This window comes from Artemia sp. Qi Xiang Cuo, chromosome 7 (genome assembly GCF_049724085.1).
Source record: "Artemia sp. Qi Xiang Cuo chromosome 7, ASM4972408v1, whole genome shotgun sequence".
Classification (NCBI taxonomy): domain Eukaryota; kingdom Metazoa; phylum Arthropoda; class Branchiopoda; order Anostraca; family Artemiidae; genus Artemia; species Artemia sp. Qi Xiang Cuo.
The window spans coordinates 79821097-79881728 of NC_142800.1; the positions used below are offsets into that span (position 1 = coordinate 79821097).

The following is a 60632-nucleotide window of genomic DNA, read 5'->3' on the forward strand; positions in this document are numbered from 1 at the left end:
AATTAGATTGTTTAATAGGCTGAAAACGTACTTTTTTCTGCCTAGCAGATTCTTACGTTTTATTTCTTTGTGGCACTGGGGACTTATTCCTCGAAAAGTAATTGGGAGATGCCTGTTCGCCCTTGAAGACTAGGTTCGCGTTTGAATTACTTAAGCTATTTATTTTTGCTTTACTATGATTATCAACCATTGTATCAACTTTGATCATTCGCTTTACCTCCTGAACTGCAAGATCCAACGTCTGAATATTTTTGGATATTACCACTCTATATAGTTTTGGTGGTAGCCCTTGCAAAAAGGTATTTAGTATGACTTTTTCATACAGTTGTCCCGAACCACTTCCGTATTTTGCCTCTACAGAAATGCGTATGTTATCAAGATATTCCCTTATATTCTGTGAAAAGTCAAAGCTCACTACTCCGTGTTTTAATTTATTTATGGAACTGGTGTCTATAAACCTATCTTTAAATACTTTTAACAAGTAATCAGACTTATTTATTGACAAATTGCCGTTGTGTCCTATGGTATCTTCCATATGCTTTAGAAGTGTTAAAGCCTAGCCTTTTATTCGTAGTAGGAGCATGTCTTTTACCACTCCAACGTCTGTTTTTGTTAGTTGTACGAACTGGGCCAACTGAATATTAAATTCATCAATATCTGATTGACCATTGTACTCTGGTATAGATTTTGCTATTTCTGTATTTTTCGCCACTAACTTCTGCACTATTAATAAATCATTAAGTTCGTCCATTTTTTTTTTCGTTTTAATCAATGTAAAATATTTTTTTTTTTTCACTTATCTTATTTTGGGGGAGGCTATTATCTCCTATGAGATATAAGGGTTTTCCTGTCGTAGCTTAGCGGCAATAGGCCTAATCACTTTGCTTATATGTCTGTATCTCTCCAATAATTAAATTTAAATTACAATGTTTTAATAGCCTAATTAGTTCGCAGTTTTCCTCCAATTTCCGACTCGCGCCATTTGTAGCGATAGAAAAATTATTATCTTAATCAAAATGTATTCTTACTAGTCAGTAATAAAACCTGGCTTTCTCAATAAATCAGATATGAATGGCATAGGTTTATTTCCCTATTATTATTTCTTATATTTGAACCGGATGCTGTAATTTCTCCAATATACATATTAATCGAATTGTATTTTAATGCTGATTTTGAATATCTTTAAATTATTTCATTTAATTTAATCCATCAAAAGTTATGAGGAATTAAGAATTATTGAACTAGAAATTCTGACGTCTCAGAGCTTTGTTTCCACGGCACGATTAGATCGGACTTCAGAGACACGAATACTTATTGGCTAACAGGGGTTAGAAACGTTATAAGCCGTAGCGATGACAACTTTTGGTATTTGTAGGGATGAAAAAATGTGGCCTCTTCTTTCTCGAGCTATCTTGAGATTCGAGTCCCTGGGAGCATATACCTTGGAGACATGTGAATCAAGTACCTGTTATCAGACGAGATACAGACATATAAAATGAAATAAAGACAGATAAAAAAGGCAACAAATTTATTAAACTTACATGCCTAGGTACAGAGCAAAGGGTCGCCTCAAATAATAATACGGTGGCAACAATGGAAGAATATAAGAATTTTGTCTGAATGGTTCCGCCTCTGTTTTGCTAATCCTCTCAAAAAACAATTCTACCCCACCGTCAAACATAGCTTTTCAGTCCTGCGCCGTCAGAACTGGCTCGCCATTGTCTCGAGTAAACAAAGGATGTGAACCCGTCGTCCAATAATCTTTCTTAACTATTTTTGATGATTTACACGTTCACACGGTTTCTATCGTTTGAACTTCCTTAGAAATATTGTACGTAGCATACTTTTTGTTACTCACACTCTTAATGAAACATAAAGCTTAGATAGTACCGTTCTTAGTCTTGGGGTGACTGCATTTTTTCTTTGCTGATTGAGGACTTTTCATTTTTGAAACTAGATTTAACTTAATTAGAGGAAGCCGGAATTATCTTTAAAAAGAAGGAACTTTGGTATTTGAAATACATCGCATTTTACTCATGGTACAATTGCACCAAGAGATATCTAGAAAAACAATACATTCTATTCTTCTTTTTGTTTTATTCTCTGCCTAATAATGTCATTTTTCACTAATTTTTTACCTGTCAGAGAGCCCTTTCAAGCCTTGTCAGCTTTTTGTTAGTTTTTCTAACACTAGAATAGTAAAGGTCCAAGTTATTTACCCCCCCCCTACCTATTAGTTTTAAAAGACCCACCCCCTTCGAGCTATCTAAATAAGGTTTTTCAACTCAAGTTCTCATCCTAATAAATATATTTATTTTTTGAACGTAATAGCGCCTTTTTCGCTAACTTTTTACCTGTCAGAGAGCCTTTTCAAGCCTCGTCAGCTTTTTGTCAGTTTTTCTAACAATAGAATATTAAAGGTCCAAGTTATGTGCCCGCTCCTGTTAGTTCCATTCATACCTAAAATTTACATTTTTTCTTCATCTTTTCCTAGACCGATTTCGACCGCTTAATAGATGATATTCTTGCAAATTTTACCGATACAGGAGCCGCACCGGCGAACCAATCTTATAAATTACCTGCATGGATGGACGATAAGCTTGACATAATTTCCCCTTCGGTATTTTATATTTAGCTGATACCGCTTTGCGCAACATTCACATGTATAGGGTTGAGGTTGGTAACCCGTTCAATTCCCTAAAAATTGGTAGTATTCAGACAGATCCCATTGACACATCCCACTCCTATTTAACATGATTTGGGCACTTCTCGAAAACCATATGCGGGAGGTGGAGGTCGGGACTGTATAAAAGCATCCATCGCGCTTAAAATCATATTTTAAATGAAAGTATGGGTGAGCGGCTTCCGTGTCGTATGCAAAAAAGAATAGAGACGCTTCACCCAGACTTGCAAAATTTTTAGAATGTGTTTTCAGCTTTGGTGGGTGAAATTTTTAACTGGATGGAGGGGTACAATGAGAACGGGAGTTGGTCAGTAGCTCTGTTTATAGAAAATTACAATTAAATATAACTAAATTTAAGAAAATCGTTTTAAGAGGTGGGAGCAATGGGAAAGGAGGTGCAAAATATAATGCTAATTTAAAGGGTACTAAAGGTGTACAACGATTCTTTTTCGACACGGGCTTAGAGTGTTTCAAATATTCCCTTCTTATGGCAGGGCATAAACCGCGGAAAAATAATGCCACTAAGACAATGTTGGACGATTGAGCAGAAAATGGCGGTGGGGAGGGATCAGAATTTCCTAAAGTATATTTTAGTTGTTTAAAAGGGCAATATCCAGTCACACTCAAGGGGATTTACATTTTCGAGAGGGCAAATGAATATTTGAAAGTTGTGGTTACAGTTTTGCAATTTGACGAAGAATACGAAGAAGTGGAACTAAGTTGTAAAAAAGGGGTAGTATAATCCGTATTGGCTCCGTCCATTGAATCAGTGAGACACTAGGTATGGCTTCTTTATAACCCGACCAAAGATCCTGAGTCAATTGGACAAGTTTTATTTTGTTTATCTATTTAATTTCAATTGTGAGCAGCTACGGCTATGAATAAAAAGTTATTTTTAGCCTCTGATGCTCCAGATTTAGCATCGGGTTCGCTTTTAATACATGGGCCAGATATTCTAACAAACCAAGCAATATCAACTTAGGGTACACTAAGTCTTTGCTGCCGTTCCAAATTCTGTTTATTAGTTACGTTGAAAACAAAAAGGAAGAAGTTAAAACCTAATTTTTAAATAGTTTAGATCAGAACAAGTAGAACAATCTACAAAAATGCAACTACACTCTACTTTATGAAGACATGCATTTGGTGAACAAGAATTCACATACTCTGAATTTATATCTGTCTGTACAGAAAGCTATCTCTCTCTTTAAGAGAGAAGTTCTCTCTATTGTCAAGAGACACCCTTCCCTTCAAAAGTCTTAATATATCTTTAGAGATTATTCTTTTCCATAGAATGTTTGCCATGGAAAGAAGATTCCAGAAGTTGGAAACTTTACCCATACCGATACAGTATATAAGACTGCAAATCTCAGTGCACTGACTCTTCTTTAAAATCAAAGATTCTACAGTTTTTTTTAAGATAAGAGGAAAGATGCTGGTCCAATTCTTCTTTATGCAAAGGTATTAAAATGTCTTATAAATATATTACGTTGATCTTTTTGTCTGCTCTTGTCGAGCCCCTTATCTCACATGAAAGCGCTATTTCGGCATGCAACAGAAATAAACTTGAAGATGATAGAACTGGAAATAGATTGAGCGTTTTTGTGTGCTCTATGCACGTTTTCTTCTATTTCATTTGATGTTGAAACTAAAATAGAAAACATATTAGACTGTGAGTGATACAGATTGTTATGGTACTTACATTCATAATTCTAGGTTTGGATAATTTTTCTATCAGCAAAGTATAACCTAAATAAAACTTGCTGATTACCCTACTAAAAACCTTTTATATGATTTTATATACATTTCGGCTCCAGTGAATTTGGGGATTTAAATACGTATTTTAGTATTTAGATATAAAACACGAGTTTAGTTACGTTTTTGAAAATATATTTAAATAAGTTTCTGACCAAGTGTTTTGTATTTGTATTTAGATACTTTTAATAGTATTTTACTCATCACTGGGTAAACTTGTAACAAACTGACAAAGAAAAAAAATATTTGTAGCTCTAAATTAGAATGACCTTTGTGGATGCACCTGGTTGCACAGACGGTTTGATTTTGGCAGGCCTTAAATGATAATACATGATAAATGAAACCTCGGCCAAGAATCCATAAAACTAGACTGCCAAGAATCATGGCGATAAAATGACCTAAATTTCGCTTCAAAATGTACTCTTGTATAAATCCGGCAGTCCAGCAAGATTTCCCAGTGGATTTTAAATTTTATGTTACTGGTAAAGGTAGTTTAAGCTTTGTTTCGCTTTTTGGGAAAAGAGAAATGGCTCTTTTAGAAACTGTTCAAGTTTTAAAGGGTCTTATAAGATTCAAGTGGATTATGGGCTCATTCTATATGGTGAAAGACACAACCAAAGCTACAGGAACTATTTTGTATCAGGAAACCCACAATTATAAATTTCTGCATAGCCTAGGCCTAATAAGAATGGACTAACAAAAACTATAGAAAGAAGATGTTTTATCATAACTAAACAGATTATTTGTAAATTGAACAGATATTATGGTAAGAAATGGTAAAATTCTACTCTAGCTACTTTTAGCTATCTTGGAAAGGAAGGTAAATTTTTACCAAATCATATTATTGACTTACAAATAAAGTAAACATTCGACTTGATGCCTTTTTTTATGCTCTTTCCAAATATAATAATCATTTTTGTCTGAAATGAATATTACCCCCACCCCTATTTATACCAATTCAGGGTATATATTTGTACATTAGGGGGGTGGGGGTAAATTTTATTTCTGATGTAAATGAGAGGTAAGATTAAAATTTCCCCCCACCCCCCTAATGTACAAATATATACCCTAAATTGGTATATATAGGGGTGGGGGTAAAATTCATTTCTGACAAAAATGATTATTATATTTGGAAAGAGCATAAAAAAGGCATTAAGTTGTATGTTTACTTTATTTGTAAGTCAATAATATGATTTGGTAAAAATTTACAAAAAGGAAGTAGGTTAGGAAAATGAAACTTTCAGGGATGGGTATACAGGCTAAAGTATGCCATGGGAAGTTATTTTGAAGTACCTACCTCCACTCCTCCCTCTAGTGGGTCCTGAAATTTGCCTTTATGACAGGTCTATATGTATTGAAATTTTGGCAAAACAACATTTTACTTTAATTTTCAGTTATCCATTTCCTTTTATCTGGCTTTAGTTCTGAAAATGCAATTCCTGTTATTTGAGTAGAATTTCCAGCTGTATCAATGTTTTTTTTCAAAATGTAGGAAATGTATTTGTATATCTTTAAAACCTTATAAATTGGGACTGAGGAAAGTTCTGAAGCCGAAAACAATTTTTTTGTACTTTATCTAAGCAGAAGATCTATTTTGCAAGGTTTCACTTTTATAACACACAGGTTTTAAAGGTAATCAAAAGTCAGGACCCTCAGGAGAGAAGGAGTGGAGTTAGGTACTTCAAAATACCTTTCTGGGACAAACTTTAGCCTGTAGACCTATCCCTGAAGTTTCATTTTCCTAACCTAACCCCTGTCCAAGATAATCAAAAGTAGCTAAAGTATAAATTTTACCAAACAAAACTTTTAGGGATGGGTCTACAGGCTAAAGTATGTCCTGGAAAGGTATTTTGAAATACCTTCCTCCACTCCTCCTCCCTCTAGAGGGTCCTGAGATTTGCCTACATGACAGATCTATACCTATTGATATTTTGACAAAACAACATTTTACCTTAGTTTTCAGTTATCAGTTTCTTTTTCTCTGGTTTTAGTGCTGAAAATGCAATTCCTATTGTTTGAGTAGAATTTTAAGCCATCATTTCCAAAATTTAGGAAATGTTTTTGCATGTCTTTAAAACCTTATAAATTGGGATTGAGCAATGTTGTGAAGCTGAAAACAACTTTGTTGTACTTCATTTAAGCAGTAGATTAATTTTGCAAGGTTTCACTTTTATAACATATGGATTTTTAAAGGTCATTAAAGGTCAGGATCCTCTAGAGAGGGAAGGAATGGAGGTAGGTCTACTTCAAAATACCTTCCTGGGAAATACTGTGGTAATTTTTTTTTATTCATATTATTGACTTACAAATAAAGTAAACATACCACTTGATGCCTTTTTTTATGCTCTTTCCAAATATAATAATCATTTTTGTCAGAAGTGAATTCTACCCCCTACCCCTATATATACCAAATCAGGGTATATATTTGCACATTAGGGGGAGCGGGGGGAAGTTAAAAACTTACCTCTCATTTTCATCAATATTAAAATTTACCCCCTCCCCCAATGTGCAAATATACACCCTGAATTGGTATATATAGGGGTGGGGGTAAAGTTCATTTCCAACAAAAATGGTTATTATATTTAGAAAAAGCAAAAAAAAGGCATCAAGTGATATGTTTACTTTATTTGTAAGTCAATAATATGAAAAACAAAAATTTACCCATACTTTAGCCTGTAGACCCATCCCTGAAAGTTTCATTTTCCTAATCTAGCCCCTTTCCAAGATGGTTAAAAGTAGCTAAAGTGGAATTTTACTGATATTATTGACAACTGTCTAATAAAGCATCAATGTTCAGAGGCTTTGCCAATCAATTTGCAAATGTGGTGATGAAATTCCAGTAAATTTCTAGGTGGCCCTATAATTTAACTAGGATGGAAGTGAAAATGTCATTTGATGCCCTTTTTTAGGCTCTTTCATAATTCAGTAATCACTTCTGGGGCTAATTGCATCTTGATCCCTTAAAGGTATTTTAAATGAATTATGAAAGAGCATATAAAAAGCATCAAATGTTATTTTCACTTTCATCTTAGCTAAATTGTATGGCCCACTGCAATTTACACTACAATATATATATATATATATATATATATATATATATATATATATATATATATATATATATATATATATATATATATATATATATATATATATATATATATATATATATATATATATATATATATATATATATATTGTAGTGTAAATTGCAGTGGGCCATACAATTTAGCTAAGATGAAAGTGAAAATATCATTTGATGCTTTTTATATGCTCTTTCATAATTCATTTAAAATACCTCTAAGGGATCAAGATGTAATTAGCCCCAGAAGTGATTACTGAATTATGAAAGAGCCTAAAAAGGGCATCAAATGACATTTTCACTTCCATCCCAGTTAAATTATAGGGCCACCTAGAATATATATATATATATATATATATATATATATATATATATTTATATATAGATCATCCTAGCTAAATTATAGGGCCACCTAAAAATTAAAAAAAATTCCCCTGGGTAAATTTGGAGAGAATGTGAGTGCATAACCCAATGCCTTTTTTATGACCTTTCCAAATGTATAGTCATTGTTGCTATTGGGGTATTTTCCATTTCAAGCACTAAATAGGGCCTAGAAGGGGTAAATTTCTAGGTGGCACTAAAATTTAGCTAAGATGAAAGTGGAAATGTCATTTGATGCCTTTTTATGCTCTTTTTTTGTAATACAATAATTGCTTCTGGGGCTAGTTGTATCTTGAGCCCTTAAAGGGGCCCCAAAGGTATTTTGTTTTTGTAACCACACAAAATAGTTATCAACACTAGTTAAGTCATTGAAAAGTGGTTAAAACATATCACTAGTGTATAAATAAGTTTTTCAAGAGTAATATATTCCAAAAATACTTATTTATAACAATTTAAACCTCATTTATAAGCAACTCAAATATACTGTTTTCCTACCATTTCAAGTTTATCAAATGCTGTTGACAAAAATAGCACTTAATCTTGTGATTCAAAACTTTGCCATTAACAATTCAGAGTATATATGTGCACATTAGGGGTGTGGGGGTGGGTAAATTTCATGGTAACCTTGCAGTGGGCCATATAATTTAGCTAGAATGAAAGTGAAAACATCATTTGATGCTTTTCTATGCTCATTCATAATTCATAAAAAATACCTTCGGGGCCCCTTTAAGGGCTCAAGATGCAATTAGGCCCAGAAGCAATTATTGAATTATGAAAGAGCATAAAAAAGGCATCAAATGAAATTTTCATCTTAGCTAAATTATAGTGCCATCCAGAAATTTACCCCTTCTAGGCCCTATTAAGTGCTTGAAATGAAAAATACCCAAGGACCAATAATGACCATATATTTGGAAAGGGCATAAAAAAGGCATTGAGTTATGCACTCACATTCTCTCCAAATTTACCCTGGGGAATCTTGGTAAATTTCTAGGTGGCCCTATAATTTAGTGAGGATGAAAATGAAAACATCATTTGATGCTTTTTTATGCTCTTTCATAATTCAATAATTGCTTCTGGGGCTAGTTCCATCCTGAGCCCTTAAAGGGGCCCCCAGAATATTCCATTTTTGTAACCACACAAAGAAATTATAACCTAACCTGGAAAATACTTGATTTTCAATTCAAGCTGTTTTCCTATTATTTCTCTTCTGATGTATAAGTTATAATCAAAAGATCCAGGGTAGCACAAATTTCTTTTGAACCCAGTACAGACTATTTTGAAAGTCTGAAATTGAGAATCCTTAAAATACATACATTTGAAAAATAAGTGAACACAGGCCATGTCTCAGAAAGAAGTGGAGAATTTCTACCCCCCCCCTCTCCCCAATTTGCAGGTATGTTTGAAGATAACCCTCTTAAAGTGGGTGGTTATTTAATAGGAAATATGTACCCCCTATGTTCAGGTATTTTATTGTATATTGTTGCTGTATTTTTGTCAATATTAGATTGTTTATTGACAATACCTATGAAAAGAAAAACACAACTAGCATTTTGGTGACGAGTGACCATATGCCAATTCAGTGTTATTTTTATTGTAACAGTTCAGACTTTTTTAGGGTCTTTTGATGATTTGTGAAGCTTTTACGTAGAATGTCTGGAGAACTTTCCAGAAAGAGGGCCCAGATTCCTGCTACGCCTCCACAGAAAACAAGTGATGATGAAAGTAAGTAAAAACAGACTCAAGTATGACTGTTTACATTAAAAAATAAAAGAGTATATAAAGTTTTGTCTGTATGTAGGTCCAAGTCTTACTGGGTACTGAAGAATGTTGAGCCAAAGGGTCAAAAACCTAAAAAAAAACATATTTTTAGGCCAATATTTCAGATTTTAATTAGGAAAAGCTTCTTTTTGCTGTCTTTCTTCACTTTTTGGAGGAATGTCTGGAGGTAACTTGGACTTGTTAATTTAGCCTGGCTTTAATAGGACTAAAGCAACTAAAAATATATATAGTTTACTACAGTAGTCATACCCAGTTTCATGGCATCAATTCATGGAAATTAGGGGGAGAGGCCAAAATGTATTTTTTTTCAAAATCTGGGGTTGGGGCAATTTGTTGTTCTTTTCATTTCTATTTTCTAGGGAAGTACTCCCAAAAAAGTATTTTTGAAGTCTAGAGTATGGTAATGTCTCCTGTCTTGACCCCCCACCCTATTTAGGCCAGTGACACAGTTACATCAACAAGGCAAGATTTAATTAATGTAAGAACCACATTAATGAACTCTCTGCAGCAACCAGTATAATTTTATGCTACCAAGAAGAAGGCTTACAAGGTCTCAACACTCCAGTTTATAGAAGCATATCTGTATGGAACTCAATTAATGAATCTATTAAATCCATAAAATCATTTGGCACACTCCAAAAATGATACGTCTCTTGCACAGTATTTGATACTGCATGAGTTAATGTCTCAATTTTTCTTTTGTATCTTATCCTCTCACTCTCCTTCTTTGACTCCACCTCTTCTCAATTCTTTCCTTTCTAATTATTTATCCCTCTCTTATGTTATCAGCTCTCCTCTTTTTATTTCACAGTGTGATATAAATTTGTTAACCAATATCAGGTGTGACTTGTACAAGCAATGCTTTGAGTCAAAATGTTCATGTTAATTGTTTTGTTTGTTCATTTATTTAAAAATAAAAGGTTGATTGATTGATTGAAGAAAGTCCAATCATTATAGATTAAAGTTTCATAAAAAAAGAAAAAACTTTGGTTTTTGAATATCTTATATGCTAGTAGAAAAGGGAACATAGAGTTCATAAGTAATACCTACACACTAGGGGTTTATAGTTGAGGGATGCTCCACCCTCAGAATTGTCTCAAGGATCCACCTCCCTCTCTCCTTCCCACATTTCAAGAAAACTAGGAAAGTTTGAAAATAGCAGTTTTGACAAATACCCCCCCCCCTCATCCCGAAGACCAGACTCGTTTTTACTTATATGGTAGAAGCAAAATGAATAAGTTTAGGGTAAGACAAAGAAATGAGGCTCATCTTCTTCTTGTTTAAGAAGTATCATAAGATGTTATTTTATTATTGTCTTCTGAGCCCTACCCATTTTGGGAAATATACTAGACAACTCTTTAATCCTTGCAAAAAAAGACCACATACAGGCTAACAAAAAAAAAGAAAGAACTTACCACTGAAATTGCCATCTTACAACTGGAGGACATAGTATGATTACTAACTAGTTTTTAGAAGAAGTAAGACATCTGGGAAGGAAATCTTGCAGACCAAAATTGAGTTCAGGAAACTGAAACAAACGAAAATTCAAAACATATCAGAAGTGCAGTCTTTGCCAGGCAATCTATATCAAACTGCAAGGAATAGTTCTATGCTACTTTAAATAATTATGTGCTAAAGTTCAAGCAGCACTAAAGCAGTTAAATAGTATGTTATAAGTTAATTTAGAATATAAATATAACTATATGCTACTTTAAGTTCAAATGAAAATTTGAAGTGGACTTATTAAGAGTTTCAGAAACGCATGCCCCTGGGATAGGAAGCATGAAATTAGGTGACATTGAATTTATTTACTCAGACAGGAATGATGGGGTACATAGACAGGGAGTAGGGCTCATGATGAATAAGGAAGCTGCTAAGTCTTGTTTAGGCTGGGAAGGTACTCATAATAGAATACTAATCACTCATTTTATGACTTAAAAAATGCAGGGTATCAGTTATAGCAGTATATGCCCCTGTAGAACTGACTTAAAGAGATGGTGGTGACTCAAATGAATTTTACTCACAGATACAGGAGCAAAAAGACCTGGTTCCAGGTAGAAATATGGTGCTTTTATTAGATTTCAATGCTTAGGTCAGTAGAAATAGGGAAAGATGGTATCCCAGCCTAGGTAAATCTAATGTTGGAAAAGAAAACAGTAATGGGTACAGACTGTTGCAATTTTGTAGGCATAATAATCTAGTTATAAGTAATACACTATTTGGTCATAAAATGACCCATAAGTTAACATGGTATTCATGTGATAGTAAGACAGCAAACTGTATTGATTATGCTATTTTAAACCAAAGACTGGCAGGATCAATACAAGATACTAGGGTACATAGGAGTGCTGTTACTGATGTTAAAAGTAAAGACCACCATCTAGTACTGTCTAGGGTTGATTTAAAGCTGAAATTTTGGAAGGGTAACTACCTGCCAGGAAGTTATGGTGTTGGAGAAACTTTCCAGGAACAGTTGAATGCTAAACTTAAGAGTTTAAAATTTGACAAAGTAGGAGATGGATGGAATAATCTTAAGAAAATTATTTGTGAAGCTACTGATGAAAGAGAAGTTGCTGAGAAATTTAAGAATGCAGCTAGGAATATTAGTGACAACACTTTATATTTAATTGAGAGAAGAAGGGGCTTATGCCAGAAATAGTTGAGTGATAGATAATATGATAGATAACAAGAGGAATTCAAAGAAAGTGAAGAAAGCATTAAAATATGAACTAAGGAGGTGTGAAGTGGAGGCCATGGTTAAAATTGCCAAGGATATCAAAGATGCAGCAAGATGGCATAATTGTAAAATATTGTCTTGATAAACTGAGAAATAGTATTCAATCCAGATTTGTCCCAGTTAGATAGGAACGCGACCATAATTACTGATAAGGTAAGAGTTAAAGAGAGATGCACAACACATTATGAGAATATATTTTTACAGGAAAAGGTATAGAGGAAAATGAAAAGGTCTGTGATACCTTGAATGTGAAAGAAGATTTGTTTTGTGAAGAGGAATTAGTGACAGTACCAACAGGATTAAAAAATAATAAGGACCTTGGTGCTGATAGTATGGTAAATGAGGTTCTTACTGTGGTGGCTCTGAGGTTAGGAATAAGTTACTGAAGATTATGAATATGATTTTTGAAAAAGGGGAAGTACCTAACGATTTTAGGAAAGCCCTAATTAAGCCATTTTATAAGAAAGGTGATAAAACTGAGTGTTGTAATTATCGAGGCATAAGTCTGGTCTCTGCAGGAAGCAAATTACTGAGTCATATGATACTTTTTAGACTGAGAGATGGCGTAGACAAAGTTATAAGAGAAGAACAGTGTGGTTTTAGAAAGGGTAGAGGATTTTTCCATCAAATTTTCACTCTTAGGTTAATAATTGAGAAGAGCCTGAGCTATCAAACACCTTTAGTCCTCAATTTTATTGATTATGAGCAAGCATTTGATTCTGTTGATGGAAGAGCTTTAGCAAAGGTCTTATCCTTGTATGTTATACCAGACAAATACAGAAAAGTTGCTAAGCCCTAAGTTGCTAAGTCGCATACCTTAGCAGCATTATTAGTAAAGACAGTAAGAGCAGTGAAGATGTTAAAAGTCGAATAGCCAAGGCTCAGGGTGTTTTTTCAGAGTTGAAAAATGTTTGAAAGAATAGGAAGATATGTCTGCAAAACAATATTAGAATATTGGAAGCTACAGTGATGACAGTTGTCAAATATTGTTCTGAAGCATGGGCACTCCTAAAAACGAATGAGGATTTGCTGGATGTTTTCCAGAGAAATTGCCTATGGATTGTTCTAGGTACCCGGCTAACTGACTGTATTTCAAATTATAGGCTGTACAAAAAGTGTGGTTCAGTTTTGATTGCTAGGGCTGTAATGAGAGAAAGGTTGAGATAGTTAGAGCACATTCTGCAGATGAAGGATGACAGATTGCCAAAGATTGTACTTTTCTCCCAATTGTCTAGGGCTAAACGGAAAGCAGGTCGTTTGTGGCTGTGGTTGAAGGATGTCATAATGAAAGATTTAAGGGAAATGGGAACTTCCTGGGAGGGTGTAAAGGGGGTGAAAGTAATCTAGAATGTTAATATTATTTGATTTATTAAAGTTATAAAAGTAAAAACATTTATATTTTTTCAGTGAAGTGCAAATTATGTTCTGGCCTTGGGAAGGCATGGGGGTTTTCAGCCCTAATCATGTTAATTTCTGCTTGTTTTGAGTTTGACTCGGTTATTTATTGTAATTTCTGTTCATTTTGGTTTTCATTTATTTATCGATGCTGATTTGTGGTAGTGTCATGCTTTTAGATTATTGGATTTTATTTTTGCTCAGTTTTGGTTTAATGGAGTTCTTTACTTTTCTTTGAAAAACTTATTTTGTGGAAAAAGTTTTTTTAATTAATCAAAAGAAGAATAAACGAACTAACTGGATAAAGCCTAATTAACGGAATTCCGTGACAAAGGACACAAACATTAACGATAAAATGGAAGTTCAAAATAGGGATAAAATCTTTTTAAAAGACAGTGTATAGAAATTCACAAAAAATACCAGATATTTCGGTCACATATACCATGACCGAAATATCTGGTATTTTTTGTGAATTTCTATACACTGTCTATTAAAAAGGATTGTATTTCATTTTGAACTTTTATTTTATCGTCATGGAAAGGCAGTGTGGTTTCCGAAATTATCTACAAATATTAACATACAATATAACCTGTGGGGTAAGGGTTGCACTTGAGTGCTGTGGGTAAAATTATACACACTCAGTCTTTGTGAAATTGTGTGAAATATCAGGATATGCTCTATACCTATGATAGATCATGATTGGCATTAAGTGCAGTAAGACTAGTAGCTGGCATAACAAGAACATGAGCATAACTTAAATTGTTAGTGTACACAGAATAAGTATGGAGATGAAGCCCACTAGCACTAAGATGCTTATTAAGATCATCAGAATAAACCCAGAAAAAAAAGAGCAGACAAAACACCTTCTTGGCAAATACCATATGCTGAAGAAAAAATGGACTCATTTCAGTACCGCCAATCATAAAACGCTGTTTTGTAAACCAAAAAGAAAGAAGTGGTAAGTAAGGTTGGGGAATACCATGATTCTTTAGAATGCTAAATAGTTTCAAATGACTCACAGAGCCAAATACAGATCTACAAAACAAGCAAAGTATAAGTTGAAAATAGACAGTACTACCCAATGATACCATACATACTAAAAGGGGTAAATTTCACTGAGAGGTGTTTCTATAAGCAAACTAATTAGTATTAATATGAAAAAAAGATTCTCGGCTTCACTGTGTACTTTCTCCTATGAAGTTCTTACTTGCTTTAAACCTTATCTTATAACCTCTTCTCCGTGCATGGGAGGATCTACTTTTCATTTGGCCCTAGCTAGGTTGATATATATATATATATATATATATTATATATATATATATATATATATATATATATATATATATATATATATATATATATATATATATATATATATATATATATATATATATATATATATATATATATATATATATATATATATATATATATATATATATATATATATGCCAACTCACTCAAAATAATCCAAATAAACTAGTATAAGATACAATCCTGATTAAATCCCTATTCTACAGCAAACCAGCCACTAACCTTTATTTTTCCTTAAATATGTCAGTGTGAACCTTATGCACAGATAAAATCGCTTCAACGTATGTATCTGATATCAGAGTCAATGCAGTACTGTTAGCATAGAAAAGAGTTATATTTTTTTATGTATTTTTTTCTGGCTATTTCTGTAGAATGGTTAGTGATAGGAACTAGAGGAGGACTTGCTTGGTCAGTTTTTGAAGGTCTCACAGAAATTGTCCATTTTCAATAAGTGCAAATGATGCTCGTAGCTTTTGAGTGTTTTTGGGGTTTTCTATCGTTTAGGGTTTGATTTATTCAACCACAATACTTTCTTCTAGTTTCAAATTTGCCTTAATTTGTGCTGTTATATTTGCTGGTTTTAGGCTTTAATATTACTCATTGCTTATTTTTTTAAAAGCTCTTCCCAACTTGTTTCTTTTTAACGACACCATGCAAGAACAGGACCATCACCAATGCTAATAGCTGAATCAAATATCTGTTCACAGTCTATAAAGCTTGGGACTGAAGAGTTTTGGAATTTCAGATGCTGCCAGTTATTACTAAGGGCGGGATTTTGAATTGAAATATGAATTTAACACCAAGCATGAAAAGTTGGCCAAGTCATTGTTGTACCTTCCTGAAATCACGTCTTCTTTAAAAATATATCCACAGCGTTTCAAGGCTTAATAAGTATCACTATACTCATTTCTTTGTTTTTGACCTAACTCAAGCTACCCATTGATAACTACATTCCCTATTATCACTGTTCCTATTAGAAGCTTAAGTAAAGTTTTCATAAAGTTCAAGATGCTTCCTATTTATCAAAGATCATTTTCATAACTTTCATTATCATGTCTCTGGCTTTGTAACCATCATATTTCAAATAATCATAACATCAGTACCTTAAGTCTTATTGACTTGACTTATGTCCCGGACGTCCTCAAGGGTCGCGTCGGGGTCATCTCCTTCACACGTTCCTGGATCAGTTTCCTGTACAAAGCCCGGTCATCAGCTTGTCTCAGAAGACAAAAGAGGTCATTTCAGAAATTGTCACGCCGTCTCTTCCTAGGTCTTCAAGGTGGGCGGCTACCGTGGACCCTTCCTTCGAAGGCAACTTTTGGCAGGCGCGAGTTCTCCATTCGCTGTATGTAGCCCAGCCACCTAAGTTGCTGCAGGCGCACTTCTTCTTCTCCTTCCAATTCACAGCAGCCGGGCTATTCAGTTGGTACTATTTAGCCCTCTTCGTTTTGCTTCACTCTGTAGGCTACGGAGCTACTATCTTGGTTGTCTCTTATTTATTAGATATTCTCAGATATCTTTCAGTGAATCTTTTGACTCAAGGAGTTCAAATATAAGATGATAGATATCGATTTCTGTGCTCTGTGTGCAGGTATAGTTGGCTAGGCTCTTGGCTGATAGCGAGATTTTGTGGTGTTTGAAGCATTTTAACACTTTACAAAGCAAGGTATGTTGTGCAGACGTCAGCATATTACATTCAAATAGGCAATGTTCAATTGTTTCATTATTCATATTACAATGCCTGCTAAGAAAGCACAGGGGAAATGAGCCACTTGAATTAGAAAACTTATATGAGAATGCAAGGAAATTTAGTCCATTTGTTCCAGAACAAATTCTATGATAAATTTTAGAAAGATACTTTCTATGGGGAAAGGGGGAAAGGATAGGATTGATCTTATTAAAATTAATATCTGATAGCCTCCATTGGTAAATATATCTATTTGGGATTGATCTCCCACTTGGCTGGTCAATATTTAAAGCATTTTTTGCTATTACATTAACCTGATGATTACCATTTATGCCAAAGTTGCTAGGAATGTACTGAAAGTAAGTTTTTTTATCACTTGAAGCAAGACTATCAACAATACTAAGACTATGACAAGTGTCAGTGTCCAACTTATACTGAGGAGCTGAGGCCAGCAACTCTAGGCTTGATAGAGAGTCGGAATATATGATAATATTTTTGAATTTGCAATCAAAGGTTGGTTTGCCTTAAGGTGTTCTAATGCCATGATTATGGCATTTAACTCAGCAGACATTATAGATAAATTATTATATAATCTCTCGCCCATTGCAATTTTCAGGTGAGGAAGGAAAACACCACTTGCAACCTTTTCATTCATTTTTGACCCATCAACAAATATTTGGAAGTAATTTTTATAGGTAGTTGTATTAAGTTCTGCAAATATTTTCTGGACAAAAGCAATGGGGGTTAAATCTTTATTCCACTGTGAGAATTCATTATTTATTATGGGACTTGACCAATTCTATGGGGGGGGGGGGTCGGGGGAAAGTGGGTGCAATAGACTTTGCTGGTATGGGGAACTTCTTCTGAATATTGGCATACTCATCTGCAATGCCTCTATACATGGCTGGATTTCTTAACCAATTATGTAATGTGTGTGAGCTATTTGATTCAATTTTTGTAAGATGTTTTGTCAAGAGAAACCTACGTCTCTCCCTTATTGTTGTTAATCCACTCTCCATAAGCAGAAACTTGGTGCTTGTGGGTTTTCCAAGACCAAATGTGAGACGTATTATATCATTTTGTGTTGTTTCAATTTTTTGCATCTGGGTCTTTGCACATGCACTACAGACGATGAGCCCATAGTCAATATGGGCTCTTATATGTGATTTATAAAACTGGAGTAAGGTTTTCTCCTTAAATCCCCAGGGTATGGAAAGAATTCTTTTTAGTATATTTGTTTTTCTATAGCATTTTTTTTATTGTGTTTGAAATGTGGAGGTGGAAATTAAGTTTTTGGTCAAGCATGAGACCTAGGTAATTAATTTGATTATCTTCTGGAATAGTTGTTTTATTTAGAGTTAATTTTGGATTAACGTGGTTTTCCTTCTAGTGAAATTGGATTATTTTTGACTTGGTGGGTGCAATGGGTAAATCTGAATGTTGAGAGAATTTTTCAAACTGGAAAAGGGACTTTTGCAGATTTGACTGTGCTATCTGAAAGGTGTTGCCACATGACCATAGCACCAGATCGTCAGCATATTGTAGATTCGTGTGGGGTAGGTTCATGTCCCAGAGATATAGGGCAAATAGGAGGCAACTGAGGACTGCTCCCTGAGGTAGGCCTGTGGTAATTGTCTTTTAGGGTGAATAGGCTGAACCAACACAAACGATGAAACTTCGCACTTCTATGAAGGATTTAATAAAAGATACTAGCTTAGGGGGTACTCCAAGGTTTGCAAGTTTGTTTAAAAGGATTTGGTGGTTCACATTGTCATATGCCCCTTCAAAATCAAGGAAAGCTGCAACTAGGACATTATTTTTTCAGAAAGATTCATTTATTGCATTTGTTAGAAAAATGAAAGCATCTGTTGAGGAGTGGTGTTTCCTGAATCCAGCTTGAGTGTGCGGGATCATATTATTTTTTTTTCAACAAACCAGAGGAGTCTCTGATAGATCATTTTTTCCATTATTTTCCCCATCACAGGAGTAATCATTATGGGGCTATAGGACTCAGGGTTATCTTTGGTTTTATTTTTCTTTAGGATTGCTAGGAGGGACGAACATTTCCATATATTGGGGAACCTAGAAGATGCCCAAGCGTGATTATAATAATTTAGCAGTTCTTGTTTGTATGAGGGTGTAAGATTCTTTATCCATGTAGGTGGCATAATTACAGTGCCACCACTAGTTTTAGTTCTACTAAAATTCATAGCATCATTCCAGTCACGGAGTGGATATGTGCTAGGTCGGTACTTAGCTCCGGTGCGTGGTTGGAAACGTCGACTAATAGAAATTGGAGACAGTGTGCTTTAATTAACTGACATTCGCTTATAAACAAAAAGAGTTTCCAATAGCTTAACCTTTCCAGTATCATTGTCATAATGGGTATTATTATGTATAAGCCCGTAAAGGAGTGGGTTGGGGGAAGTCTTTTTCCCACAGATGTGGCTTATGACTTTATGTATAATTGGCTCATGCGTTTCTCTGGAGAGATCTTTTGCAAAATTATTCCAGTATTTATATTTAGCATCTATTATAGTCCTTTTTATATTAGGTCCTGCTTGTAATTTTTTTTAAATTTGTAGTAGGTGATGGTTTTTTTATGAATTCTGTCCTAGCTGCCTTTTTTATCCTCCATTTATTTAGGCATTCATATGTCCACCATGCTTTAGGAATTTGTTTAGGGAATGTTTTCTTAGATGTTGTCCTGGGGATAGCATGATTAGCTGTATTTATTAGTAAAGATGTCAAGGCTTCAGCATGTGTGTCAACTGTTGTGTTAGAAATGCATGAACTTTGGATGAAACTTGTAATTTCATCATTTAGCTTATTTTGGAACATAGACCAATTTGCTTTAGTGTTGATATATTTGGAGGTATGAGATAAAGTTTCAGCAGGTTCATTTAGAGAGCAAACTATAGCAAAGTGGTCAGTACATAGACTATCGATGTTATTTATGTAAATTTTGTTCAAAAAATTTAATGACACAATTTGTAGGTCAATTGTAGAGAATCTGCCACTTTTGGGGTTGAAATATTCATTTAGGTTTGGAGGGGTAGTAAAAGCTGATTCATTTTCATTTGAAGTTGATTACTTAATGAATTTACCTGCTTTATTTTCAGCTTTAGTCCCCGAAAAGAGGCCGTGGGCCTTGAGGTCTCCACAGATAATTCCGTTTTTCTAAATAATAGACTTATCTAGATGATTGAAGAACCTCATGTCATCTGCAGTATGGCCATTAGGGCTATAAAAGCTTATTATGTAGGTTTTTAAATTATTCAGCCAAACACTGATACCAATTACATCAACATCATTTGCAAAATCTGAAAAATTAATGCCACAAAATTTTATATTATTTTTAACTAATAAAGCTACCCCACCTCCTTTTCTCTCTGAAGATTTATCCTTTCTGAGGATAGTATATCCCAGAGACTTAATTTGTTGATTTTGGGTTAAATGAGTTTCCTGGAGACAAGCAATATTAATGGAATTATTATTCATAAAAGATATTAGTTCATTTAGCTTATTTTCTGTGAGTGATCTTAAATTCCATTGGAGTATTGATAAATGTTGTGTTGTTGATTTATTCTTCATATGACTATGTATCAATGTTCAGCTTTGTTAAAAGTAAAGCAAGATCTTTTTTTTGCTTGAATGAGCATATCATCTGGGATGTAGATTTTTGCCAATTCTGCAGTAATTTTTGTTTTCTGTAGTTGATGAATGTTCATGGCCTGAACTTCATTACAGTTTAGAATGAATATGCATATATTTGGGGATTGCATTTTTGGTTGTGCATCCTGTTTGTCGGTTAGGGGATTCATTCCTGGTAATGTTTCTGGTTTGTTTCTTCTTGGGAGGGGGGCCAGGCTGACCTCATCTCACCGGACAAGGAGGCTTGTTGGCGTGGTGAGTCATTCTAATAGGGATTGGAGCTAGGGGGCTTAGAAGATGGTGTGTTAGATGGGTGACTTGATGCATTGGGGGCATTTGACTTGGGGGTTGTGGGTGGCGTCATCACAGGCTTTATTTGGTATTGTTGGGCAGCATTTGCTTCCATTGCTGCAAAGGGGTATGGGATGGCCTTCTCTGTTGATATTTGGAGTGTTAGAGCTCTTTTCTTGTATGCAGGGCATAATGATTTATTTGTAGATTCATGTGGGCCTTTGCAATTGATGCATGTAGGCTGAGTGTTGTTGCAAGTTGTCACCTCTTTAGGATGGAAAGCTTTACAATTACTAAACTCTCGGAGAATTTCATTGCATTTGTTTGTTGTGACACTTCTGACACTGGATAGGCTTAGGTTTGTATTCCTTGTGTGGTTTGATTTGCCTAAATGGGAATAATTTTTCTGAGAAATTAATTTTTTCATTCAGTATGAATAAGCAGGATCTACTAGTTTTTAGGCCATTAGAGTTAGGTTTGCCAAGTTGGGTAACATCCTCAACTGGGATTGTGTTTCCAGCCCTAACTGAGAGGCCTTCTTTTAACTCCTAAGTGCATATCTCTGGGGGAACATTATAAACTAATATTTTTGTTGGTGATTGTTTTGGGTTCCAATTAGATGCAATAATTGGGGTATTCAGAAGGGATTTTAGGCTAATTATTTTATCTGCTGATTTCTGATCTTCTACAGCTATTAGCGGAGATCCATCACGGTTAATATTAAGAGAGAACATTGATTTTAGCAATTTAAAAATTGTAACTCTTATTGCAGTGATCATTTTTGTTTCAAAGGGTGTAGTAGGAGTAATTTTAAGGTAAATTCCTTAGTTTTTGGAGGGAGGATCTTGGGCAGGGAGAGTGGAAATGCTTTTAATTGGTGAGATTTTTTTCCTTTTTTTAGAGCTTCTAGAGATCACCTCTTGAAACCCATTATCATCATTTATGGTTAGATTAGCCCCTACACTTATCATTGTCTTATTCTCCAAATTGGAGCTATCATTTGAACTTTGAGATAGTGTGCTTGACCAGCCAAGATGGGTATCTTTCTCTGTGTCATTTTCACTGGCATTTGATTTAGGATCTGGTGAGCCTTTTTTTTGGAAGACTTCTAACCATTGTCTCTTGGAAAAAGCTTTAAACAAAAAAAAACTAAAACAAGAAGGGAAAATAGAATGATATCAAACCGACTGCACTATACTATGGGGAGGAGAAACACCACAGTATAGCCCTGAGGATGAGTTGAGCAGGATTGGTTTGGTACAACTGGTGATTAGAAGCGATAATAATTCACAAGAAAATATATTTTAATTTTCTTATAAGGTTGCTGTTGTTGCCGTTTTAGATGTTCTAGATTTTTGGAGAATAGTAGTTTCCCGCTTCAGCTGCTTCCGAAGATCTTCGTTCGAGACTCTGTCTTGGTATGTGATTCCGGCAATGCGTCGGAGGTATTTTGTCTCGAAAGCCGAAATTCTGCGTTCATCTTCGACCTTCCGTGTCCACGTTTCACAGGCGTACATGGCAACAGGTATGATTAGAGAGTCGAAAAGTCGAAGTTTCAGTTGCATAGATAGGTGTTTATTTTTAAAGGGGGGGAGTAGCCTCTTGAAGCTTGCACTTCCTAGGGCAAGTCTTCGTTTTATGTCGTCGGAGCAGTTTTTGTCTGATGATATTAAGCTCCCTCGGTACGTGAACTTGGTCACCGATTTGACTTCTTCGCCACTTATTACGACATGGACAGTGGATGGGTTTGGGTCTTTTGTTGTGCGCATCGTTTTGGTCTTCTTTGGATTTATGAACATACCAAAGCTATTTGCGGCTGTTTCAAGTTCGGAGGCTTGGGCTTGTAGACTGGACTCAGCTTCTGCTGGCTTGTTGAGGTCGTCAACATAAGGTAGGGTATCGATGTTTGTACCGTTAACGGTCACTCCTACATTGTTCTCAAGTAGGGACAGTATGGTATGTAAGAATAGCTTGAAAAGTTGCGGTGAAAGTATGCAACCTTGTAGCACGCCCGAAGTTGTAGCGAACTCTTCTGTTTGGCCTTCTTGGGTCTGAACACAGCTACGGTAATTGTCGTACATATTTTTGGCTATGTTGACTATATTTTCAGGAATGGCATAGTGGACTAGTATATGCCAAAGTCCATTTTGCCATACTAGATCAAAGGCCTGCTTAAAATCAATAAATAGTTGGAGAATTTCTTTGCCAAATTCAAGGTACCTTTCTGCAAGTTGCCTCACTACAAAGATCTGGTTGGTGGTAGACCGTCCAGGGCAAAAACCAGCCTGATAGTCACTGATTATGTGGTCTGTTATGGCTCTGATTCGGTTTAGAAGGATCCTTGTTATGACTTTAGTTGGGTGACTTGTAAGGCTTGTGGGCCGGTAATTCTCACAGTCGTTTTTAGGGCCTTTCTTGTGGAGCAGTACGATGACTGCCTTCGCGCATGCTTTCGGGAAATGGCCTGTTGACCACACGGCGACAGCCACTTTATGTAGTAGGTCCTCTAGTAGAGGAGACCCAACTTTAAGCAGTTCCGCAGGAATGCCATCAGGGCCTGGGGCTTTATTGTTCTTGAGATTGTGAATGGCCTCTTTTACCTCACTAAGTAAAGGTGGGGAGCTAGGGTCACATTCCAGCTTGGAAAATCCTAACAGTACATAACGGTTGCAGGTAAGAAGCGGATTCAGTTTCTCTTCGAAACGGCTTTTCCATCTGTGTTTGATAACCTTGCTGTCACTGAGGAGCTTACCGCCCTTGTCCTGGACGCTAGTAGCGATAGTGGACATATTCGTGGAGAGTTCTTTGATTGTTTTGTACATTCTGTGGTTGTTTCCTGATTCGAAATCCTTCTCGCAGGACTCGCACTTCTCCCCTATGTAATCTTTGAGGGCTGTCCGAATCTTTTTGTTTACCGTCCGCTGTATCCGCTTATACATGTCCCTACTTTCTCGGTCCTGCTTGTTACAAACCTGTCGCTTTTTTTCACAAATATATAGAATATCATATTTTATACAGGGCTTCGCTGTTTTAGGTTTGTGGCCTAAGATTTCCTTAGCTGTATCTATGAGTCCTGTGTTCAGTTTCTCAACTAGGGCATTTAAGATGCCAGGGGTTATGGTCGACGGGAGGGACTCAAGTATAGGATCAAGACTTTCTTCTAGTGACTGCAGGAAAGTGGTGAGTGTGGTGGGTTCTTTCAGTTTATCGGTGCGGAGTCCTGGGATCTTATTTTTCTTTACATGAAGGTTTTTGAGTCGGAGTTTGTCCAATGTGCTCATTACAAGGACATGATCTGAATCGAAATCTCCCCCAGGCAAGGCGGTGGTATTTGTGACAGATGACTTCCACCGTCTTGAGATGAGGACATAATCAATCAGATTTGTCGTCTTTCCATCTGGGGATATCCAAGTTGCCTTTCTTCTCTTTCTATGTTTGAACATTGAGTTCGTAACAAAGAGATCATTATCCCTGCAGAACTCAAGTAGACGCTCGCCACGTGCGTTTTGCGTCCCAAGACCGAATCTGCCTAAGACATCACTGTCAAGCTGTGTGGCTTCTCCGGCGATAGCATTGAAGTCACCCATTACTACGAGGAGATCTTTCTTTGGGACTTCATCAGTTATAGACTGAAGTTGCTGATAGAAGGTGTCAACTTCTTCATCAGGTCTTGAGGAGTCGGGGGCGTACGCTTTGATGGTGGTAACGTTTTGTACTTTCGTTCGCAGCCGAATCATCATAAGGTCCCCTGAGACTAACTTTGTCGCTTCGAGTACGCGCTTCACTTTGTGTTTTAGAAGAAAGCCAATGCCTTGTCGGTGTTTGCCGTCAGGTGTGCCAGAGTATGAAAGCATGATGTCACCACATCGTTATTCTCCCAAGCCAGGCAAGTGAGTTTCCGAGAGGCCATTATTGCTTCAATCCATTAAATAATATCTGTAATTTCTTCTTAATAAAAAAAAATTTCTCTTCTTCTGAATTACCATAAGTTTCTTCTATGTCCTTCACTGTCCTTTATTACGATTTAACTTATTTACTTAAAACTTAGGTCCTCCCACGCCGGCTGGTGAAAGAGGCAACAGTGGCACCTCTCCTTGATGGCCTCTGCAGAGCTTGTTGCTATGGGTCTGCTGTCCCTAACTCTGTCGTTATCACTAAATGAATCTCCTTTTTTATCTGTAACTGGGACCAGTCTGAACTGAATACTTCCTTTCATTGTCTTTATGCCACTGCAATATTTGGTTATTATGCCATCCGCCTGCATTTTCCAAATTTTCATAAGCCATAGCCTCCATCTCCTGAATTCATATTTTAGTGCCTTTTCTATTATTTTTTTTTCTTTTAAGATAAATCGCTCAAAAAGCTTTGATTTAAAGCTCTTCTGTCTTTTATCAAGGTTAAAGTACCAAGAGCAGTCAACATGACATCTAATCTTTTGCATTGGTTACGTGAAAACTTTTACGTTCAATTTTAATCCAATATGGCCTTGTGCACTTTTTGGCTTTTGCAGGGGGTAAATTAAAAAAGAAGAAACTATGGTGATAAATCAGCAAAACAATTAAGCTAAAAACATGTTGCACCCAAGAGTCGAACGTAGTGTAGCTTTGCTTTGAAGTTACAGTTGAATTAACAGATTTTTAATGTTTGAATTTTTACGGATGGAAAGCCCTGTCAATTTTTATTAATCAGTTTAGCGTAGTTGCTTTCGTGGCTCAATGTCAGAACACTGAAGAAAATTCGACGATCAAAAGAAAATCTTAGAAAGTTATGGTTTTTAGGTGTGAATAGACGACCTCAGGTGACAAGGAATGTTTTTATTTTTATGTCTTTGCCAATACAACGAGTTTCGGCTAATGGTTATAATTTCTTATTGCCAAAGGACAGGTTCTGTTGATATTATTGCTGGAAAAAACATGTGAAAGTTTGATAATCCTTTACTAAGATCAGCTTAAAAGCTATTTCCATTATGCTGATTAATCACACCAGCCTAAGACATAGCCTATATACTATTATTAGATATACTGTGTTTTTATTTCAATATCAGTTTGAGCTTCCAGCCGTATTGGTTGCCCTCTCTCTTTGGGCTACCAATTTTTATTCAAACTTACTAGAATCGATGCGAAAACTGTTTATTGAAGCGAAAACTGTTTTCGCTTCAATTGTTTCCATCATTCTAAATATAGATGAGAAATTTTTACAACACTAACACCCAAAGCTGCACATAAAGGCACAGTATAATTTAAAAAATGCAGGGAGCTTTAAGATTTTGTTACTCAGTAGTTCGTGTCCCTTTTTTTGTGTATTTTTATCAGAGACTAATATGAGCTGTCACTCAAATTAGTTTTCTTTCAACGTCACTTTTGATAACGAAGAAAATCAAAATGCCAGTGAAAATAGCGCCCCAAGAAAGACAGCAACACTAAGTAAAAGTATAAAATGCATCTAAAAACTTCAAACTTTTGTAGGTAGTTTTTAGATGGTATTGATTGTTTAATTCAGAGACGAACTACAGTCTCTACTCATATTCAACTGCAGTCTCTATGCTGTCATACTTCCTTATCACTCTTTGAACTTGGCAGAACTAAAGGAATTGGTTTTTACTTTTAGGTAAGAAAAGGAGCTCAAAGATAAATCGTCCGAGTCAAGAAGTTAAGGAAGATTTAGAAATGTATCCCTGTCATTCTACACCAATGTCTAGTCAACAAATTCAAGGATACATGGATACTGAGATCATTTGGGGTGAAAGCGTTTCTCCTTTAGTTAATCGAATTCATACCGGAGGTCGTAGTAAGTTACAACTTAGTATCGAATTTAAGTGGCACTGCCCTATCATATTTAATATATGTAGTCAAAAAATGTAAAGAAAAATTATTTTTATTTGCCCAAAAAAAGAAATTTTATGAAACTTGTGGTTCTGATTTGAGACTTGATCGTCCAGTTTTTGAAACTGTTGGTTTTCGAACCAGCATTGCTGATGTCTGAGCTGGCACCGTTCTTTTAAGACTTTTAGTGCAAATCGGTGACTCACGTAAGTTATGTGAATGAGACCGGTGGACCATATTCGCCACCCTTAAATTGAAATAATTGCATGATTTTGATTTCAAGTAGATGTAATATATCTGCTGTTCTTGAAGTATTTTCATAATTTGTTTTATTGGACGGTTTTGTCGTAACATTCGTCACCGGTTTTATCAGCAAGTCTAGAAATCCTTTAAAATGAATATTTGGGGATTCCAGATACCATGTTTTTAGTATTTTCATAATGAGTTTTGATTTTGTCTGAAAATCCATTGTTTACGTATTACATTCATAGTTTTCTGAATGTAAATAGACTTTTCATGTGGAAGTGTCGAAAATGAGTATTTACACTACAAAAGAAACCAGAAACTTTGAATTACTTTTTTTGGACCATGAAACTGAAATCTTGAAGTTATGATGGGAGTATAAACTTGACATTGAGCCATGGGGGAAGTATTCGGGGTAGGAGTAGCCGTACAATGATTTTAGTTCAGAGTTTGTTCAATGCTGATTTTGTTTAAAATTTGAAAATAAACGCCATTTAAGAAAGAAATTCTTAGTTTTTTTGTTGTTTTTTTTTAAGATAGTGACATTGAGATCTCAATTATTTGTAAGAATAAAATTAGTATATATCTATTCTTGGACCTCCAATATTGCTATGGACGTCCTTGCATGGCTGATTTAGCAGAATCTGGCATATCCACCATTTGTGAAATATATGCTGAATGTGGTTTAAACTTGCGATTTGTATTTAGCAGTCTCAGAAATTTTTACCAACCAATTTTGTTGGAAATCAAACACCATTTTGAAAAATGTGTTGTTGTTTTTTTTGATGTTTCGGATAATTACCTGCAATCTTGACGATTTTGAATGACCAGGTTTCATTTTGGGGCTGCCTCCTAAATAATCCCTGAGTAGTCACGAGTGAGTCAGCTTCTCAGTAGGGTCCTCCCCAGGCCACTCAGCGCGTCCCCAGGTGGCGGATAGGTGAATGTCCTACAGATATGTTGGGTACCTCCATAAAGAGAGGCGCGGAGCAAGGGGGGACCTAGCCCCTGGAGGTCCATGATTGAAACTAGGGTACCCTCGCCCGGGGGTCATAAATACAGGTGGAGGAGAAAGAAGGCCCCTCTGACGCACACTGAGCAGGGCCTACCGGCGTTTGGACACGTTCCGTGAGTTGCGAACCTTCTTCCAGCAATGGGTTAAATTGTATTGTACTGCAGGATACTAACGTGGGAGGATCCTCTCCTGGAGGACAACTGCGAAATTGCGGAAGATCCAAACTTGGACAACGGCCTCTGCAACTTGGGTAGGCACCAGGGGTTCCGGCCCCTCGATCAGGGATTGGCGTCCCTGCCCCTAGCCGATTCGAAGAAACCGGTTGGGCCGTGGCCTAGCAAGTCGCTTGTGTAGAAAAAGAATATGCTAAAGAAACGTCAGTGAAAAGCCTCGGATCAAATCCCAATATGATGACGACCCATGCATGCCCCTCAACCAGATTTCTGAACGTGAATAAACCAGTACGAGTCGGATTTTGGAACGTAAGGACCATGTCGGCTCTTTCAAAAACTGAACAAGTTCTACAAGAGTGCAAAAATTCTTGGCTTGACATCCTTGCAGTGACAGAAGCACGATGGAAAGATTGTGGAGAAAAGAAGCTCAAAGCAGTAAACAGCAACACGACTTATACAGTTCTGTACAGCGGTAAAGCGGACAGACATACAGCTGGAGTCGCAGCTAAATTGAACCCAAATGCAGAAAAATCTCTTTGCTCGTGGAAGCCGATTAACGAGAGAATCCTGTATACACGATTTGCATCTAAACATGCAAAGCTGTCGCTAGTCATCTGCTATGCACCAACAAATGATGCCAACGAAGCCTCGGAAGACGATTTTTATGAAACCCTCCAGTCCATCCTAGACTCCATCCCTCTTCATGACGTCACTTGCCTGGCAGGTGACCTTAATGCGAGAGTTGGTCAGGACAGATCTTATTGCCCCGAGGTGCTGGGACATCACGGACCTGGAACTATCAACGAAAATTGTGCAAGGCTAGTCAGCTTTGCCATGTCGAACGACCTGTTGATAGGAGGTACATTATTCGATCACAAAGATATTCATAAGTATACATGGACATCCCCAGACAAAACTGTCAAAAATCAGATTGACCGCTTTCTGATCTGACGACAGTGGAGAACTAGTCTGAAAGAGGTGAGGAGTTAAAGAAGTGCGGACGTCGGGTCGGACCATGAACTTCTTGTAGCAACGCTCAAGTTGTAACGCCGCTCCAACAGATCTCGACAACCAACAAAATTACCCAGAAATTCCGACGTGGAGAAGCTCAGAGACAAGGATGTTAGGAGACAATTCAGCATTAAACTCTCGAACAGATTCGAGGCACTTTCTGATATGCCACAAGACGTGGAAAAAGCTTGGACGACTATATAACAGAAATACACAGAAACTGCTGAAGAAGTTCTTGGCTTTAAAAAGTCAATAAAAGAACAGTGGACATCCTAGAAGACATGGGACTTTATCAAAGACCGCAATAAAATAAAACAGAGCATGCTAAGTAATGATCCATCTGGTGATGTCACTAAAGAAATAGCGTATAAAGAAGTGGACAGATAAGTGAATAAAAATGCTAGATCAGATAAGCAACAGCACCTCAATGAAAAAGCAAGAAAGGTAAAAGAAGCAGCCCGACGTGGCGACACGAGAGCTGTGTACCGCCTAACTAAAGAAATCGCTGGGAAGACCAACGTGCAAGATGGACCAGTAAAAGAGGAAAACGGAAGACTGATAGCTGATCCAAATGACCGGAAAAACAGATGGGCGGATTACTTCAAAAGCCCTCTCAACCGCCCGCCCCCTTCTGCCACACCAGATATTCTGGACAGCTCATTTTTGGATCTCCTCATTAATGAAGACGAGCCAACGGCGGATGAGATCCTTTCAGCCTCCAATAACCTGAAGAATGGAAAATCTCCTGGTAGTGACCGTATATCTGGAGAAATGGTCAAGTTATCAATCCGCAGGTCCCTTTCGGTGTGGCTAGGCTTCTTTTCCCTTCTCTGGAAAAAAGACAAAGTCCTCAAAGAGTGGAGAGCAGGAACCATTGTTAAATTGTTCAAAAAAGGAGACGCGACAGTCTGTGGCAATTACAGAGCCATCAACCTCCTCTCGATACACGTAAAACTTCTGTATAATCATCCTGACAAGACTTTAAGCGGCCTTAGACCCGAATTTGGGCGAGGAGCAACATGGTTTCCGACCAAAACGATCTTGCGCCGATCTGATATTCACACTTCACGCCATGCTTGAGGAATCAAACGAGTGGAAACAACGTCTATATTTATTGTTCGTCACTTTGAAAAAGCGTTCGACTCAGTAGACCGCCCAATACTATGGAGGATCCTGATCTTCAACGGTATTCCAGAAAAGCTGGTTCGCCTTATCATGGCAATTTACGAAGACACGGAATGCTGCGTGAGAACCTCTGAAGGAAATACAAGATATTTCAAGTGATGACAGGTGTCAAACAAGGATGCGTATTGTCTCCATTCCTCTTTATTCTCATAGTGGACTACATATTCGGACAAATTGATGGATACGGGATCAGAATTGCAGGAATACTAGTCAAAGATCTCGACTTTGTAGACGATGTTGGATTGATGGAGAAAGACAAAAGCAAACTTCAAGACTTTTTATGCAAGTTAGCCGAAAGAGCCGATCAGTTTGGGTTACATATCAACGCCTCCAAAACCAAAGCGATGTCAACCACTAACTTACCGATGAACATCCAGTTGGGGACTGAAAGCATAGAGGAAGTCACCGACTTTCGATATCTTGGTAGCATCATCTCATTTAGTGGCGATTCCGAAAAAGAGCTGAGAACACGAATAGCTCTGGCAAGCTTGGCATTTCAATGACTTCGACCAGTCTGGAGATCAGCGAAGTACTCACTCCAGCTAAAACTTCGCCTTTTCAGAAGAAACCCCCTTTCGATCTTGACGTCCGCGATGGATTGTTTAAAACACACAGCTGAGCAAGAAAAACGACTCACTGCATATGAAAACAACTTTCTTCGGCGTAACATGAATATTAACTGGAAGGATAGGATAACAATCTTGGAAATTCGCCACTACACAAACCAGCCTGATGTCGCTGATGTAGTCAGGCAACGAAGATGGCGCTATCTTGGCCATGTTATCCGTACGCCAGGATCGAGACTACCGAATATGCTTCTCCAGTGGCAACCAGACGACACGCGTCGACGAGGAAGGCCCAAAAACACGCTTCGCATGACATGTTAGGAGAGCCCTTCATGCATCCTTAGTCCCAGAGTGGGAGGACATCTACGCCGCAGCTCATTTTGGGGATGATTGGAGGCTGTTAACGGACGCCTTGTGTGCCTCTGGAGGTACAGGAGGAGCTAAGGTTTAAGGTAAGGTAAGTCACGAGTCAAAAGAGCTCTGCCATATTTATATGTACGAATTTGGGGATGGTATGGGTGCAAGGACACTTAGGGACCTCCAATCATACAGATTAGAAATGCTTTCTTGAATGGGATTACAATAAGGTGTGATCTGGCTACTATTTGTGCAACATGTGCTTAATACGTTCTGACTTTTATATGTCTGTATCGCATTATTAGCGTAAGATTTGTAATCAGCAAGTTAAAAAAAAAATATTAAATATTTTTTTGATTCAAATAAGACTATTTTGAGATGTTTGTTTAAAAGGTTTGGTTTCGCACAGCTAGTTTAATAGATAGCTAAAACACAGAATTCGATAACAAATGGAAAAATAAAACGTTCGAATAAACACTAAACGAATTACAAAAGTTCCTCATCTTTATGATGTGCAAGCCTTTATACGGTATTATATATACGGTATATAATTTCTAGATGTTGCATAAGAAAATATTCACAACAGACAACCGTTTTTAATTTCGTTTTTTTTTCTTGTATTTTTAATAATAAATTTAAGAGTGCAAGTGTGTTCAAAATTTTCTTAATTTGTTTTAGGAATTCCTACTTGCCCTTCCCCTGGAGACAATAGCCCCCCAGTGGATCGACGACCAAGAAACCTTGAGCTTCTTGCTTCACCTGTGATACAGTTCAAAGAAAACGAGAAAAAAGCCAGAAGCTATAAAAGCTCGAGCCCAAATCCCCTGGAAATATTGGAAGAGCTTGTAGCGACTCTTAAGAAGGGCTCTGAAAAAAGTGAGTTGCTCTTATAGGTAGGCTCCGTAGCATTATTGCTAAAATCATGAAAAATGGTCAAAATTCAAATTTTGACAAAAAAAAACTTTTATTTATTTCAGCAAAGCAGGTCATTAAATTGTTGAGCATCAATCCCTCCTTAAATTTTAGCTACCTTATATGTTACTTCCAATTAATCGTAATTTTTTGGATAAAAGCCAAGGTTGGTTTTTTTTCACAAAGTAGAATGTTATTTTCTTTTGGAGTTAATTTAAAAAAAAAAATTCCACTAAACAAGTTTTTCAAAGAAAAGTAAAGATCTCCACTAAACTGTAAATGAGCATAAGGAAAGTCAAATAACCTTCCAAGCGTAAAACTACCACCAATCTTTTTCAATAAATAAAGTAAATTCAAAAGAATTAAATTTAACATTTTGTAATCCTCTAAATTATACCTCTATTTTCAGTCCTCTGCAGGTTTATATATCTGGTTTCGCATGCCTCTCTGTATATAGGTTTTGGGAGGTATTCAAGACACTTATGATGTCAAGAGGGCTTCTTTTTTTCTTTTTCTTTTTTTGTCGCTGCAGACCTGTGAATGGTCATCAGTAATCATTATGGTCAGCAGAACATTGGAAATTATAGCGCATCTTTGCATTTGATATAATTTAGAAGTTTTATAAATGCTGCTAAGGACCAGTGGTTTTTACAAATAAGGCTCTTGTTGGCATCCAAGATACAGCATAATAATGTTGACATCACCTAAGGTAGATGGACGGCGAAGTGGCTAGTTTATCTGGCATTGTGGCCATTCTATTTGTAAGACAAAGAAACAAAACTTGAGACAAACAAAGGGTCTATAGCCATTAGGAAGAAAAGAAGAGAATACAATGACGCTAATATTTCGTCTGTTTCAAACTACTTGTCTTCAGCGTTTAAAAAGAAAAACAATATAAAACAAAAATTAAAAGAGAAGAGGAAAAAATCCAAAATCAACAAGAAAAATAAATAAAAAGGTCAAACCGATATGTACAACTGCTACTCCATGTCAGACCTAGTAGTAGAAAATATTTGTAATTACCAGGAAGGTTTCATGAAAACGCAAAAGCAACTGGTAAAAACGAAACTTAATTAATCGGGTGAGAAATAATCATTTCATTGGTATCCAATGATGCTATTTTGTTTGTTTTTGTATTTATTTTAATTCCTTGGTGATTTTCCAGGACTTAATGAGAATTTTTGAATTATGGGTTCATGATTCTAATTATATCATAAATTTTGGCCATTTTTTAATTTTCCATATTAAATTTTAAGTGTCCTTGTTGATTGACATAAAAGATCTAAAGCCAAACTGGCCTACCATGACAAGACAAAGAAAGAAGCCTTGAGAAAACAACGGGTCTGTCGATAGATGGGCTTATTAGTTTGTGTATGTATGTATGTATATATTCAAACAAATTTCTTGAAAATGGCTCCTTTTTTTGGAAAATTAGCACCCTAGGATTTTCTGGCCTGAAAAAAAAAGATTTAGATAGGTCATGAGTTTGAGAAAAATCGTTTAGAGCCTTTTTTTTAAGAGCCATTTGTATTGACGTCATATTAATGAGCACATTTCAAGAGCATAAATTACATCATTTTCCCCCAGGAGTGGTTGTATCGTTTTTAGTATCTGTGACGCATTCAAAATTACAAAAGATGATAAATGACTCTGAACAGATAAAGGAAAACGCTGCACTACGAAATCTGCTGCTAGAAGACAAAGCAAAATTATATTGGAATCAAGGAACGTGTTAGTTTGACCTTTTTTTAGTCTCTGAAGGATAAACAGGAAGGAGGAATTAATTTTTAGTATATACGACACATGCAAAATTACACAAGATGACAAATGACTCTCAACAGCTAAGGAAAAAGGCATGGCAATAAAAACAGCAAAAACCACATTGAATGCAAACGAAAATGTAACTTATAGCTAAAGAATAACACAATAAATATACTGTTGCGTAATTTAGATATTCCAGGAATTACAATTCAATAAGGAGGGTGTTATTTTAGCGTCTGTAAAAGACGAACAGGAAGGATTAATTGAATTCATGTCAGAATTTCCAGTGCGTAATTTAGCTATTTCAGAGGGCATAGACATTGGAAGATTCCTAGTTGTTACTGAGTTATAACAACGCACTTAACGCAAAATATAAGGATTGGAAAAAGCTGGGAAAAAAGTGTTTTTTTGTATCTATGATGTTCTGTGAAATTACACGTGATTTTGAATGAATCCTAATAGCTAAAGCAAAAGACATGAGAAAATGTCAGAGGCAATAATGCACAAAAATGAAACGCAACGAGATCTGCAGCTAGAAAACATGCAACAACAAGCATCGCAGCAAGTACCAAATGAATATAATGGACAAAGAAGTCTACGGCTAGAACATAAGCAACAGGGATGATCACATCAAATCGTAAACAAAATCTGCGGTTAGAAGAGAAGCAACAGTTGCAATTGTAACGAGTACTAAAAGAAAATAGGGATAAATGGAATGCAGGTCGTCCTCGTTTGGAGTGGAAGGATGTCATAAAGAAAGATTTATGGGAAATCAGACTTCCTAGGAGGGTGTAAAGAGGGAGGTTTTGAATAGATTGGGATGGAGGAGTTTGCGTACCTGTGTTGGCGTAGCTGTATGGTGAGTTGTTAGTAATAGCAGTAATAAAAACAATTTTTCGTCGTCTTATTAAAAACTTTACCCGTTTCTCAACAATTTTACTTCATTTCATCATAAATCAAAAGGCAGTATGGTCGAAGAAATTATTTAAATAAATATTTCTTCAGAAAACACTATGTTTATCCAACGACTCGGTCTTTTCTTCAACTGGCGAGTGCATTCTACACTCTCTCCCTTCCTAATCACCCCCTCCCTATTATGTTCTTCCAGATCATGGTTGCAGCAGTAGCTACAAACTAGTAAATAGCGAACCTCACCTCTTTAAAATCGAGAATCAGTAACTATGTTTTTAAATAACATTTTTAAATTTAGAAGAGTCGTCAGTTAACACTAATTCAGGAATGATATCTTTTATTTATGTTAAACTTAAAATTAAAATGTAATAACGAAACTATAATTCATGAGAATTTAAAAATTGCCTGAATACCATCGGAAACTGCGTCAGATTGAAATAAAATTATATTATGGAATCACCATGGTCAATATTCTTAACCGGACGTTAGCTGTGTATCTTAAAAATTGGATAATTTCAATGTCTTTCACATGTTTATTAAGGCAAAACGCCTACGTTGTTTAAATGGTTTTTTTTCTTTTTAGGGAAAAAAAATAAACACGACGAGTCCCTACAAATACTTTATGGCCTAAGAAAGAGGGAAGGGGCAGCAATATGAATGAAAGATTTGTAATGCATCCTGATGAATATGATAGTATATGTAGTGCTTTTTGGATGCATCTTTATGCTAAGTGTAGCAGTAAGGATTTGGTATTGATTTCACAGAATTATTGTGCTCACAAAGCTTTTACATCTATTAAAAAACTTAGTTTTGATTGATGAAAGCCTTCTAGCTAATATTGTAAAATGTTATGCGTAACATTCAATCATTAATAGTTAGGCATTAGGCAACGCTGGTGCGATCACGTCTTTGAGCTATTCCTTGCGAAATAATATTGTTTCAATGGCAAAAGCTACCGATTTCGCGTGAATCAGACATCAATCGACTCCCTAAAATTCAGTGAATCGACTGTAATAAAATTCCCGACTGCAAAGCTCCATCTCGTCTCATTCCTGGATCTTTCATTTCAAACAAATTGGCTACTCCACTTAGCAGTGTTGTCAGAGACTGATTTTTGAACTTTTGAAGGTGTGCCCGAATTTTACAATGCAGTGTTGCCACGTGATGTAGTGAAGGTAAAAAAGTCCAAAGCCCAAAAAAAGACGACAGTGCCGACTTCTCGAATAAGCAAGCAGAAGAGGGGCGGTTTCTTGTTCAGTGCCGTCGTACCTGCCGGGAGTGGGGTCTCCCTTAAACTGCGGGGAATAGGTAGCAAGAACCTACGCTTCCCTTGCTTATCGGCGCTGAATATGGTACAGACGAATTTACATCTCAACCCAATCCTGAACTTTCTCCAGTCGAACAGAAAGCTGGATCTAGCGTTGCTGTCGAAAATGACTTGCGATTTCTTCGAGTTAACAGCATTACGCGACGCTAAATTGGAGCTCATTCAGATAACATTCCCTGCAAGAGCCTCTCAAGCTACGGAAAGCCGAACGAAAGATTCAGTGACTTCAGTAATCCTGGATTTGCTACCTGAATGCGACCAGAACAACATCCGACTTCCAACTTTTGTTATCACTCATCTTTCCCAAGTCCCACAAGTCCCCGAGAGCAATTTCTCTATCCTGCTAGGAGAAATACGGGATCTGAATAGCTCTATGTCCGTGGTCAAACAGTATACGACTGGTGTTAAATTGACTGACTCCCCAGACATTGGCGCTACAGCAGCAGCAAACAACGAGCAACCGATTTGTACTGTAATCGTCGAAGACGCTCCATGTATGGACCCCCTGACTATACTACAAACATTTGGTCAACTGCAGTCTGAAGATGGCATACAAGGGGTCAGGCAACTGAGAAATAATAAGCTTCAAGTCAATTTCAGTGACATTGTAAGAGCCAAAGCTTTTTGTAATGAGGCCCTTAGCGTCCATTCTGCAAAATTGCCAAGTGGCAGCCAAAATAGCATAAAGTGCAAACTGAAGGAAGAAAAATCGTTTGGCATAATAAAAGGACTTTCCTTTGATGCGGATGCTAATAAACTGGTAAAGCATAATCCAGGCATTGTAGAGGAAGCTCTCCGTTACGGACAAAGCAAAACGGTCAGACTGACTTTGAAAAATAAACTGACCATGAACTTTGCTATGTTTAACGGACTCAAGCCTGGATATGACTTTTTCAAGTCAAGAAAGTACAAGGAAGCCCAAAGAAGATGTTTCAGACGTCAAAGCTACGACCATCTCATTGAAAACTGCAAGAACAGTCCCAGAGGCTCTATATTTGCAGGACCTCACACTAGTAACAAAGACACGCCATGCAACGAAGACCCCAAATGCGTTTCTTGCGAAGGATCTCATGTCCGCTTCAGCCTAGCATGCCCTAAGTTAAGATAAATTCTAAAAAACAAGAGCAGACAAAGAATATGTCTCTTAAAGCTCTTAGTCTGAATACTAACGGTTTTCACAATAAAGAAAAGGTCATAGGCGATCTTCTTCAGGTTTATGAAGTCATGTTTACCCAGAAGCATATGCTTTCTGGACTGAATACAGATTTCCTAAATAGATACCGGTCTTATGATGTCTTCATACAGCCTGCAAGATCTACGGCTGGGCGTCCGTCCGGAGGCCTGGCAATATACGCTAGGAAGGAACTATCGGCTAAGCCGTCGATTAGAAGCAGTAATCTATTATGTGTCTCTGCTGAGGGAATCGAGTTCATCGATGTATACATGCCCACTAACTACAACAATGCTGTCTCTCTAAAGAAATTCTCAAAAGTAGCAGATGCTTTTGGATGACATTTGGAGTCTCTCGCGCGTAGCTGGATTAAGTGTCTAAAAGCTAGAGATCTCCACTGCGACCCCACTATGTACCATATTCTGTCTGACATTTTTCTAAACTGCCTCCCAACCTCTTATAATATCTGGCCAAAGTCGCTGGATTTTACATACACCCATACTAGTGGTCATACGTCAAATATTGACCATATACTTTCGTCCACATCCATCCCTGGTCTCCCAGTTACAGTATGTACTGACGATCCGATTAGTGACCATGCCGGAATTTCGTTCCATCTGCATTCAGCACAGAGCACTAATAACGCCTGTTCCAGAAGGTGGGTCTACAAGCAAAACTGGCAGAAGTGTAATATTGCCCTATATACTGCCACTGTTGCTTCGGTCCTCAGTTGCATAAAAGTTCCGTTTCATCTACTCTGTACTGGTTCTTCCAACATGGCAGCCTCTATTAAACTCAACACTTACTATCATCAAGTTACCCACGCTCTGAAAGCTGCCGAATCGAAAGTGGTTCCTACAAGAAGAGTCAAAATTGGGACAGAGAAACCGATGTGGTCCGAATCCTTCGAACTCCAGGCGGCTAAACGACGTGCTAAAATGTGGCTAAACATTTGGATTGCTTGTGGAAGACCGTTGCGCGGGACTGTATTCGAGCTGAAACGGAGTACAAAACGCAAATACAAAGCTGAGATGAAAAAGTACCGTATTATCGGGCAACAGTTCACTGAGAACAAGAAATCATGGCGAAGTCTAATTAAACCGAACGACCGTGCACCTAATACTTCCCTGACACTGCATGACTGGCACTCTTACTATACTTCGGTATACGGAGACGAGAATCTTGCCATAACCAACCAGTATGAAAAGGAAGTCACCAGCTGATTTGCGCGCTTCTCGGGACAGCGCTGTGTTGTTCCCATATCCCTGGAAAAGATCAAATTCGCGGTCGAAAAGGAACTTTTCGAGGGAAAAAATGGGACAGATGGCGATGGTCTTCCAACAAAACATCTCAAGCACTTACCCGATAGTTTATATTCCCACCTTAAGCTTATCTTGTAGATGTGCATCTCCAGAGGTTTCGTACCAAAAAGTTTGCTGAAAGGAGTCATCACTTCGATCGCCAAGAAAGGAAATGATCCCAATGACTGTAAATCTTACAGACCCATAACAGTCTCTTGCATCCTGAGCAAAGTGTTTGAGTATGTGATCTTCTCCGAGCTGGATACTGGAGATTTCGGGGATAATCAACTTGGATTCCAGAAAGGTCTCGGTTGTCCAGAGGCTCATCGCCTTTTTGCTAACGTACTTATGGACTCAGAGAGAAACAAGTCGCCTCTCTATATGTGTACTATAGATATTTCAAAAGCGTTCGACAGTGTCAACCACATGCAAGCAATTCATGCTCTACTGATGAGTGGTGTAAGTGCGAGCATAGTGAAAACATTGAAATTCTGGTACGAAAATTCAATAGTTTCTGCCAAATGGAAAGATAGAACATCAGATCCCGCCAAAATCAAAAGAGGCGTGAGGCAAGGGAGCGTTCTTAGTCCTCTCATTTTCAAACATCTGATTTCCAAGATTCTGGACCGCATCTTGCCCTCCCTTCTACTTCACGGTACCGACCTGTCTAACCTTGCATACGCTGACAACATCCTTCTGCTCAGTAGATCGAAAGCTGACTTACAAGATAACCTGAGTCGACTCCACAGTGACTTTCTTTCTATCGGGCTCTCTATCAATATAGAGAAGTGCGAGTTTTTAACGTTCAACGCACATAAAAGTGAAAATGTGATCCTCACAAATCATGCAGTCCTTTTTGTGTCTGAACTACGATATCTGGGTATCGAGATTGCAGAAACGATCGGTAAAACCAGGCAATCCATCGTCAAGCAAACAGCCACCGCCATTAAACGTGCCTACGGGTCTGTAGTGCCGAATCGCGGACGCTACTCTAGGAAATCTCTAGCCTCAATTTATCGTTCAGTTTGCCAGCCACACGCAATCTACTTTGCCGGTATATCCCATGTGCTCACAGTGAGAGACTGTGAAAAAATCCGAAAGTGCTACTATAAGTATGCAAAATTTTTACTGTATATATCCAAGCGATATCGGAATTCTCGACTGGAAAAATATGGACTTACGGAGCTATCCAAGCAATGGTCGACCATTCGGGACAATTCAGTGTTCAAAGTCAGATTGATGAGACGTCGTTTTTCACCTGCATTTGTTTGAGTTTCGTATCTTTATTTAATTTTTTTTTGAAGTTGGTTTCCTTTTTCTTTTTTGTTGTGCTCCACTATAATCTTTTTGTAGATGGTGGGTAATTAAATTATTATTATTATTATAATATTGTTGTTATTTCAGGTGAAGATAATGAAGGTAACGTCAATGATGTCGTTCAAGAATGTGATAAAACTGCCATCTATAAGGACGATGCACTAAGCACATCAGAAGATCTGCTTTTAACTCAAGCCTTAGACGAAGTTGAGAATGGGTTGTTTCGACCTTATAGCCCCATTCTCAGCCAAGTGTCAGAAACACCAAAATCTTCTAGAAGAATGACTAGATTACGAAAAGTCTCTCCCGGGATCCAGAAGTCCAGCATGGTAAAAGGACTTAGAAATGACTCTAACCTGACGCAAAAGTTTTATAATGCAGAGAGTCAATCCAGTAAAACAATTATTGAACCAAATCCTACCGTTTTTCCTTGTAACAGTAAATGTGAAGTTGCACCTTCTTCCGTAGATTCAGCCAGAAAAGTTGTTCAGTGTTATTCATTCAAAACAAAGTCCATTATTTGTCCACAATCTGAAACTGCAAAGCAGAGACTGAATCCGATAGCAGATCGAGAAGATAACTTAAATGCTGAACGAGACAAAGTTTCGGTTCAAGGGCCTTGTACCAGTGAATCTAAAGCTGCAGCTGCAACATTAAGTACAGCAAGAAAGGTTGTTCAGTCTTTTTCATTTAAAACGAAAGCCGCTACTTCTCAAGAAGATGCTATAAAGAAAGAGACAAAACAACCCGAAAGCAACAAAACACAATCAAGAACTTCATTCCCTAGTTATAACCTGTCCATTAACAAAGAAAGTGTGAGACTCGGTGGTTTCAGTAAAGCTGAAACTGGACAATTCCGTAAAAATGAACCGCATAAACTGAATGACAGCAAAAGTAATTGTAATTGGAAACGCTGGTCAAGTATGCCAAATACGTCCAGAGTGGAAGTTTTTGAAGACGACGAAGAATTTGAGTTTCTTATAAGTGAGATTAAAAGTGATGAAGAATTGCTAAGGGCCTCTGCAAGCCAGCCACCTGCACAGAGACCAAGTAAGTTCTTTCTTTTTTATTCTAGGATGACACAAATATGTAGCACTTTGTGTAAAAAAAAAATGTTAAAGTAAACTATTTTATGTATTAACTGTTATATCAATTTGAACATAGCTGGTATTGATGTTGACTATATACCAAACTCACTTTGCAGTTTAAAATAAATTGATGTTATCTTTAAAAAGTAGGCTACTCCATGGTATTTCTTACGACGACTTTTCTCCTGTTGGGTGTATGTCAGAACATGGAGGGAGATTTCCTTAGGTTTATCCTTATATATACCTTATACAAGGTTTACATTAAGGGTTTACCCTTTATTTGCCTAATACACACCTTTTAGTTTTGGTTTGTATCACTTATGGTCAGGGTTGTTACTCTGACAAAATAAGACTAACTTCTTGATAAGCAAATTACATGCTACCAAGTACTTCTTATTTTTCTTCTTCTTTTTTAAGGGTGTAAGCGGGCATCACGCAACGCGTGTGTTGTTGATAACTTTAGCAGTCTGCTCATTGCAAAATATATTACCTAAATTCTTAGGCTGCTTTGAGACTAAATATATTCAGCCCTTCTCTGAAAACTCCCTTAGAGTTTCAACTTGTTCTCCCAACCGTCTCCAATATATTGGATATACGCTATTTATATAGCGTATATTCATACGACGTATGGCAGTCATTGCATTCTAGTCTTGTACCAGCAGATATTTTCCTTGATGTGAGGAAAGCTTTTGACAGTCTAAAACACGAGATCCTTATCAATAAACTATCTCATCCGGGAATTCATAGGGAGCAACTGTCATGGTTTTCTTCATACGTCACTAGCCTTTCTATCACCGCAGAAGCTTCAGATGACCAAGCTCCAGTTACTTACGGAGTGCCCCAAGGCTTAATTCTTGGGCTTTCACTATTCCTCATTTACATCAATGACCTCTATCGGCTTTTTACTGCCACGACACCAAATCTCTGCTGTGGATTATGTCATAAATATGATTCCCGAATCGCACCAATAGCTGCATCCAATAAAAATGAAAAATTAATCGCATTCGCTGATGACGGTATGTTAGGTACATTGGATACGGATGAAGAATCCCTGATACAAGAGTTACAAACGATGGCTGAGAAAGTTTATCATTGGTTTGATAGTAATTGTTTAGCTATGCATGTTAAAAAGTCACACCTACTTATTTTTTCTCGTATAGGTAAGAACTGTCCTACACTAATGGAGCTTTTTTACTTCAAGAGGTCCTATATGCCGTCCACCTGACCGATATGTGCGATTTCTTGGACTTCTTTTGGACGAAATTCTAACATTCATGCAGTATTTTCAGATGATAAGAGTCAAAGTTTCAAGAGGACTGGGTTTCATAAGAAAACTCAAACAAATTTTTCCCTTTTCTATTCTCTTGTTTTTTATACTTCTCTCTTATTTATCCTTATATATATTATTGCTCATCTGCGAAAGACTTCACTGGACTGACCTCGTTAGCAACCAGACTCTCCTATCACGTACGGCTCAAACTCCTTTCTCAACGCAGCTCGCCCAGCGTACTGTCCGGTGGTACAGCCACATCTTTCGCATGCCACGCGACGCCCCAGCACGGGTCGCATTAGACTTCGACCCCACCTTACACAGATGGAAGCGACCCAGAGCACGCCCACACACTAGGTGGAAAAAGACAAAGCCGATGAATTCCTCACCCAAGCCCACATCCCGGTGGAAGAAGCTGCGATCCTGGCAAGCGATAGGTCAACCTGGAGGCGCCTAGTCTCATCGTTCTCTACGCCGAACCCTCGGCAGGAGCCTTAAGTCAAGTAAGTCATCTGCGGGGATGTCTACTTTTCCATCTCCGCTTTCACCCATCCCTAATCTCCAGCTGGAAGCAGCAAAATTCCTCCAGTCCACCACTTCTACTCCTGTCCAGCTCTTAACGCTGAAGGATATCTATACGCTTTCGCTGTGTTCAATGGCATTCCATCATTTCCACGGAGATCTCCCAGAATGTTTTTCTGGCATGTTTGAACGAGTGAGTGAATTCAAACCATACTCAGTTTGAAATCGGGAGAAAATACTGGTTCCTTCCATCCCCTCAGTGCGTTCAGACTTTGGTCTTGCCGTTGCTATGGGGCATGCCTGGAACTCTATTCCTGTTGGGGTTCGGAATTCCCATACCCTCGGTTCTTTTAACAAACACCTAAAAAGATTTTTGTTGGAGAAAAATAGATGATTGAATTATTTTCTAAATATTGTAGTTTTAAATTGGATTTTAGTAGGTTTGTTTTACCTTTGGTTTTTTATGTTGATGATAAAGTATGATTTGTTGTTGGTGTTAGTCGATGTGGAGATCGGCTGTCTTCGTGTGAGCATTTGTATGAGCAGTGATTCTTAGTTATTTTTATCTAGGCCTAGTTCACTAACCTGCAAATGATTAATATGTAGTTTTTTTTTCAGTTAACGGGCCTCTGGGCCCTTTGGGATTTTTTTGGGGGATTGTACTGTTTTTTATATTTATTGAATACAAGAACTTGAATCTGGCAACACATTGTGTCTTTCAGTTTACCTCGCTAATTAATAGTGAATAGATCCCACGTCCCATAGCAGCTTGTATTGCAAAAACGTTTTTATTTCTGCTTCCCTCCCCTCCCCCTCATTTTATTCTACTCTGCCTGAAAGTTTCAATTATATCTCCCGAACCTCTTCCTGAGATATTACAGATACGGTATTTTGACTATTTGAATCCGCCTATTGTCTCTCAATTTAGCTCTACCCTTTCCCTCCAAGTCATAGCCCAGCGTACGCTAGACCTCTCCCCCCCCCCCCGTTACGACTTATTGAAACTTTTAGCTTAATATCCCAAGCTGTTTGCGAGATATTATGGATTCGCCATGTCGCAACTTAACTGTGCATACGCTGTGCAAAAGGTTTTGATGGAAAATAGAAAAATTGATTTAGTCTCTTTGGCCTTCCTCCAAGCCAAAATTTGAATTCCACTTGACCCCTTCCCTCAAATTCTTCCAGATCCTCAAAGTCATTCTCAAGATATTGGACTATGAGGACAATTTGGACTATGATGCACTTCGCGTTTTTTTTTATAGATATGATATGATATTTATTTGCTAAAGAAAACAGCTGGGCCACTGGAAACAACATAAAAGAATATAGTGGAATATACACAAAAAAAGTACAACTATTCCAAGAAATTTTCCCGACGTGCCATACCTACACGGATGAATCTACAACATTTTTTTTGTATTAATAAAATTTCTATTTTCCAAAACTCCAACAAATCACTCCTCATTACCCTTATGTGCGTTTCATATCTAGAGTCTACCCCCTGGGAATCTTTGGAAATCTTGGTCAAGTAAACGATTCCTAAGAGCTCCCGGATTATCGGAAAACCAAGACCAAACATGGCCACCTTTTCTACTAAAACCTGTCTATGAACCGGGTAATCTACATAATTTAGGGTGATTGCCCAAAAGCTATGGGGAGAATGTTGACCCCGGAGGCATACTTATTAGAACTTTTGATATTTCTGAGCAAAATGACTATCTGGAAATTTTGACCCAATATCATGAGGGAAACGATGGGCTAGGTTGCAGAAAACGGTACGAGAGTGGAAGTTCTTGCCCTTCAATCATTTTTGGCTATTGAAAAGACACTAAAACTTTCAACTCCCTATCATTTGCATCAGTACTTTGCCGTGAATAAAGACTAGTCTCACTGGGGCTTAAGGTACCACTAATTTCAGACATATCTGAGACGCAACATGTCAACCTGTTTCTGTCACTTTCCAAAGTTGATTTCGATGTCAACGAGCCGAATCCTCCAAAAGTGAAACTTTCTGGATATTCAACTTGTCCCCTCAAAACATACCCAAGAAATTTCAAATGCATCGTTTTAATAAGCTTTCTACTTAACTGTGAATAGATTTTAAGTCCTGTATTTGCCTGTGCTTCAAAAATGTTTACAAGTCCTGCTGTATCCCCCTTTTCTTCTCCTTCACTATCTCAAAGCTTCAATTCCGTCACCCGATCCGTTCCCAATACATTGCAGATATGGTATTTTCATAATATGAGTGCGCATATTGCCTTTTGATTTAGCATTACCCTCTCTTTCTAACTCATTTCAAATACTACTACTAACAACTCACCGCAGCACCAAGCTGCCTGAGGCCAACACAGCTACGCACGCTCCTCCTCCATCCTATTCTATTCAAAGCCTCCCTTTTTACACCCTCCCACGAAGTTCCCATTTCGTTTAAATCTTTCATTATGACATCCTCCCGCCCCAGAAGAGGACGACCTGCTTTCCCTTTAGCCTTAGACGGTTGGCCGAAAAGGACAATCTTCGGCCATCTGTCATCCTTCATCCGCACAACGTGCCCTAGCCATCTCAACCTTTCTTTCGTAATAGCCCTAGAGACCGGTATTGAACCACATTTTTCGTAGAGCCTATTGTTTGAAATACGGTCAGTCATCCTGGTACACAGAACAATCCTTAAGCAATTTCTGTGGAATACATATAGTACATCTTTATCCACTTTTCGAAGCGCCCATGCTTCAGAGCCATATTTGACTACTGTCATCACTGTAGCTTCTAATATTCTTCTTCTTCTTCTATTCCACAGCAGGTGGGCTTTTCAGTTGATACTATTTAGCCCTTTTTGTTTTGATTCACTCTGTGGGCCACAGAGCTACTGGCTTGGTTGTCTCTTATTTATTAGATATTGTCAGATATCTTTCAGTAGATCTTTCGACTCAATGAGTTCAAATATAAGATGATAAATATCGATTTCTGTGCTCTGTGTGCAGGAATAGTCGGCTAGGCTCTTGGCTGATAGTGAGATTTTGTGGTGTTTGAAGCACTTTAACAGTTTACAATGCAAGGTATGCTGTTCAGACCTCAGCATATTACATTCAAATAGGCAGTGGTCAATTATTTCATTATTCGTAATACAATACCTGCAAAGAGGGAACAGGGGAACTGAACCACTTGAATTAGGAAACTGATACGAGAATGCAAGAAAGTTTAGTCCATTTGTTCCAGAACGAATTCTGTGATAAATTTTAGAAAAGCACTTATTGGGAAAGGGGGAAAGAGTAGGATTATTCTTATTAAACATAATATCTGATAGTCTCCATCAGTAAATATCTCTAATGGGGATTGGTCTCCCATTTCGCTGGTCAATATTTATAGCATTTTTTGCTATTTCATCAACCTGAGGATTACCACTTATACCAGAGTGGCTAGGAATATACTGAAGATAAGTTCTCATGCCACTTGAAGCAAGATTATCTATAATACTAAGACAATGATAAGTGTCAATATCCAGCTTATACTGAGGAGCTGAAGACAGCAACTCAAGGCTCGATAAAGATTCAGAATAAACTATAATATTATTTGAATTAGCAATCAAGGGTTTATTTTCCATAAGGTGTTCTAATGCCATGATTGTGGCATTTAACTCTGCAGACATTATAGATACATTATTATACAATCTCTCACCCATTGCAATTTTCAGGTGAGGAAGGAAGGCACCACTTGCTACCTTCTCATTCATTTTGGACCCATCAACAAATATTTGGAAATGGTTTTTATAAGTATTAAGTTCAGCAAATTTTTTCTGGACAAAAGCAATGGGGGTTAAATCTTTATTCCACTTTGAGAAATCAGTATTTATTATGGGGATTGAGCAATTCAATGGAGGAGATGGGGGGAAAATAGGTGCATTAGACTTTGCAGGTACAAGAAATTTCTTCTGAATATTGGCATGCTCATCTGCAATGTCTCTATACATTACTGGATTTCTCGACCAATTATGCAGGGTGTGTGAGCTATTTGATTCAATTTTTGTAAGATATTTTATTAAAAGAAATCTACGTCTCTCCCTTATCGTTGTTAATCCACTCTCCATAAGCAGAAACTTGGTGCTTGTGGGTTTCCTAAGACCAAATATGAGACGTATTATATCGTTTTGTATTGTTTCAATTTTTTTTGCATCTGGGTCTTTGCACATGCACCATAGACGATAAGCCCATAGTCAATATGGGGTCTTATATGTGATTTATAAAAATGGAGTAAGGTTTTCTTCTTACATCCCCAGGGTGTAGAAAGAGGTCTTTTTAGTATAATTGTTTTTCTATAGCATTTTTTTATTGTGTTTGATTTGTGGAAGTGGAAATTAAGTTTTTGGTCAAGCATGAGACTTGGGTAATTAATATGATTTTCTTCTGGAATAGTTGTTCCATTTAGAATTAGTCTTGCATTAACATGATTTCGCTTTCTGTGAATTTGGATTATTTTTGACTTGGTAGGTGCAATGGTTAAATCTGAATGTTGAGAGAATTTTTCAAATTGGAAAAGTGACTTTTGCAGCTTTGACTGTGCAATCTCAAAGGTGTTGCCAGATGACCGTAGTACCAGATCATCAGCATATTGTAGATTCTTTTGGGGGAGGTTCATGTCCCAGTGATACAGGGCAAAAAGGAGGCAGCTGAGGACTGCTGCCTGAGGAAGGCCTTTGGTTATTATGTTTTGGGGTGAAGAGGCTGAACCTACACAAACAATGAAACTTAGCAATTCTATTAAAGATATTATAAAAGATGCTAGCTTGGGGGGCAGTCCAAGGTTTGCAAGTTTAATTAAAAGGATCTGGTGCATCACATTGTCATATGCCCCTTCAAAATCTGGGAAAGCTGCAACTAGGACATTATTTTTTGAGAATGATTCATTTATTGCGTTTGTTAACAATATTAAAGCATCTGTTGAGGAATGGTGTTTCCTGAAGCCAGTTTGAGTGTGAGGGATCATATTATTATTTTCAAAAAACCAGAAGAGTCGGTAATAGATCATTTTCTCCATTATTTTCCCCATCACAGGAGTAATCATTATGGGCCTATAGGACTCAGGGTTATTTTTGGGTTTATTTTTCTTTAGGATTGGTAAGAGGGACGAACATTTCCAGATATTGGGGAACATAGGTGAAGCCCAAGCATGATTATAACAATTTGGAAGTTCCTGTTTGTATGAAGGGGTGAGATTCTTTAGCCATGTAGGGTTTTAGGGAAGGTTTTCCTGGGTTTTGTCCTGGGGATAGCATGATTAGCTGTATTTATTAGTAAAGATGCCAAAACTTCAGCATTTGTGTCAGCTGTTGTGTTTGAAATGCATGAATTTTGGGTGAAACTTGTAATTTAAATGTAATTTGAAACTCGTAACTTGTAAACTTATTTTGGAATATAGGCCAATTTGCTTTAGTGTTGATATATTCGGAGGTATGTGATAGGGTTTCAGCAGGTTCGTTTTGGGAGCAAACTATGGCAAAGTGGTCAGCACATAGACTATCAATTTTATTTATATATATTTTGTTCAAAATATTTAATGACACAATTTGTAGGTCAACTGTAGAGAAATTGCCACTTTTGGGGTTGAAATATGTATTCAGGTTTGGAGGGGTAGCAACAGCTAATTCATTATTATTTGAAGTCATACGTTCAATGAAGTTACCAGCTTTATTTGCTGGTTTATTCCCCCACAAAAGGCTGTGGGCATTAAAGTCTCCACAAATAATAATATTTTTCAACATATTAGAATTATTTATATAACTCAAGAAATCCATGGCATCTGTGGTTTGGCCATTAGGGTTATAAAAGCTTATTGTGTAAGTTTTTGTATTATTCAGCCAAACACTGATACCAATTGTATCAACATCATTTACAAAATCAGGACAGTTGATGCCACAGAATTGTATTTTATTATTAACTATTAAAGCTACTCCACCTCCTTTTCTCTCTGATGATCAATCTTTTCTCAGGGTAGTGTATCCCAGAGACTTAATTTGTTGATTTTGGGTTAAATGAGTTTCCTGGAAGCAAGCAATATTGATGGAATTATTATTCATAAAAGATATTAGTTCATTTAACTTATTTTCTGTAAGTGATCTTACGTTCCACTGGAGTATTGATATGTGTTGTGTTGTTGTTTTATTTTTAATATGACTGTGTATCAATGTTCAGCCTTGTTAATAGTAGAGCAAGATCTTTTTTTGCTTGAATGAGCACATGATTAGGGATGTAGATTTTTGCCAATTCAGCAATGATTTTTGTTTTCTGTTGTTGTTGTATATTCATGGCCTGAACTGCATTGCAGTTTAGAATGAATAAGCATATATTTAGGGTTTGCATCTTTGGCTGTGCATCCAGTTTGTCAGTTAAGGGATTAATTCCTGGTAGTGTTTCTGGTTTGTTTCTTGTTGGGAGGGGGTGCCAGGCCGACCTCATCTCACTAGGCAAGGAGGCTTGTTGGCTTGGTGATTCTTTCTGATTGAGATTTGAGCTGGGGGGCTTAAAGGATGGTGTTTTGTAAGGGGTTCTTGATGCATTGGGAGTGTTTGACTTAGGAGTTTTATTTGATTTCAATATAGGTTTTATTTGGTGTGATTGGGCAGCATTTGCTTCCATAGCTGAGAAAGGGTATGGAATGGCCTTCTCTGTTGCTATTTGAAGTGTTAGTGCTCTTTTCTTATATGCAGGGCATTGTGATTTATTGGTGGATTCATGTGAGCCTTTACAATTGATACATGTAAGCTGAGTGTTGTTGCAAGTTGTCAACTCTTTAGGATGGGAGCCTTTACAATTACTACAGGCTAGGAGAATTTCATTGCATTTATTTATTGTGTGTCCCAGTTTCAGACACTTCTGACACTGGATAGGCTTTGGTTTGTATTCCTTGTGCGGTTTGATTTGCCCAAATAGGAATAACTTTTCTGGGATGGTAATTTTTTCCTTCAGTGTAAATAGGAAAGATCTACTTGTTTTTTATCCATTAGAGTTGGGTTACCCAGTTGAGTGACATCTTCCACAGGGATTGTGTTACCAGCCCTATCTAAGAGCCCTTCTTTTAACTCCTGAATTGGTATTTCTAGGTGAACATTATATACTACTATTTTTGTTGGGGATTGTTTTGGGTTCCTTTTAGATGAGTTAATTGGGGTATTCAGAAGAGATTTTAGCTTAAGTATTATATCAGCTGATTTCTGATCTTGGACAGCTATTAGCAAAGATCCATCACGGTGAATGTTAAGAGAAAACATTGATTTTAACATTTTGAAAATTGCAACCCTTATTGTAGTAATCTTGAAATCAAAATTTGGAGAAATTTTGAGGTAAATTCCCAAGTTTTGGGAAGGATAATCTTGGAAAGGAGGAGGGGAAATACTTTTGATTGGGGATGTTTTTTCCTTTTTTTGAAGCTCCTAGAAAGGTCCTCTTGAAAGCCATTATCATGTATAGTGACATTTGCTCCAACACTGATCATTGTCCTATTCTCAGAATTTGAGCTTTCATGTGAGCTTTGTGATAGGGAGCTTGACCAGCCAGGATGGGGCAAAAATGGATCAATTTCATTAGTATTTGGGGTGGGATCCGGAGGGACCTTTGGGGGGGGGGCGAATTCTTTGCATGGCCTTTTTGAATAAGCTTTAAGCTAAAAGGGAAAGGATAATAGTATGATACCAGACCGTGTGCACTCTACAGTGGGGAAAACTTCACCATCCACAAAAGAAACACCACAGTATGGCCCTGAGGAGGATTTTGAGCACGAGGGGTTCAGTACAGCTACTGATTAATCGAGACAATAATTCACAAGAAACTTATTTTTTAAATTTCTTGAAGTGTTGCTGTTGTTGTTGATATTATAATCTTGGTTTGCAGACTTATCTTCCTGTTCTCCCAAAATTTTTCTTTGTGAATAAAAACTCATTTCAACGTTCACTTAAAACATTTATTTACCCCCCCCCCCGTGATTTTTCTGAATTCACAGCAGTGCCCCCCCCCCCCACTACTTCCTTAAAGTTTCTACTTGATGCACGAAGTTTTTCCCAAAATATTGCAGGTTCATCATTTTGATAATCTGGCAGCACCTAGTATTTTTTTTATTTACGTCGCTACTGAACTGTCCAAAAGTGCAAAAACATTTTTTTGATCACACAAACAACTAGCCTCTCCTCCCTTCTTCCAAGTCAAAATGTCAGGTGTAACGGCCCCCCCCCCCCCCAACTCTCCTTGAAAGTGTCAATTGGATCGTTGAAGCCATTCCCGGGATATTACAGATACTTTGAAACCCGGGAGTACTATTCTTTTCTTTTTATTTTTCTTCTTTGCTATCTCTATTTCTATGTTGTTAACGGTATCATTTAATTAATTATTTGAGCCAATGCGCGCATGTTATTTAAATATTTAATAGTGGCTATGTCTGTTGAATTGATTTATTTCTGTGAATTAATCAAAATAAAAGAATCTATCTTTCAATTGTGTGAACATGTGATAACTTGCATACTTTAGGGCAATTGCCCCTTGGTTTAAGAAGTTGAAATCGACCCTGGAGGCATATTTATAAGACTTTTCAATGTTTCTCAGCAAAATCACTATTCCAAAATTTTGATCCAATATCACGAGGGTTACTGTGGGTCGGTTAGCAGAAAAGGACAAGGGGGAGGCTGGTACCCTCATATCTTCTTTGTTCCTTTAAAATGGCACTAGAACCATTAGTTCTTAATTGAATGATTCCCCTCAAATTCTTTTTGGTTACCCCTTCCATACGAAGAGGCTGTGAAAAAAGTTTGTCGGTCTATTTCTTGCCTCTTGTCGGGCCACGTTCGGGGGGGGGGGATATTATTTTTCACTAGTCTATCCCATCAGGGATAGAAATTTATTTGGTATATTTTTGTGCCTTTATCTCCCCCCCCCCCTCATCTCAAAAACGTAATGTGTTGATTATTTTGGCTATGGGGTTATGGCTAATACTATGGGGGTCAAGATTATTTGGCTATGGGGGTCAAGACATTTTCATTGGTATGTTTACTTGACCTTTTGCTATCTCAAAATTATGATCGGATATCGTTGTGGTTACGGGATACCGGGTAGCAAAAGAACAACACTAGAACTCTCAAGTTCCAATCAAATAAGCCCTTCCGAACTTTCTGAGATCACCCCTTCCTTGAGTAGAGGCCAAAAAAAATCTTTAATTAGGGAACACTACCTCTGAAGTCGCAGTGACGGGTATTGTGTAACCGACATTCAATTTATTTACTTCTCAGCCCAATCGTCATGGTATACGCACACGTCGAAGATTGATATGGAATCTTTATGTGGTACCTAGTTTCTGGACTTTGGCTAGAAACTCTTTAAGAATATTTTTATTTTCAGAATCTTGGAATGCCACTTTTGAAGAGGATTTCGATGCTGAGCTTCTTGAAGCCGTGGAAAAAGTTGAAGGCAAGTACACAAAGAAATTTTATTTCTTGGGGTTTGAAAAAATCTTCCCGGTGGAGGGGCTCCTCTCCTCCCCATAAATAATCGCTGTATACAGGTCTGGTTGTAGCCTTTGATGGCCTCTCTTACCGGCTGTGTTTTCACAGTCATTATTATCTGTGGAAACTTGGCTTGTTTGTATTTGTTCAGTCAAGAAGAAATACGCTCCTAAAAGTATATCATTTTTACGCCCACTTTGGGATCCGCCCACTGAAAAAATATACATGTTTTTACCTTTATAACTTTAATAAATCAAATAATATTCATATTTTGATTACTAAATATCAGTATATGTATATTAAACTGACAATGCATATTCATTTGTATTTTTTTCAGTCAAGTGCAAATTATGTTCTGGCCTTGGGAAGGCATAGGGGTTTTGAGCCCAACTCATATTAATTTCTGCTCGTTTTGAGTTTGACTCGGTTAGTTATTGTAATTTCTGTTCGTTTTGGGTTTCATTCATATATCGATGCTGATTTGTGGTAGTTTCACGTTTGGTAGATTATTTTATTTTATTTTTGATCATTTTTGGTTTAATGGAGTTCTTTACTTTTCTTTGAAAAACTTATTTTGTGGAAAAAGTTTTTCTTAATTAATTTCTGCTCGTTTTAAATTGACATAGTCTTTTCAGGGAAAAAGAAAATAATACTTTATATCTTTTCGTTTTTTTTAAGGCTTTATAGTTTGGCATGATATTTGTATGCTGGAGAAAAATTTTCAGCAGTTTTTAACAACATACATCCTTTTGAAAATCTGGACACAAATAGTCGTGTTTAATTTAGTTTCAGGCCTCCTCTAGTTGACCTGAAATGGAAAACTTGATACCATTCGCAAAAAAACTGGTGTCCCTCCAATCACTTTCGACTATTAAAAAGGGCATTAGTCCTTTCTATTTTCAATTGAATGAGCCCTTTTCGAAGTTCCTACGACAACTCCTTCGACACGAAGTGCCCTGGTCTAAAAAAAACAAAAATAATACATTATACCCACATCAATCTTTACTATAGAAATGTCAAGCCTTCCAATTACTTTTGACTACTATAAAGGGCACTAGGTTTTCGATTTCCAATCGAATGAGCCCTTTTTGAGTTTCTACGACAACGCTTTCTATAAACACCTTATATGTCCTCAGGGCCTAAATTACAACCCTTACGCTAAGGGCTGTTAGGGTGGTTGTCATCCTCTAAGACCTAATTTTCAGAACTTTCAATTATGTTAAACAAAACTGTTATCTCAAAATTTTGATTGGATGTGTTTGGGGAAATGGTGGGCCTGAGAAGGGCGTTAGTCGGTCTCCAATCACTTTCAACTATTAAAAAAGGCACTAGCTGTTTCAATTTCCAAACAAATGAGCCCTTTTAAAGTTTCTACGACAACGCTTTCAATAAAAACCTTATATACCTCCAGAGCATAACTTACAACCATTGCCCGAGGGCTGTCATCCTCAAAGACCTAATTTCCAGAACTTTCTACAACGTTGAACAAAATGGCTAACTGAAAATTTTGATTGGATGTGTTTGAGGGAGTGGTGGGCGTGATCTAGGGGATTAGTTACCCTCTATTCACTTTCGACTATTAAAAAGGGCACTAGCCCTCTCAATTCCCAATTGAATGAGCCCCTTTTGAAGTTTTTACGACAATTATATCTATAAAAACCTTATATGCCCCCAGGGCATAACCTACAACCTTTCCCTGAGGGCTCTTGGGGGTTTGTCATCATTAAATACATAATTTCCAGAAATTTCAACTATGTTGAGCAAAATGGCTATCTCTAAACTTTGATTGAATGTTTTTGGGGAAATGGTGGGTGTGAGAGGGGAGTTAAGTACTCTCCACTCACTTTCGACTATTAAAAAGGGCAATTTCAATTTCCAATCAAATGAGCCCTTTTTGAAATTTCTACAACAACTTTCTATATAAACCTTATAAGCCCCCAGGCCATAACTTACAAACCTTGTACTGAGTGCTCTAAGGGGATTGTCATCCTAAAATACCTAATTTCCAGAATTTTTAACTATGTTGAACAAAAATGATATCTAAAAATTTGATTGGCTGTGTTTGGGGAAATGGTGGGTATGATAAGAGAGTTAGTTGCCCTTCAATCACTTTCGACTATTCAAAAGGGCACTAGCCCTTTCAATCTCCAATTGAATGAGTCCTTTTTGAAGTTTCTACAACATCGGTTTCTATAAAAAAAACTTTATATGCCCCCAGGGCATACCTTACGCCCCTTGCCCTGAGGGCTGTGGGGGGGGAGGGGTTTTCATCCTTAAATACCTAATTTCCAAAACTTTCAACTACGTTAAATAGAATGGCTATCCAAAAATTTTGATTGGATGTGTTTGGGGAAAAGGTGAGCGTGAGAGGGGGGTTAGTTGTCCTCAAATTACTTTCGACTATTGAAAAAGGCACGAGCCCTTTGAATTTCCAATCGAATGAGCCCTTTTTCAAGTTTCTACGACAAAGATTTCAATAAAAACCTTATATGTCCCAAGGGCATAACTTATAACCCTTGCCCTGAAGACTGTGGGAGGAGTGTCCTGCTCAAAAGTATAATTTCCAGAACTTTAAACTGCATCGATCAAAATGGCTATCTCAAAATTTTGAGTGGATGGGCTCGGAGAAATAGTGGGCGCGGAAGGGTGTTAGTTACCTTCCAATCGGTTTCGACTATTAAAAAGGGCACTAGCCATTTCAATTTCCAATCGAATGAGCCCTTTTTATAGTTTCTACGACAACGCGTTCTATAAAAACCTTATATGCCCCCATGGCATAACTTACAACCCTTGCCCTGAGGGTTATGGGGGGGGGGCTGTCATCCTCAAAGACCTAATTTCCAGAACTTAAAACTACGTTGAACATAATGGCTATCTCAAAATTTTGATTGGATGTGTTTGGGGAAAAGGTGGGCGTGAGAGGGGTGCTACTTGCTCTCCAATCACTCGGCTATTACAAAGGGCACTAGCTCTTTGAATTTCGAATCGAATGAGCCTTTTTTGAAGTTTCTACGACAACGCTTTCTATAAAAACCTTATATGCCCCCAGGGCATAACTTAAAACCCTTGCCCTGAGGGTTGTGGGGGAGTGTCCTCCTCAAAAACATATTTTCTATCTTGAAATCAACTACGCTGAACAAAATGGCTATCTCAAAATTTTGATTGGATGCATTTGGGGAAATGGTGGGCGTGGAAGGGGTGTTAGTTGCCTTCCAATCGCTTTCGACTATTAAAAAGGGCACAAGCCATTCGAATTTCGAATCGAATTAGCCCTCTTCGAAGTTTCTACGACAACTCCTTCGATACGAAGTGCCCTGGTCTAAAACCAAAAAAAAAAATAATAATAATACATTGTGCCAACATCGTTCTTTACTTAGGCAGCGCTATGGTGCTGCCTAGGATGTGCGTCCATGTACTAGATTGCGCAGGTGTATTTTTGTTTATGTCCGCCATTGTGTCAAAGGTTTTGCCTCCGAGACTTGCTATCAAACGGTATTCTGCCAGCTTACAGCTGAGGAAATTTATTTTTTTGTGGGGGGGGGGGGAATTAATTGTGTACCTAACTTCCCCTCACAAAAAAGGTTAACAATTTGGTCAATAAAAAACAGTTGCAAGGGCTCTTGGGTAGCTTTGAAAAATAATAATAACAGTATGGCCGGAACTGGCTCTAACTAAAATCTACTCCCGTCCCCAATAATCAAATTTTTATATGTCTTCGATCCTTTTTTTCTCTAGCGCATGAGCTGCTTTTCAATTCTTTCTGGGGTAGCACTTTTTCACCAAATTACTCAATTCGTTTTATTGTCTTTAACCATCAAAATTAGAAATATTATTAGTGCGAGATTTAATCTGTTATTTTATATACTCCACGTTATTTTGATGTAAAATGGCATTGCTATTTCTTGTAAGGAAATTTGTCGTAAAGTTGCATTTTTTTTTTCAAAAAAAAAATTTTAGTTTTTATGTCTTCGATCGTTCTTTTCTCTAGCGCATGAGCTGCTTTTCAATCCTTTTTGGTGTAGCACTTTTTCACCAAATTATTTTATAAAATGATATTTTTAATAAAACAACCTTTAGCTGAAAGAAACATATAGAATTTGATTTATTCAACTCCAGCATTTATTATGGCAAAAAAAAAATACTACACCCAACTTTTTGACTCGATGAATACTTAACGTAATCTGAAGTTTTATGCTAGCAAGGTATTCAATTTAGGTCATCAGCCGTTTACCACGAATCAGTTAATTGCGATTATTTTATACAAAAAGTGTAACGCGTTGGTGCAAGCTGCGTTTTAGATATAATCGTTGATATCATATTATAAACCACCCTTTGAAGGCTCTAATATGCTTAAACTTATCCTAATTGAGTGTTTAATCATATCTCTTTTATCTTTGTAGCAGACATTTTCAAGTCTAAAAGATGAGGAAGTGGCCCAGACCATCAACATAGTAGTTGCAGATGCAGGGAGGGGGCAAAGGTGGCATCGATCCAGTGGTCACTTATAGTCTGCGAATCTGTCCACTAGAAAAATATTCCTCAAAATTTTAATCGGTGGACCTTCTGGAAGAAAAGAAAATTGTGGAATTCTGAGGCCCCTTCCTTCCGAGAATTCTAGATCCTACGTTTCAACATTGTATAAACTATCAACATTGAAGAAGTTATTTACTGCTGAAACTGTACTACAAATTATGAAAAATTCTTGATTTAATATTTGTGCAGCGTAATCACAAAAGGGATGAATACCTGGAGATGTTCTATCTAATACTAGTTTTGGCTAAATCTGGTAGCTGGGTATATTCAGCTGCCAGAACTTCGGTGGTACAAATCGTTAAAAAGGGTTTCAGCTAGAATATTTTTCTGCGTATGTCAGAGATATTGTGAGTACGGTAGTACTTGAGCGTGAATTTAACCCAAATCTTTTTTAAATGTTGGAAATCTATTATAACGAGAACAAATTTCAGAACAGTATCTAAATTAGAGGTGTTGACTATGGCATTCTAGATTATTTTTATTTGGGGGTAGGTAATGAGGGGAGTAAATTTTTTTTGAAGCAACACTAGATTTCTCGAAATTGTACTTTTTTAAATAACTGCATTTAGCCAGTAATTTTTCAAAGCGTAAATTGTACCGTTCATCAAAAAATTTGGAATGGTTCTGGGTTGTGGGAAGCACCTTAAGTCTTCTAAGTAGTTTTCATTACTTCAAATTATTTTGTGACGGATCTAGTGCCAAGCGATCACATGTGAAATTTGTAAGATACTATTCCTGCTATGCGTTATCTATTTTGTTATATTTTATCCATGGAATAAACTGTCGTTTAAATCATCTGCACTTAAAAAAGCTTTCTTGGGCACGCTAAAAAGTAAAAGGTGTGATTCTTTAACCGTAGCCCGACCCAAACGTATTTGAAGAATTTCCAGAATTCTGGAAGTTGTTACTAGACACTTCTTATCCATATTTATGTTGTTTACTTTTTACTGACTATATTTCATAAAAATAAAGAAACCAGATAGATGTGTCTGCTTTGCGTCATTTAGGTTATAAGATATTATAGGCAGCGCAATAACGCTGCCTAAGTAAAGAAACTATGTTGGCACAATTTATTATTTATTTATTTTTGGTTGGTTTTAGACCAGGGCACTTTGTATCGAAGGAGTTATCATAGAAACTTCTAAAACGGCTTATTCGATCGGAAATTGGAAGGGCCTGTGCCCTTTTTAATAGCCGAAAGTGATTGGAAGGCAACTAACACTTCAACACCCACCATTTCCCCAAACACATCATATCAAAATTTTGAGATAGCCATTTTGTTCAGGATAGTTGATTTCCAGATAGATATTATGTTTTTGAGGAGGACACTCCCCCACAACCCTCAGGGCAAGGGTTTTAAGTTATGCCCTGGGGGCATATAAGAGTGATGTTTGCACAATGTAGTATTTATTTTATTTTTTTTCTTTTGACCAGGGCACTTTGTATCAAAGAAGTTGTCGTAGAAATTGAAGATGGCCATTTTGTTAAACGTAGTTGAAAGATCTGGAAATTATGTCTTTGAGGTGGACCCCCTCCCCCCCCCCCATGGCCCTCAGTGCAAGGGTTTTAAGTTATGCCCTGGGGATATATAATTCAATTCAATTCAAACTTTTTATTTCCTCCGAATACGAAGAGTAAAAAAAATAAATAAAAATAATAACCGCTAATCAACAGGCCATAAAATAAGTTTAACCTATATAATAAAAAATACGCAAAGGCCTTCAATCAAAATTACCACACAAATTAACACTTCATTCAAAAATTAAATAAAATAAATTAAGCTTCGTGCGCAGCTCTATATAAATTATGAGAAAAAACATTTAATTTAGATAAAAATATCTTTTGCCTTTTCTCCGAAACATCAACAGGGTTTTTTATTTTATATGTATTCATTAAAAAGGATTTGATTCAGATTTAGAAAAGCGGCTAAGGAACTTAGCAACATTAAAAAATGTGGTTTTTACATGCGCAATATTACTAATTCTATAAAACGGGAGAAACGATGAAAAAACTAAAATTTTTAAATTTTATAAATAAAATAGGGTTTTTAAAGAAAGCGTTGTCATAAAAACTTCAAAAGGGCCCATTCGATTGGAAATTGAAATGGCTACTGCCCTTTTTAATAGTTTAAAGTAATTAGAGGGCAACTAATCCCTCTCTTATGCCCATCATTTCCCCAAACACAAGCAATCAAAATTTTGAGATAGCCATTTTGTTCAACATAGTTGAAAGTTCTGGAAATTAGGTCTTTGAGGATAATAACCCCCTCAGAGCCCTCAAGGCAAGGGTTGTAGGTTATGCCCTGGGGGCATATAATGTTTTTTTTTATAAAAATCATTGTCGTAGAAACTAAAAAAAGGGTCATTTGATTGGAAATTCAAAGGGCTAGTGCCATTTTTGATACTCGAAAGTGATTGGAGAGCAACTAACCCCCCTCTCACGCCCACAATTTCCCCAAACACACCCAATTAAAATTTTGTCGTAGCCATTTTGTTCAACGTAATTAAAAGTTCTAGAAATTATGTCTTTGAGGATGACAAACCCCTCGTCGTAAGTTATACCCTGGGGGCATATAAGGTGTTTTATAGAAACGGTTGTCGTAGAAACTTCAAAATGGGCTCATTCGATTGAAAATTGAAAGGGCTAGTGTCCTTTTTAATAGCAGAAAGTGATTGGAGATTAACTGAAATAGCCATTTTTTTCAACGTAGTTGAAAGTTCTGCAAATTAGGTCTTGAGGATGATAGCCCTCTCAGGGCAAGGTTTGTAAGTTATGCCCTGTGGGCATACAAGGTTTTTATAGAAAGGGTTGTCGTAGAAACTTTAAAAAGGGCTCATTCGAATGGAAATTGAAAGGGCTAGTGTGTCCTTTTTAGCAGTAAAGGGAGGGGAGGGCAACTAACCCCGCTCTCACGCCCCCCATTTCCAAAAACATCCAATGAAAATTTTGAGATAGGTATTTTGTTCAACGTAGTTAAAAGTTCTGGAAATTAAGTCTTTGATGATGATAACCCCCCCAGAGCCCTCGGGGCAAGGGTCTTAATTTATGCCCATGGGGCATATAAGGTTTTTATAGAAAGTTTTGTCGTAGAAGCTTCAAAAAGTGCTCATTTGATTGGAAATTGAAAGGGCTAGTGCCCTTTTTAAGAGTCGAAAGTTAGTGGGGAGCAACAAATCCACCTCTCAAGCCCACCATTTCCCCAAACGCATCCAATCAAAATTTTGAGATAGCCATTTTGTTCAACGTAGTTGAAAGTTGTGGAAATTAGGTCTTTGAGGATGGCAACCCCCTCACAACCCTCAGGGCAAGGGATTTAAGTTATGCCCTGAGGGCATATAATGTTTTTATAGAAAATCTTGTGGTAAAAACCTCAAAAAGGCCTCATTTGATTGGAAATTGAAAGGGCTATTGCCCTTTTTAATAGTCAAAAGTGATTGGAGAGCAAGTAAACCCTCTCTCACGCCCACCATTTTCACAAATACACCCAATAAAACTTTTTAGATAGTCAGTATGTTCAACATAGTTTAAAATTATAAAAATTATGTCTTTGAGGATGACAAGCCCCCCACACCCCTCAGGGCAAGGGTTGTAAGTTATGTCCTGGGGGCATATAAGATTTTTAGGATGATAACCCCCTCAGTTGAAAGTTCTGGAAATTAGGTCTTTGAGGATGACAACCCCTTCACAACCCTCAGGGCAAGGATTGTAAGTTATGCCCTGGAGACATATAAGGGTTTTAATGAAAATGTTGTCGTAGAAACTTTAAAAGGGTTCACTCGATTGGAAATTGAAAGGGCTGGTGCCCTTTTTAATAGTCAAAAGTGATTGGAGGGCAATTAACCCCCCTCTCAGGCCGATTATCTCCCCAAACATATCCAATCAAGATTTTAATATAACCATATTGTTCAACGTA

At 37.2% G+C, this 60632-nt stretch overlaps 1 protein-coding gene across 2 annotated transcripts; it reads left to right on the forward strand.

Moving 5' to 3' along the window:
* The first annotated feature begins 9508 nt into the window (after positions 1–9508).
* LOC148950739 (uncharacterized) lies at positions 9509–57652 on the forward strand. Of its 2 annotated transcripts, none has more exons than XM_089091733.1 (6): positions 9509–9620; positions 26363–26542; positions 31806–32003; positions 39916–40878; positions 52083–52151; positions 56587–57652. In XM_089091733.1, the coding sequence occupies exons 1-6, from the start codon at positions 9548–9550 to the stop codon at positions 56610–56612; spliced, it is 1509 nt and encodes a 502-aa protein (XP_088947859.1). In that variant the 5' UTR covers positions 9509–9547; the 3' UTR covers positions 56613–57652. The 2 variants fall into 2 exon arrangements, with proteins under 2 accessions (XP_088947859.1, XP_088947860.1); XM_089091734.1 differs by having other exon boundaries at positions 56590–57652.
* The last annotated feature ends 2980 nt before the right edge of the window (positions 57653–60632 follow it).

Bases quoted from the DNA above. Each gene is read 5' to 3' on its own strand.
- LOC148950739 (XM_089091733.1), top strand. From the start codon at position 9,548: ATGTCTGGAGAACTTTCCAGAAAGAGGGCCCAGATTCCTGCTACGCCT. The intron at 9,621-26,362 runs GTAAGTAAAAAC...TTTTACTTTTAG, and splicing joins GAAAACAAGTGATGATGAAA to GTAAGAAAAGGAGCTCAAAG. The intron at 32,004-39,915 runs GTGAGTTGCTCT...TTGTTATTTCAG, and splicing joins TAAGAAGGGCTCTGAAAAAA to GTGAAGATAATGAAGGTAAC.